This window comes from Sardina pilchardus, chromosome 22 (genome assembly GCF_963854185.1).
Source record: "Sardina pilchardus chromosome 22, fSarPil1.1, whole genome shotgun sequence".
Taxonomy (NCBI): Eukaryota; Metazoa; Chordata; class Actinopteri; order Clupeiformes; family Clupeidae; genus Sardina; species Sardina pilchardus.
Window position 1 is genome coordinate 12831117 of NC_085015.1, and position 71468 is coordinate 12902584.

General features: G+C 42.1%; 8 protein-coding genes across 9 annotated transcripts in view; 5 read left to right on the plus strand and 3 right to left on the minus strand.

Moving 5' to 3' along the window:
* LOC134070588 (interferon-induced protein with tetratricopeptide repeats 5-like) overlaps positions 1–949 on the plus strand; it is a 4250-nt gene extending 3301 nt beyond the window's left edge. Inside the window, exon 2 of the mRNA XM_062526978.1 lies at positions 1–949. This exon is cut by the window's left edge and continues 456 nt beyond it. Within this exon, the coding sequence (XP_062382962.1) occupies positions 1–949 (949 nt within the window).
* Positions 950–1210: 261 nt separating this feature from the next.
* Positions 1211–3074, plus strand: LOC134070589 (interferon-induced protein with tetratricopeptide repeats 5-like). The gene is made up of 2 exons (XM_062526980.1): positions 1211–1228; positions 2007–3074. Exons 1-2 carry the CDS (start codon positions 1211–1213, stop codon positions 3024–3026), a joined length of 1038 nt encoding a protein of 345 aa, XP_062382964.1. The 3' UTR covers positions 3027–3074.
* A 1882-nt stretch (positions 3075–4956) lies between these two features.
* Positions 4957–12150, plus strand: LOC134070191 (interferon-induced protein with tetratricopeptide repeats 5-like). Its single transcript, XM_062526447.1, has 2 exons — positions 4957–5073; positions 10249–12150. The coding sequence occupies exons 1-2, from the start codon at positions 5069–5071 to the stop codon at positions 11681–11683; spliced, it is 1440 nt and encodes a 479-aa protein (XP_062382431.1). The 5' UTR covers positions 4957–5068; the 3' UTR covers positions 11684–12150.
* A 1006-nt stretch (positions 12151–13156) lies between these two features.
* Positions 13157–16663, plus strand: LOC134070048 (interferon-induced protein with tetratricopeptide repeats 5-like). Its single transcript, XM_062526242.1, has 2 exons — positions 13157–13277; positions 14871–16663. Exons 1-2 carry the CDS (start codon positions 13273–13275, stop codon positions 16306–16308), a joined length of 1443 nt encoding a protein of 480 aa, XP_062382226.1. The 5' UTR covers positions 13157–13272; the 3' UTR covers positions 16309–16663.
* Positions 16664–20540: 3877 nt separating this feature from the next.
* LOC134070590 (interferon-induced protein with tetratricopeptide repeats 5-like) lies at positions 20541–22544 on the minus strand. The gene is made up of 2 exons (XM_062526981.1): positions 22528–22544; positions 20541–22018 (listed from the first exon to the last, which is right to left on the minus strand). Exons 1-2 carry the CDS (start codon positions 22542–22544, stop codon positions 20584–20586), a joined length of 1452 nt encoding a protein of 483 aa, XP_062382965.1. The 3' UTR covers positions 20541–20583.
* Positions 22545–26862: 4318 nt separating this feature from the next.
* Positions 26863–49465, minus strand: slc16a12b (solute carrier family 16 member 12b). Its single transcript, XM_062526800.1, has 7 exons — positions 49284–49465; positions 47012–47401; positions 42376–42479; positions 39509–39652; positions 37932–38553; positions 35906–36165; positions 26863–28007 (listed from the first exon to the last, which is right to left on the minus strand). The coding sequence occupies exons 2-7, from the start codon at positions 47128–47130 to the stop codon at positions 27745–27747; spliced, it is 1512 nt and encodes a 503-aa protein (XP_062382784.1). The 5' UTR covers positions 47131–47401; positions 49284–49465; the 3' UTR covers positions 26863–27744.
* A 3175-nt stretch (positions 49466–52640) lies between these two features.
* Positions 52641–65297, minus strand: LOC134069801 (pantothenate kinase 1-like). 2 transcript variants are annotated; one of them, XM_062525893.1, is made up of 7 exons: positions 64774–65297; positions 61526–61878; positions 60558–60811; positions 59972–60148; positions 59513–59636; positions 57323–57448; positions 52641–56957 (listed from the first exon to the last, which is right to left on the minus strand). In XM_062525893.1, exons 1-7 carry the CDS (start codon positions 65048–65050, stop codon positions 56898–56900), a joined length of 1371 nt encoding a protein of 456 aa, XP_062381877.1. In that variant the 5' UTR covers positions 65051–65297; the 3' UTR covers positions 52641–56897. The 2 variants fall into 2 exon arrangements, with proteins under 2 accessions (XP_062381877.1, XP_062381878.1); XM_062525894.1 differs by lacking the exon at positions 64774–65297 and adding an exon at positions 63754–63884.
* Positions 65298–66641: 1344 nt separating this feature from the next.
* Positions 66642–68518, plus strand: LOC134070591 (5-hydroxytryptamine receptor 7). Its single transcript, XM_062526982.1, has 3 exons — positions 66642–67081; positions 67575–67914; positions 68023–68518. The coding sequence occupies exons 1-3, from the start codon at positions 66642–66644 to the stop codon at positions 68488–68490; spliced, it is 1248 nt and encodes a 415-aa protein (XP_062382966.1). The 3' UTR covers positions 68491–68518.
* Positions 68519–71468: the final 2950 nt, after the last annotated feature.

The following is a 71468-nucleotide window of genomic DNA, read 5'->3' on the forward strand; positions in this document are numbered from 1 at the left end:
CAAGTACAGGCATATAGCAAAGCAGTGTTTCAAAAAAGCCTTGGAGCAGGAGCCAGATGAGAGTGAGTGGAACGCTGGCTATGGCATTGCTCTACACCGCACAGAAAGCAAGAAGACAAGATTAGAAGACTCGCAGGTGGTAAAGCAACTCAGACGAGCCCTCGATATAAACCCTGGAGATGCCGTTCTAATGGCGTTACTAGGCCTGAGACTGAAGATGTTCAAAAAGCATAATGAGGCTAAGAGGCTGATTGAGGAGGCTCTTGAGATGGATCCTAGCAACCCCCATGTCATTCGCTATGTCGCAAAATACTTCCGCCAAAGTGGCTCTGTAGACCACTCCATTGCGTTGCTCAATACTGCTGTGGAGCGTACTCCTAACTCAAGCTTCCTTCACCATCAGATAGCTCTGTGCTACAGGAAGAAGAAGGATGACCTGTTCCGTACAGGAGGTGCCAGGGGCAAGGAACGTGAGGTCAGACAGCTTATCGCTCAGTGCATCCATCACCTGCAGCTGGCTACAACTCTGAAGTCTAACTTCATTTTAGCTATGACTGATCTTGCTCTGCACTACGGGCAGAATAAAGAAATTGCCCGGGCCGAAGAAATGTTCCAGGAGACATTCAAAGCTGCAAAGGAGAACCATGACAATGTGCAGATAGTACACCATTACTATGGGGAGTTCCAGCAGTACCAGAAGAAATCCGAAACACTAGCTATCAAGCACTACAAGGAGTGTTTGACACTTGGGCATGATACAGTTGAGGGGAAGCAGAGTGCCCGTTCCCTGAAGAAGATAGCAGAGAAACGTCTGGCCAGATATCCCAGAGACAGAGAAGCCTTGGGAATCCTGGAATTCGTCCAAAGGGCAAAGGTAGCGAAGCCGTTTGATGCTAACAATGACGAGTATCTCAGTACCCTGTTTGACCAACAATTGTCTTTGAAGTAATTCTTTTTCCATGTCATATCAATGTCAACAAATGTCAGAAATAGTTGCAACCACAGTTTACAGTACATACTATACGTGGACATCTCACCACTGCTTGGCTGATGTGAACGGATGGTTTGGCATAGCAAAAGTATAGCATAATATAATATATATATTGAAGAATATCCAACAATGTGGAACGAATCAAGCCAAAAGACAGTGGAAGAAAGGGAGAAGAGATTTCAGAGTGTAACACCTGAACCTTATGTCAATAAAGAACAAATGAGGCATAAGGGAATGGTGAGGGAAATCTTAATAGGGACAGGAGTCTGAACCTCATGTGAGGGTCCTTGCATGTGCTGTTGCTGCTGCTATCCTTCACTGTGCTTTCCACAAATGCTCTGCTGTGCTAGTACTAAAGAAGTACATGTATGGGGTGTAGTGCAACCTTTATATGCCTTAAGCAAAAGCTATAATTTTTGTATCCTAACATATATCCTTTATATGCAAATATATACTCATTGTATGAAAATGTGTAACCTTTATTCACATTTATGTTTGTGTGTCAGGTGACCTTTTTATGCACCTCTAGAGCTGAAAACCACACCAACAGGTAAAGTGTTGAACGAGACACATGGTGGGGGTTGAGGCTGATTAAGATGTAAACCACATTTTGCCGTGAAATGTAGGAGAGTTTGTTTATCCACAGAGAACCTTTCGTCAGTATGGTTTTCTTTGTTCTTTTATTTTGTATTCCAGTCCTATTTGTATACATTATCAACTTTTACTTTTATTGGATTTTTACTTTACTATTACATTTATTGGAACCAAAAACAAAATAAAAACAGCTTCCAGTGGGGAAGAGAAAGACATTCTTTTGGTCCGAGTCTCCATCTTTAGGGGTTCTTTCCCCTCCCGGTGTGTATGAAGTAACCCTACTCTTTCTGTGGACATCACTGGCTTACCCTTGGGGAACAGCAGTCAGACCGGACACCTGAGTCCAGAGAGCCTGCGTGTCTGGAAGGAAAGAGGGGTAAGTCAAAAGGTTGTCTCTACTCTCCTTCCCTGTTGGCCTGAGGGGGGAGCTCTGGTCATACGGTTCGCCTACAAGTACTACGGGAGAGCAAAGCAGTGTTTTGAAAAAGCCTTGGAGCTGGAGCCTGAGGAAAGCGAATGGAACATAGGTTACGCTATCGCTCTTTATCGCACAGAAGACATCAAAAGGTCAAGTGCAGAAGACTCCCTGGCAGTCAAGCAACTCCGATTGGCCAGACAGAAAAGCCCGGATAATGCTAAAATAACGGTGTTGCTTGGCCTGAGGCTGTTTGACTTCGACAAATACGACGAGGCTGAGAGTCTGATTGAGGAGGCTCTGGAGATGGATCCCACCAACCCGCATGTTATTCGCTATGTCAGTAAAAACTTTCGCTGTTGTGGTAACCTGGACCGCGCCATTGCGCTGCTCAAGAGAGCCATAGATCGTACTGAGAAGTCTGCCTTTCTACACCATCAGCTGGCTCTGTGCTACAAGAGGAAGATGACAGACCTGCTCCGTGGAGATGCAAGAGGCAGAGGGCAAGAGGTCAGACAGCTCATCGGACAGTGCACGTACCACCTGCAACTGGCCATCACCCTGAGGCCAAACTTCCTTTTAGCCAAGGCTGAACTTGCACTCCTCTATGGGCAAGATAGGCGTATTGAAAATACCCAGGTGGAGGAGATGTTCAAGGCCATATTGAAAGAGGCTGAGGAGAGAACCGACATGCTTCAGATTATACACCATTACTGTGGCGAATTCCACCATTACAAAAACAACTCCGAGTCACAGGCTGTGCACCATTACACAGAGTGTATGAGACTTGGGCAAGACAGACATTTTGGGAAGCAGAGTGCCTACCATCTGAAGAGGATGGCATTCAAACGCGTCAACAGGGACCCCAGTGACGGAGAGGCTCTCGGGATCTTGGGGTTCATCCATAAGGCAAGGGGGAAGAAAAGTGAGGCCATTGAGTACTACGAGAAAGCCCTGGAGTTTGATCAAAACAACGAGGAGTATCTCAATGCCCTTTCTGAACTTGAACGGTTGTCTTTGGGGTAATTCTGCTTTCATGTCACATCAACACTCAGAGGTCCGGGGGCCTTTCAGACACTTTGAGGTAGTCTGCTACACCTTGACATTTTTTTTAATTATTTTTTTAATCTAATTAAAAACATCTATGCAAAAGAGATCAATTCTGTGTAAGTCTGTAAGTCCTTAGTCCTTAGTCTTTAGGGCTGACATTGGGATTGGGCCATTTTTAAGTGTAAGTTAATATTGAGCCCCTAAGGGGACATGAGCGAAAAATAAAAATCTAAAGCTTAGTTTCATGTGGTGACACGAAACGTCACGTGTGCATGCAAAAAAACTTTCAGGTTAACAATTATGATTTTTTTTTTTTTTTTTTTCATGAAAGGGAAAGTGCTCATGCTTGTAACGATGTGAATGATGCTTGTAGCATTAAGATGAGAATTGCAATCATTTTTTCACTTCAGAAGAATGTCAACAGTTTTGCTAGAAAGATTTGCTAAATGTTTTATAGAAACCATAGTGAAATGTGCACAATAGTTCTTGTCAGTGTCATTTTATAAGGTTTGTGCCCACTCCAGAAAGATGCAACAGTCTGTACTAGCTCAGCTGTAAACACAAAGGTTCAAGCAAATGTCCCGTTGTTGTAATAATTTAATAATTTCAGAAAGATTATTCTGTAGCTTTCCTGTCCTTCTATCTAGTTTATCTTTAAATTTGTGTTGTGTGATAGCCTAGAAATGTGCATAGGTTAAGGTTGATTAAGGACAAAAGGGACATTGTAGTTTAAAGTTTTAATTACTAGTTCCCATCCATTCTATCTATTGAACACATACTGTAGCTTACATACAGTAGGCTTTAACAGATGGAGTTCAGACTAAAGTGTAACCTTTTCAACCATAGACATAAAAGGGACAGAGTATGATCAGGCAATTTTCTGCAATTGACAAACTGATACATTAACTCATTCACTGCCTTTGACGTCTTTAAACGTCAATTTAGACACATACGTTGACTGCCATTGACGTCTATAGACGTCAATTGCCGTTTTCAATGGGGAGGGCTCCTGGGTGGGCTTGGGAACGATCTGGCAGAGTTTCAGACTTGTAAACAGACTGCACTAGCGATCCGAACCTCTAGATGGCAACAGTGTCATTTGGATCATTAGTATCTGCCTAGAGTCCACAAGTCATGCAGAGACAACTAGCAAACACACTGAAGATCGACCACAGTGGATCTATTTTGCACGCGATGCAGGGAATAAATATGCTTACTTCTTACATCAAGGATGGAAAACACGTGAACGGTATGATCCATTTACATTGGATATTGTGATATAGACTAACAACAACCTTGCTAGTGCTAGCTTGCTAAGTCTAGCATCCTGTTCAGAGTCTTTAGCGACCATCAGAGTCCCTAGCAACCTTGACGAGACTGACGAGATAACAGTGCAATCGTGGTTGACATACTACTGAAACGCTAACGTTAAAAAGTTGATTTTCACAAAAAGATCGTTTTCTCCATGTTTTGGTCAAAAACAGGTGTTTTTGGCAAAACTAACCCATGTTCTACTGACGATTACTAAAGAACGGAAAACGATAGAAACAAGACGTTTTTTCCTGGTGAAAGAAGAGAGTCTACTCTTTTATTTGGTACCTTCGGTGTTTACATAGTCATAAAGCTCACCGTTCGGTGGATCTTGGAAAAACAGAAATGCTGTAAAACGTCTGGCAGTATGGAGCGCTCTGCACTGAAAATCGCTGGCAGCCAATGATTAACAAACTGATAAATTAATTCAATAGAATTATTGTATTGTCGGATTCCACACCCTCCCCCATGGCACCAGGACAGCAGAGAGCTATTTGGATACCTGATCTGCATGGGTTACCACATCTGCATGTTACGTCATGAAACACAGGTACCCATACAGTCACTCACGGAACAGTTTAGATTTCATTTCACCAAACAAAGGAACCTAAAAGGCTGTCAGTTTGGCTTAGGATATCTGTCGCCTATCCTTCGAAAGTGCAACCAAGAAAACTGAGATACAGTTTATATCAAACTGAATTTCCAGGATGAAGTGAGTATACTGTACATAGACCTACTATAGAGTGAGTCAGGCTAAAATCTAGTGTCTAACTCAATGTTTCCACTGTACTGTTTCCTCGGCCCAATATTACAGTCTTTCGAGCAGGATATAGTCTGCTTTGAGTTGTCAGCGGGCCCCACCGTCTAACTATTGAGATATTGTTCAGTTTTTGAGTTTTGTTGTGGCCTTTTTGTTTGACATCAGTCATCATACAAATATGCCTTATATGGGGGTGTTAGCAGTTTACATTTGTCTGTAAAATCTTATTAAAGAAAATGCTCCTTAAAATAATGATTTCACCATTTGGCAAAACTGTACCTGCTATTGGTAAATTCCAATGTCTTGAAGCACTCTAGGCAAAATGGCACATTTTCTATGCAAAAGGCTCTACCAGTGACATTTAAAACATTCAACAAAAGCAAACAGAGCTTAATGGTAAAATCAGTGTGTGCTTTGAATCAATCATTGCACAAGGTTCAATTGTCTTTTTTGCCATGCATGTGTCATTTTTTGATAGATAACTTTTCATAGTTATTATAAAGACAAACAAGCATATCAGAGCATGATGTAAAATGAAATTGTCAATTAGACCATAGACCTGACCTACAGTGAGCACCTGTACTTGTTAGCTTGTTTAGGCTACTTCCTTATTCCTTGTTCCTTGTTCCTACAGTAGTTCCTTGTTTCCAGCCTATTTCCATCATAGACAGTAAAAGATATGGACAGAGCTATCAAGTAGACGGCAGCAGAGACCGAGGAAGCAAATCTCAACGGTTTTTTTTAGGTCTTCTTGTCTCCTGCGCAGGCTCAGGTGTCGTACATGTGACGTAGGCACGTAGTCTGACCTATGGCGACGCTTTACTCTCGCTGGACGCATGCGCCTTTAACACTTTAGCATTGACTTCGGAAAAACGTTAATTACTCAGCCGATAAGACCGTTACGAGATTATTATATCAATTTCACAATGTAGTATGTACCCCGACAATAGAAAATGTTCATATAAAGGCTTAAAACGCTTAAGCTCTAACGTAATTTGATGTCAAAGTGGCGCTTACGGCCATAGGATCAGAGAGGGTTAAAGCGGAGCGAGAGGCGCACACGTTCCATCATTTCCACGTTCTGTCTTCACAAGGGGGAGGGGGGCTAAATCCCCCTTTAAGCAGACCTGCTAACATTCGAAATGCACTGTTTGCGTGGGTTGCCGATCTGACAGAGATCGATATCCCACTATGACGTCTTTGCAACACGCCCCTTTAAGCAGACCGGAACTGTTCGAATTTTGCTTCCATAGAGATGCATTACGTTGCTCTATCTTGTCAATAATTAAGGATCTTTGATAGGATTCAATGGAATGGCCAGCTAGCCACGGTCTTCTCGTTAGCATGGCGGCCGCCATACTGTCTACACTCTCAGAACATTCGCTGCCCCCTTGATTTCCATCCAACTGGCTTTTTATCGATAAAATGCTGTGCGTGACGACGTCACACACCCCTAAAACGAACTGTCACATACGTTTTGGTGTATCGCAAAAAAAATCTGCCTTTGAGCCGTTTCCATACATCATTTTGGGTATGTCGCAAATTGTCTCCCTTTTCCTTTCCACGTGACACCCCCTTCCATAAACAAACAAAAATGGAGAGTCAGTCATTTTAGATTTGCCAGCTAACAGTAATTTCAGTTTCACAAATGTTGTAGCATTCCTTTGCTGTTTTCCATCAACAATAGCTGTGATATAATTTTCCTCAATTAAATTGAGGAATTCTATCGATAATTAGCGTTTCCATCAGCTCGGTAAAAAATAAAAGCGCTAAAATATTTTCTTGCAAAAATGCCTTGGATGGAAACCTGGTAAGTGTGTCCTCTAGTGTTTATAATTACACACAGATGTTTTTTTTATGACACACCAAATATGTACATACTGTTGTCTTCTTCCTCTTCTCCTGGGTGTCTATTGAGCTTCCTGCCCCTCCCTATATCCCCCTCTAATATTTCCTTTCCCCTTATTTTTATGTCCCAGCCCCCTTCACCTCTTTCCTGTTTCTATTACCCTGGGAAAGAGGTATGCTTTCTGTCTAATTCCTTTTTCTAAATCGCCATCCTTTTTCTACATTGCCATCCATCACTTTTAAAACTTTGATTTTGTATATTATTTCTTTGTGTACATATCCCTTTATGTATTGTAGTGGTGACTTGTCTGTTTTAATGTATTTTGCAATGTAATAGTCACATGATGTAACATAATGGGCTTTTAGCTGGATTGTTAGCGCTTCGACTCTTGATCCGTGGTGCTGCTGTGTCGCGGATTCGAGTCCGGGGGTTCAACAACACAACGCAGGTTACATTGGTGCCGTGACCCAGATCCCAGAGTGAGGTTTAGGGGGGTGAGTGTAACGGATGCCAGCTAGTTAGCTGTGCGTTTAGAACGTTAGTAAACCTCACTCTCCGACGCCTCAAGAGTGCTGATGGCATGAAAGCTAGTAGCCTGGGTTTTTAGCTGGATTGTTAGCACGCTCGACTCCCGATCCGAGGTGCTGCTGTTTCTCGGGTTTGAGTCCAGGCGTGTGCAGGGTTGGACCGCGGTGGTTCAACACAACGCAGATTACACTTTTTCGTGGGCTACTTTCTCTTTGACCCATGCTACCAAATTATAACACAGAACAGAGATGGTCTATGGATTATGAATGATTGCAGAGTGAATCACTGTGCAAAGGAGCTTAACACAGACATTCAAAGTTCATAATTGCAAGTAACATCTACAGTATTAGACTCTGCACTCTGTCTATGAGAACTATGTTTGAAAACATGAAATCAATGAAAAAGTGTTCACACATTTGTGAGCGATGAAGAAGGTGAAGATGAAGTTCAGAATTTAGGGTTGCCACACATTCTGGTTTTCCGGGGATTGTTCTCTTTTTTTAATGTCTGTCCCGGAAAATTGATCATCTTTCCTGGGACACCAAATGTCCGTTTTTTTTGGTGCAAAGGCACTTCTATCTTTTTACAGTAAGTAGGCCTATTACCTAGATTCATTTCTAATAAAATCTACATTCTGCTCATGCAATCCAAGGCTACTGTTTTTCCTTATGGTATCTTGATCCAGCTGTCGTAGACAGACATGCGCTTATTGGTTAATGCAGACCTGCGAAACGAAAGTTTACCTTAACCATCACAAACTACTGACCACGCATCCAAGAGAGTAAATGAGTGTGGGTAGGATACTGGGGACAAGAATAATGAAAATGGCCCAACTCAAGGGGCGGCACCAAGCGTGCGTTTGAAAATCTCACTGCACGCAATTGGATAACACTACAACCAATGTTTACTCTGACTGATTCTGGACTAGCGCTGTCGTCATCAGTTCAGCTCGCCTTCGTCCCGTCTACGCCGATTTGATTGGTTCCACTAATATCGGTGGAAAGCGAAATGTGCATCATTGCTCGTATCTTGCAGAGAATCTTGCAGAGACTATTCAAATTGTGATCTCGCGAGAACTCTGGATTTCCAGGGAACTGTGTTACTACCTTTAAGACGCTTAATTTGGATAACTAGAGATAGATTTACAATACTAACGTATCCTACCGGCTCTAGGATCAAATCACATTCGCATTCATTTTCCATGAACTTAAGTGAATTAAGTCTACTAGTCAGGGTTTAAAAAAAGGGGGTAAACCGAGCTAACCTGCTAAAGGGGTAAGCCGAGTGCCACAGATAGTCCTAGGCAAACATACGATTTCTATGCAAACGGAAAACTGAACAAGGAGTTGTGTTGGATTAATCCATTTACAGTTAGCGTGGCACCTGAAAATGATGCATTCCCCAACGATTAGCCTTCCTTCCTTCTCAAACTATGTTGAAATTGCATCTTTAATGACCCAATTTTCAAAATGTCCAGGGGGGAGCCTCCAGACCCCAATACAACCCCCCCCCCCCCAAACATTGCTGGGCTAAAGCCCCTGATTTGTAGCACTCGTCGTTTTTCCGGTATTCCCGTTTTTAGACCCTTGTAGTTCCGCCATGCTCCACAAGAGGCGTTTCCCCATTCAAACGATTGGGGGACTGTTCAGGCGTTTACATCACTGCCCCCTGGTGAGCAAGCCCACTCTTGCAGCTCCTCCACGGAGATGCACATTTCTAGTTAGTTATTGTTGTTTTCATTTTTTATTTTGCTATAGACCCCTTCACAACGGTATAAATATCCGGGTTTGCGTGACGTCACTGGCGGCAGAAAAGTTAGACGGCTATTGAAAAGCACTAGTAATGTGGCAAAAATTAGTCCGTAATTAACCTTTGCTGAAATGGCTAACAATATAAAACAGTATGTACATACACTCAGTGTACGGGATTGGGAGGATTATTTAAAAAAAAACTTTGAAGAAACGTACATTATCAGGTGGGACCATTCTGACAGATCCTATTGTAAGTGATTGGAAAGAAGACAGGATTGCCCTCCGTTGAATGGCCGGATATTTATAATTACGTTATTGAAAAACCGAGCGTCTACAGTAAGGAGAAGTTGCGGGTGTATAAATCATTGGATATATAACTATTTCCCAAATGGTCATGTCCAAGATTTACGAAACAATGATGTATCGGATGAGTTTTGCGTTGTAGCTGATGGCAGTTGATGGTTATTTTGCCTCCAGTGAACGTAGTGACGTAGGCTCAGCAATGGTCTATAGTTATTTCATAATAATATAACATATGAATAATACAATTCATGCTTGTTTGCCTTTTTCACATATTATATTCATAACTATGTAAACAAATAGCACAGACATAAACAAATTAGATTGAACCTGCCCATATTGAAACCTAAATTCTACATTTACAATTTTACAAATGTACAAATTGTACTGTATACATGGTGAATGGATTGGCTGCAATTGTCAACATTTTTTAGAAATTGTGCTAATCACTGTTTGTTTTTAAGCATTCAGTAACACCTGTAATTATGAAAATCTATTTTTGTATGGGACATCTAAAAGCCACCTCCTGCACTTGCTGGTCAAACCACCTCATCTTGTGGCACACCTCTCTGGAACATGGGATAACCATCTTGGTCTTTCACATTTCATATACAGTAGTTGCTTGTAATTCTGCAGATTTTGCCATGTAGGACACAATTGTAAGGAATACATACACACTCATTTTCTGTTTGATTTCAGCCCTTCTGACATAGCTTTGAGAGCTAAGCTACTGCAGCTGGAGTGTCACTTCACCTGGGATCTGACCAAAGAAAGTGCAGACCTGTCAGATCTTCAGACCAGGCTGGAGGAACAAATAGAGCTGGACTTGGGCAAGAAAGCTGGGGCAATCAGATCATATTGCATTTTGGCCTATGTCAGGTACCTGCAAGGATTCCCAGATGATGCCCTCACAAACTTGCTCAAATCAGTGGAGAAGGGAAGGGAATACCATGGTGACGATTGTGAGCGATTTCTCATCGTCACCTATGGCAACCTTGCCTGGCTACACTATCACCGAGGATCATACTCCCAGAGTGAGAACTACTTGGAAAAGCTTGTGGGTATAAAAGAGAAGTTCCCCACTGGGTCACCGACCGTGGTTCACCCAGATGTCTATGGTCAGAAGGGCTGGACCTACCTCAAGTTCACCCGCAAGTACTACGAGAGAGCAAAGCAGTGTTTTGAAAAAGCCTTGGAGCTGGAGCCTGAGGAAAGTGAGTGGAACGCTGGTTATGCCATCGCTCTCTATCGCACAGAAGATTACAATACAAGACCAGAGGACTCGCTAGCGGTGAGGCAACTCCGACGAGCCATTGAGCTAAACCCAGAAGATGCTGTTCTAAAGGTGTTGCTTGGCCTGAGACTGGCTGTATTCAAAAAGCACAATGAGGCTGGGAGGCTGATTGAGGAAGCTCTTGAGATGGATCCTAGCAACCCCCATGTGATTCGCTACGTCGGGAAATATCTCCGCCACAGTGGCTCTGTAGACGATTCCATTGCACTGTTCAAGAGAGCTGTGGAGCGTACCAATGATTCGGCCTTCCTTCATCATCAGCTAGCTCTGTGCTACAGGTCGAAGAAGAATGACCTGTTCCGTACAGGAGGTGCCTGGGGTAAGAAACGTGAAGTCAGACAGCTTATTGCTCAGTGCATCCATCACCTGCAACTGGCTACAACACTGAAGTCTAACTTCATTTTAGCGATGGCTGATCTTGCCCTGCACTATGCGGAGAATGAAGAAATTGCCCGGGCAGAAAAGATGTTCCAGGACACATTCAAAGCAGCAACGGAGAACCACGAAAAGGTGAATGTGGTACACCGTTTCTATGGTGAGTTCCAGCAGTACCATAAAAAATCCGAACCACTAGCTATCAAGCACTACAAGGAGTGTTTGTCACTGGGGTTCAATACATTTGAAGGGAGTAGGAGTGCCCTTTCCCTGAAGAAGATGGCAGAGAAACGTCTGGACAGAGACCCCACAGATGGAGAAGCCTTTGGAATCCTGGGATTCATCCACAGGGCAGAGGGAGAGAAGCGTCGGGCATTGGAGTGCTACGAGAAAGCTCTGCAGTTTGATTTTAACAATGACGAGTATCTCAGTGCCCTGTGTGATCTTCGCTTGTCTTTGCAGTAACTCGCCTTCTGTGTCATATCAATGTAAGCTAATAATTACAACCACAGATGTTTCATGTTAACGATTATGATTTTTTTTTTTTTTTTTTCATGAAAGGGAATGTGTTGTGATGTGAACGATTCTTGTAGCATTAAGATGAAAATTGCAATCATTCTTGCAATCATCACCTCAGAAGAATGACAATAGTTTTGCTAGAAAGATTTGCTAAGCATGTTTTTTTATAAACCTGAAGTCCATAATGCAATGTGCACAATAGTTATTGTAAGTGTCATTTTATGAACCTTGTGCCCACTCCAGAAAGATGCAACACTCTACCAGCTCTGCTGTAAACATGGAAGTTCAAGCAAATTAATTTTGAATAATTTAGACGGGCCATTACATTTCAGACAGATTATTCTGTAGCTTTCCTGTCCTTCTATCTAGCCTATTCTTTAAATGTGCGTTGTGTGATAGCCTACTGTTGATGTCTGTAGGACTTTTGAAACTGATTAAAAAAAATGCTTATCAAGATGAAATAAAAGTGCTTTATTGACCAACATATGCATCAAAAGTCATTTTGATTTATTTTTATTTATGTATTGTTTTTCATTCCAATAGATTTTCAGGCACATTTTTGAATGTGGCCATAAATAGCAGGCTCTTGAGAAATGTTTCAATTCTATGAATTCTTAACAGACAGACTACAGTTTGTGTGGCTGAGGGGATTTGTGTCTAAGCAGGTGGTCAGCCGCACAGGTGTACTTTCACCTTTCGTCTATTGGTGTTTCACCGGAGGAGAGGAGACTAGATACAGGGAACTGGTGAACCATGTTGTGGTATGGGCAAATCAACTAAGATTTGGTGTTGCATGCATTTGGTTTCAACAAAGAAGACAACTGTGCATAATCTTATTCTTGAGAAATTATACAGTTAAAAGTTAAGATTTCTGGAACTTGGAAAATACTTCTATTTGATGTTACATTTTAGGCACCTGAAACTGTATTTTATGTTCTTTCTACCAGGCCTGCTAAGTACTACATACAGTACAGTATAAGGTAGGGCAAGCCCACATTTTGTGTCTACAGTATATAATTGACAATGATTTGACGTTCTAAGCTTTCTTTCGCATCTCAACAGATTAATTTTATTGCACTGCAATTGTCATTGATTCTGTAGAACACCTGTCTGAGGTGACTATAAAGCTGAGTGTGTGTGTGTGTAATTCTGTCTATCAAACTTGCATCGCCTGTAAAGGCTTTAGCAGATGGAGTCCAGACTGAAGTGTAACTTTTTCAAACACAGACATACAGTAAGAGTGAGAGAGTACGATCAGGTAATTTTTGGCTATTGGCAAACTGATATATTAACAAACTGATAAATTAATTTAATAGAATTATTGGCAGGTCTCGATACCCCGCCCTCCCCCACGGCACCAGGAGGACAGCAGAGAGCTGTCACTCACACACAATAGTTTTGGTTTCATTTCACCAAACACAGGAACCTAAATGGAAAACAATCTTGTGGAGAAGGCTTAGGATATTTGTCGTCTATACTTCGAAAGTGCAACCAAGAAAACTGAGATAGAGTTTATGCCGAACTGAATTTCCAGAATGAAGTGAGTATACAGAGACCTATTATAGAGTCAGGTTAAGAGCCGTGTTTAAATCAATGTTTACAACAGGGTTGTAGGCTAATGGTGGTCTAGGTTGTAAGCCAGCTATAGGGCTATTCAACTATAGCTGCCCACGGGCCGGATGAAGCCTGTTGGATTTTGCCTGGGACCCATCCGCAAACAGCCTTCAAATCTGCCTTTCATGACTGCTATAATTAATCAAATAAAAAGACAGCAGTGATTGACTGCAAAAGTAAACAATGTTGTGCTTGTGTCTGTCACACGGGCTGTCAGTGTGCGTTTGTAAATTCAATCCTACCCCATGAAAATGGAATAACTCACGGTTTAAAACTTTCAGTGTACTCAGAGTGCTCGGAGTGACAATTTACGAACGCACCTATAAATAACCTGCACAAGAATTCCTGCATTGGTAGCAGTAATCCCAATGTTAAAGCCTATTGTTACATTAATAATGTCTCTGTCCCTGAAGCACAACATTGATGGTGAAAACCTGCAATTCCAGTTAGAGTGGACTGACAAGTCTTGTTTGTAGTAATAAACCAACGTGTTTACTGTGATTAATGCATTTTGGTATTTACTCCTTTGACTTTGCATAGTGTCACTTAACAGTAAATTGTAAAACAAAATGAGATATGACATTTTGGATGTTAATGATTGTTAGCCCATCACTTAATTGAGGCATTACAATTCTGCCTATTTGTCAGGATACTATTTCACTGGTGAAAATATGAGCCGAGAAAGATGTTTGGTATGAATATTATTTCATCCCATGACTCTGTTCTACTGGTTCATTTCACAAAATCTGGACCGGCTCTATAAACATCTTATGTCTGTTTGGAATTGTTTTCAGAGCCTATTGATGCATCTCAGAACTAGATGTACCGCAAAGCATTTTAAAATATGACCGGTGCTCAGTCCTGCACATTCTCTCCGCAAAAATAAATCACGGTCGTGAATTTGTTTCCATTTCCTACCCAATCCCCTACTGCAACTTTTATGTATGCAAGTGAGTGTGTGCATGTCTGTGCTTGCTTTCGTACAGTGCTTCTCCGTCTGTGAGTTTTCGCTTGTGTGTATTGTGGGAGCAATGGGGTATGTGTGTGTGTCTGCTTGCCTGCATTTGTGTGTGCATGTTCACACAGGGCAACGAATCACTGAAACAAATTAGCAAATTTGACTGTACTGTATATACTGTATTCTCAATAACAATGGTTCCTTGCTATCCTTGTGGTGCTACAGTACATGCCCACCAAGGTTTCAGTGTCCCGGGAATCCGTGATGGAAAATTAATGATGTAAAAAAAAAAAAGGATTTGCTGCGTGGGGGTAATAATATCTACCACATCCAGTGTTTGTGAACAGGACAATAATTATCTGAATGTATTAAATGTAGCTGGATACTCATACATGCATATCTCGCATAGCCACAATAGAGTAATTTAAAGTAAATAGAGTACATTGATGACGAAATTTCATATATTTGCTCATGCTGCAGATTTTTGCCATGTAGGACAAATTACATTTTAAGGAAAGCACATGTTGTTCTCATGGAAACTCATGTTCTGTCTGTTTTCAGCCCTTCTGACATAGCTTTGAGAACTAAGCTACTGCAGCTGGAGTGTCACTTCACCTGGGATCTGACCAAAGAAAGTGCAGACCTGTCAGATCTTCAGACCAGGCTGGAGGAACAAATAGAGCTGGACCTGGGCAAGAAAGCTGGGGCAATCAGATCATATTGTTTTTTGGCCTATGTCAGGTACCTGCAAGGATTCCCAGATGATGCCCTCACAAACCTGCTCAAATCAGAGGAGAAGGGAAGGGAATACCATGGGGATGATTGTGAGCCATTTCTCATTGTCACCTATGGCAACCTTGCCTGGCTACACTACCACCGAGGATCATACCCCCAGTGTGAGAGCTACTTGGAAAAGCTTGTGGATATAAAAGAGAAGTTCCCCCCCACTGCGTCACCGACTGAGCTTCACCCAGATGTCTATGGTCAGAAGGGCTGGACCTACCTCAAGTGGGCCCACAAGTACTACGAGAGAGCAAAGCAGTGTTTTGAAAAAGCCTTGGAGCAGGAGCCAGATGAAAGTGAGTGGAACGCTGGTTATGCCATCGCTCTCTATCGCACAGAAGATTACAATACAAGACCAGAGGACTCACTAGCGGTGAAGCAACTCCGACGAGCCATTGAGCTAAACCCAGAAGATGCTGTTCTAAAGGTGTTGCTTGGCCTGAGACTGGCTGTATTCAAGGAGCACGATGAGGCTGAGAGGTTGATCGAGGAAGCTCTCGAGATGGATTCTAGCAACCCCCATGTGATTCGATACGTCGGGAAATATTTTCGGAAAAGTGGCTCCGTAGACCGCTCCATTGCACTGCTGAAGAGAGCTGTGGAGCGGACCAATAATTCGGCCTTCCTTCATCATCAGCTAGCTCTGTGCTACAAGAAAAAGAAGACAAATCTGTTCTATGCAGGGGGTGCCAAGGGCAAAGGACGTGAAGTCGGACAGCTTATCAAACAGTGCATCTATCATCTGCAATTGGCCACAACACTGAAGTCTAACTTCATTTTAGCCATGGCTGAACTTGCTTTGCACTACGGGCAGAGTAAAGATATTGACAGGGCCGAAGAAATGTTCCAGGAGACATTCAAAGCTGCAAAGGAGAACCACGACAATGTGCAGGTAGTGCACCATTACTATGGTGAGTTCCAGCAGTACTACAACAAATCCCAAGCACTAGCTATCAAGCACTACAAGGAGTGTATGACACTGGGGTTCAATACATTTCAAGGGAGTAGGAGTGCCCTTTCCCTGAAGAAGATGGCAGAGAAGCGTCTGGACAGAAACCCCACAGATGGAGAAGCCTTTGGAATCCTGGGATTCGTCCACAGGGCAGAGGGAGAGAAGCGCCAGGCATTGGAGTGCTACGAGAAAGCTCTGCAGTTTGATTTTAACAATGACGAGTATCTCAGTGCCCTGTGTGATCTTCGTTTGTCTTTGCAGTAACTCTTCTTCCATGTCATACCAATATGAGCAAACGTCAGAATAATTACAACAGTTTACATACTGTATGTGGACTTGTCACCACTGCTTGGCTGAACGGATGTGAAGAGATCTGGTTTGGCATTGAATAGGGTAATATAATATAGTGATATAGTGATATATTGGCATGCTTACTGTTTAATTCCCATTCAAAAGCAAACGTCAAACTCTCATCAAGCATGGCAGTCATATGGATTTAGGCACAACAACAGTGAGCAAGAAGATTGGGCACATCATTGTTTTTTTAGCCTTCCTTTACACTGAATGAGGGAATCACTATATACAGTAAATTCCACATGAAACATTGATTAAAATATGTTGCTCTAAGATATTGTTTTTGCTTCTTTTTTACCTGAATTGCCCACCAACAGTCATTAAGTGATAACAGAAGAAAAAGGGGGGGGGGGACATTATAGATGACTCATCCAGTTAGATAACAGGACTTACTGGAGATATAACAAATGAGTGACAGATGCCTTCTTTCCAGTGAATTTACCCGAAAAATGCTATCACTGCTGTTGACCAATTACTGTGCCTGGCACAACTACTGTAAGCATTTTTAGAGTGCAACAGGAAAGGCATTTAGTTACAGTGTACCAGAGCATCACAGTTTAAGGTTTAGAGACAGGTGTTCTATCAATGCCAATGACATGTACTGTAATAGCACCAACTGTTCAGACACAAATCCCCTAACTTACACAAACTGTAGTATATCGAAGTGAACAATTTCTCAAGAGCCTGGTCATTCATGGCCACATTCAAAAATGTGCTTGAATATCTATTAGAATGAAAAACAATAAATAAATGAAATGAATCAAAATGGCTTTTGATGTCGGTCAATAAAGCACTTTTATTTGAAGGAGAATTCTGGTGTGAAATTGAGCTTAACTGTACCGAAACATGTTAAGGTGTAGGCTACTCACACGTGTTTTAGACGCACTTTCACTCACCCCCAGCATTCCGAACTCCTCCGTTTTCAGCCTAGCTTACAGTAGGCTTGAATCTATTAGATTGGGCATTACGTAGCCTATGCAGCTAAATCGCTATTTTTAAACCATTAAAAAGGTTCCAAGTAACTCCACACTGCATTGGTAGACTTCTGAGGGTCCTGACATTTAAAACGAGATACTGAGAACTTTGGAAATGCACAGGAAGTTTATTAGAAAAAAAGACTGTTTACAAGCAGTGCCTTCATAGAATCTCTCTGCTGGGCGCCATCTTGGAATCAAGTCGCGATAAGCCGACTGACGAGCACGAACGAACAGGAAGGACAGGGGAACATATTGCTAAAGTAATTCCATAGGAAATATATAGTTATACTGTCTACATGAGCATGATGAGTAACAAAGCTCAAAATGTTTGCAATATGTCCCCCTGTCTTTCCTGTTAGTTTGTGCTCGTCAGTCGACTTATCGCGACAGTCTTTTTTAATAAACTTCCTGTGCACTTCCAAAGTTCTAAGTATCTCGTTTTAAATGTCAGGACCCTCAGAAGTCAACCAATGCAGTGTGGAGTTACTTGGAACCTTTTTAATGGTTTAAAAATAGCGATTTAGCTGCATAGGCTACGTAATGCCCAATCTAATTCAAGCCTACTGTAAGCTAGGCTGAAAACGGAGGAGTTCGGAATGCTGGGGGTGAGTGAAAGTGCGTCTAAAACACGTGTGAGTACACCTTAACATGTTTCGGTACAGTTAAGCTCAATATCACACCGGAATTCTCCTTTAATCTTGATCAGCATTTTTATCAGTTTTTCAAAAGTCCTACAGATGTCAACAGTGGGCTTATAACACAACACAAATTTAAAGAATAGACTAGATAGGACAGGAAAGCTACATAATAATCTTTCTGAAATGTAATGGCCCGTCTAAATTATTCAAATCCATAACGGGGCATTTGCTTACAGCTGTTATGTTTACAGCTGAGCTGGTACAGAGGGGGGCGCTGTTGCACCTTTCTGGAGTACAGTAGGAACAAACTTCATAAAATGACACCCACTGTGACTGTCCACAGACAGGTTGGTTTAACAACAGCCAGTGTTCTCGGAGATGGGTTACCAAGATACAGTATATAAATGTTCTCATAAATTCACAGTGTAAAATATTACCCATTGAGTAGATTTGGGGCAGGTTCTCAACCCTACTGGCACAGGATATGGTCCAATATAAACTTACACCTCCCAAAGTCATCAGTTAATCAACTTAAAAATAATTCATATGTTCAATGCGCAATACATGGCTAATTTGTAATACTCAACCGGCAGATTTAACCGTAGAACTGAATGAGCTCCTTAGAGACCGATAACGTATGTGTCTGTAAAATATTGTTTATTTGTTTTATTTTTTTATTTTTATGAGCCCATCTTCTCTGCTGTCTTTTTCATTTTACTTGTATTGTGTACAACTGTTTTCCTTGGTTTTGACTTTTGCTTTTGTGTGTTGGTGAAGTTTTGTTTATGTTGTGAAACTTTCAATAAAAAGTAAAAAAAAAAAAAAAAAAAAAAAAACATACTTAGCAAATCTTTCTAGCAAATTTGTCTGAAGTGAAGACATTATTGCAGTTGTCAGCTTAATGCTACCAGCATTGTTCACATTGCTACAAGCATGAGCACCTTCCCTTTCATGAAACATTAACATGAGAGGTTTTTTGCATGCGTAGGCCTACATGAATGTTTTGTGTGTGCACCTGAAACTAAACTTTTCTTTTTTGCCTTGTCGCCTTAGGGCTCCATATTAAATGTGAAAGTGAGATAATGCACCATGATTATTAAAGGTGACATAGAATGGAAATCATTTTTTTCTTGGTTTTCATGAATTATGAGAGGTTGTGCATAAACAAAGAGCTATCATGAACATGAGGCATGGTTGTGCCCTCCTTCATATGAAAATCTTGAACTTAGAAATGGACACTAAAAAATGGGCGATTCAGCAAAACTGCTTGCTTGTGATGTCAGACATCGCAAAGCCATTGAAGTTCAATTGAGGTTGCCAAAGAGGGCGCCATTTAGTCAAACGGACCATGTCAATACCCAGCCTAAATATATGGTTTTAATTAGTCTTGTAAAATTGCAATTGAGTTTATTTTTTTAAATCAAAGTTGAATATATACTACTTTAACATCAGAGAACACAGTGCAATACTCAATTCATCCATTCTATGTCCTCTTTAATAACTGTCTTAGGCATCCTGCATGTTTTTATTTATTTATTTATTAATTCACTGCAGCAGCAGTCTTGACATTGGGTTACAAGTGTGTGTTCCAATCCATGGGGAGCGAGTGAGGTGTGTGGAGTGGAGTGGAGTGCAGTGCAATGATTGTGTGTTAAAATTGATGTGCAATTCGTTGATCAATGTTTCATGTGGAATGTATGTAGTCATTTCCTCATTGGTTTATAGCAGCATTCTATTCTGTTAGTATTTAGAGCCTGTGTGAAGTAGCCTACGCTAAAAAAAAGAATTATGTGCCCAATCTTCTTGCTCACTATTGTTGTGCCTATAAATCCATATGACTGCCCTACTTGATTTTGAATGTGAATAAACAGTAAGAATGCCAATAACACCATCTGACTGAGATACTTCACTATCAATCCAGATCCGTTAACAGCCGTTCAGCCAAGCAGTGGTGAAATGTACATGTACAGTAAACTGTGGTTGTAATTATTCTGTAATTCTAAATCTATTGGAATGAAAAACAATACATAAATAAAATAAATCAAAATGACTTTTGATGCACATGTTGGTCAATAAAGCACTTTTATTTAATCAGTTTCAAAAGTCCTACAGACATCAGCAGTAGGCTATCACACAACACACATTTAAAGAATAGGCTAGATAGAAGGACAGGAAAGCTACAGAATAATCTGTCTGAAATGTAATGGCCCGTCTAAATTATTCAAAATTCATTTGCTTGAACTTCCATGTTTACAGCAGAGCTGGTAGAGTGTTGCATCTTTCTGGAGTGGGCACAAAGTTCATAAGATGACACTTACAATAACTATTGTGCACATTTCATTATGGACTTCAGGTTTATAAAAAACATGCTTAGCAAATCTTTCTAGCAAAACTATTGGCATTCTTCTGAGGTGATGATTGCAAGAATGATTGCAATTTTCATCTTAATGCTACAAGCATCGTTCATATCACAACACGTTCCCTTTGAGCAAAAAAAAAAACATAATCGTTAACATGAAACATCTGTGGTTGTAATTATTAGCTTATATTGATATGACACAGAAGGCGAGTTACTGCAAAGACAAGCGAAGATCACATAGGGCACTGAGATACTCGTCATTGTTAAAATCAAACTGCAGAGCTTTCTCGTAGCACTCCAATGCCTGGCGCTCCTCTCCCTCTGCCCTGTGGACGAATCCCAGAATCCCAAAGGCTTCTCCATCTCTAGGGTTTCTGTCCAGACGCTTCTCTGCCATCTTCTTCAGGGAAAGGGCACTCCTACTCCCTTCAAATGAATTGAACCCCAGTGACAAACACTCTTTGTAGTGCTTGATAGCTAGTGTTTGGGATTTTTTATGGTACTGCTGGAACTCACCATAGAAACGGTGTACCACATTCATCTTTTCGTGGTTCTCCGTTGCTGCTTTGAATGTGTCCTGGAACATCTCTTCTGCCCGGGCAATTTCTTCATTCTCCGCATAGTGCAGGGCAAGATCAGCCATGGCTAAAATGAAGTTAGACTTCAGTGTTGTAGCCAGTTGCAGGTGATGGATGCACTGAGTGATAAGCTGTCTGACTTCACGTTTCTTGCCCCAGGCACCTCCTGTACGGAACAAGTCATTCTTCTTCGACCTGTAGCACAGAGCTAGCTGATGATGAAGGAAGGCCGAATCATTGGTACGCTCCACAGCTCTCTTGAGCAGTGCAATGGAATGGTCTACAGAGCCACTGTGGCGGAGATATTTCCCGACGTAGCGAATCACATGGGGGTTGCTAGGATCCATCTCGAGAGCTTCCTCGATCAGCCTCTCAGCCTCATCGTGCTCTTTGAATACAGTCAGTCTCAGGCCAAGAAACACCTTTAGAACAGCATCTTCTGGGTTTAGCTCAATGGCTCGTCGGAGTTGCCTCACCGCTAGCGAGTCCTCTGGTATTGTATTGTAATCTTCTGTGCGATAGAGAGCGATGGCGTAGCCAGTGTTCCACTCACTTTCATCTGGCTCCAGCTCCAAGGCTTTTTCAAAACAGTGCTTTGCTCTCTCGCAGTACTTGTAGGCGAACTTGAGATAGGTCCAGCCCTTCTGACCATAGACATCTGGGTGAAGCTTAGTCGGTGACGCAGTGGGGAACTTCTCTTTTATACTAACAAGCTTTTCCAAGTAGCTCTCACACTGGGTATATGATCCTCGGTGATAGTGTAGCCAGGCAAGGTTGCCATAGGTGACGATGAGAAATCGCTCAAAATTATCACCATGGTATTCCCTTCCCTTCTCTTCTGATTTGAGCAAGTTTGTGAAGGCATCTTCTGGGAATCCTTGCAGGTACCTGACATAGGCCAAAAAACAATGTGATCGGATTGCCCCAGCTTTCTTGCCTAGGTCCAGATCTATTTGTTCCTCCAGCCTGGTCTGAAGATTTGACAGGTCTGCACTTTCTTTGGCCAGATCCCAGGTGAAGTGACACTCCAGCTGCAGTAGCTTAGTTCTCAAAGCTATGTTTGAAGGGCTGAAATCAAACAGAATATGAGTGTGTAAGCATTCCAAGCAAGCCTAGAAATCTAGACACACCCTAGCGGCAAAAAAAATGTTGCCTAGCGGAATGGTCTAGGGTCGTACCGTTAAGGCTGTAAGGATCTAATTCCCAGGTTGATGACATTCATTTCAATCATATGTAAACTCTTCATTCCCAGGCTGATGACATTCCTTTCAATCATATATGGACTCTTGATTAACGACTAAGTGTGGGCCTATTGTGGACCTCCTGTCACATGTTTGTCCAAGGTCCTCAGAAGTTAACTTGGACCAGGAAATGTAATCAAATGTATTGTCATGTCTTGATTGATTTAGTCAAGTGGTTTCACTATAACAATGGTCTCAGTTTCACCAACAGTACTCATCATGTGATCTCCATTCATGTAACCTATATCACTGTCTGAACCAATCACAAACCTTGTAGCCTATATAAGGATAGTCAAGCCATTAATCTAGGAGTCACTATAGCCAGGGCTCCCACACCTTAGGTGTGCAGTCATCTTTCTCTGAGCTGGTAAAGTATGTTTCATTCTCTGTCTGTTTTGTATCTTAGCCTAAGTATTTCTTGAACCTGTTGAAGTAACTTTCACACTTTGCATTTAGATGTACTTCTGTAATGTATTGGATGACTAGCTTGTACCTGACAAATAAATTGTTATGCTGATCTGCGTAGCCACTATGTACTTAAGCGGCTGTGTCCGGTCCTAGGTAATGTGCTAGCGTAATGTATGGCTAGGGTTTAGCTACCACCGCCGTAGGAGCTATCCACTGGAAGGGGCAAGCTGTCTTTGAAATTTACTGTAGTATGTACTGTAGCAGTTTGTCTGCGATGTCTGAATCAAGCACTCACATCCTAGCACAGCCAGAACCCTCTGTGCATAGCATGTGACTGTCGTTCAGCTCGTTTTGATGAGTATAGCAGTCCGAGTCAGCGGGGCAGCCCCTGCATCCCTTTCAGAACTAGTAACAATGATTGCGTACGGGAACCGCCCGAATTAACCGGCTGTGGAGGAGATTAGGACCCTCAGCATATCCCTATGAGCATACACAGTAAACTAGTAATGGTCAGGCCCGTATGGCCCACATAAGCCTGATCCCGGATAATACATAATGTTACTTTCGAAGGCACATATGGCTCCCCAGCCTGACCCCTGAGAATAATGTTACTTTGAACTAAACCTTTTTCATATTTGGCGGAGTCAGCTTTATTAGGATTCAACAGGGGTTATAATCAATTAATGTCTCAAACAGCGCGCGGATGCTTCACAGATTTTCCTTCGACCATTTCCTGTTCCCTCATTGGTCCAGAGAAGTGACGTCTTTACAAGGCCAAGCCTGCGTTCGGCACCAATTCAGCCTGTCCAATCAGAACGCTCTATCTGTGTACGGAGTCCTTGAGCCCGCCTCAGCTCACCCTCGGCTTCCGATATTGACGCCAGGGGGCTTGACCATGCGTCCTCGTTCGACGAGTTGGGTGTGAGACCGTGTTGCAACAACCATAGAGAACAACTAAAGATGGATGAGGCGAAGCTCGTTTGAATCGGCTTTGAAAGAGTTAGACTTGGGCTTTTTTATTTGAAGGTTGAGCAGAAAGAAGCACTCAAGCCATTTGTTTTAAAGAAGGATGTATTTGCCGTTTTGCCGACCGGCTACGATTGGTCACAAGTGCTGGCCTATTACGTGCAGAGTAGTTTGAAAGACACCGGTTCATCCCACCCACAGGCTTCAGCTCTGTGAATGGTCCGACCCCAGACTATACATTTCTGTATAGTTTGGCTTGCCAGGCTATGAAATTCCTTAATCACTGTGAAAGACTGGGTTGGTTATCCCATGTTCCAGAGAGGTGTGACACTAGATGAGGTGGTGGTGGGACAAGAAAGTGCAGGAGATGGCTTTTTGATGTCCTAAACAAAAATTGATTTTCATTATTACATGTTTTACTAAATGATAAAAACAAACAGTGATTGTAGCACAATTTTTGAAAATGTTGACACTTGCAGCCAATCCATTCACCAAGTTTGCTTGACACTCAGTTTGTAATTTTGTAGAACATGTTTTTGCAAAACTATATGTATTGGTGTGAGTTCATTCAGCAATCGGAGCTTGAACACTATATATAAGCTGCAGATGAGAACATGGTCTGGATTACAATGTAGGACAATATTGGACAGAGAGTAGGGGCCTGTGTCCACCAATTGCGTTCACGTTCATAGAGCTCAGAGCCCTCAGAAAAAAGCCCTTGGTGCTGAACGTTTTTTCCGCAGTGGTCAGAGTGCTGAAGGTTGAAATCTGTTTAGACTATCTAAACTTTTAGAACAGCGCTGGGCTCGTCAATGTAACCATAATCTAGCAACAATAAACTCCTGACTGAAGCGCTGTAAAAATGAGGTTGAGGGTGCTATCAGTGCAAAAAATGCAATTGGTGGACACAGGCCCCTAAGAGGGGTGAGTGAGACTTAGAGGAGGGGTGGAGGACAGTGAGGTAAAGAGGCAAGAGAAGGAGGAAAATAAGGATCAGGAGTACTAGTTTAGTTTCTGTACCTAACAGAAAGGTGACTGCAAAGTATGAATATCAGCTGGTGAAGTACACAAGCTGACAGGAAGTAAAAGTGCTCACTGTAGGTCAGGTCTATTGTCTAATTGACAATTTCATTTCTGATATGTTTGTTGTATTTTTATTTTATTTTATTTTATTTTTTTCAAATAAAGACAACGAGCATCTTTTTTGATAGGCTCTTATCTTTTTAATAGCTGAACCTTCTTACAGTATCTTCAAAAGTAGGCCTATGCTATGCATTTCACACTGATTTGACCACAATTTCTGTTGTTTGAAGGAAAGATTTGCGTTTGTTGCATGTTTTAAATGTCACTGTTAGAGCCTTTTACAAAGAAAATGTGCCATTTTGGCTAGAGTACTTCTAGGGTGTTAATATTTGATTTGAAAATGTTATTTCAGAGTTGACAGAAGCAAGGAGGAGCTTACCATTAGCAGGCAGGTACACGATTGCCAACTGGCAACGGAACTTTAGTCAAATCATTATAATGAGGGACATTTTCATTAATAATATTTTACAGTTAGGCTACATAAAATTAAGTAGGCTAGCCTAATCCGCTAACAAGGCCTATAGCCTGCCCTACACTCTCCCATAGGCTATTCGTATGTTGACTGATGACAAACGAAAAGGACACAACAAAACTGAACAATATCCCATTAATTAAACAGTGGGTGCAGCTGACAACTCATATCCGACTCAATCCCGCTCGTAAGATTATCATGGGCAGGTGAAATAACATGCGTCGTTACTCGTTAGCGCACGGGATGGAATGTTGCAACGAGGCTGACGCGCACTTTCAAGGTTAAAATTATTGATACACCGCGGTACGAATAGTCTAACCACCACTCCAAATATGTTGCCAACATTAATTGAAACACTGCTTTAACCCTGAGTCTATAGTAAAGTAGGTCTATGTACTGCATACTCACTTCATCCTGGATTCCTGGATATACAGATCGGTATACACTGTACAGTATCTCAGTTTTGTTGCTTGCACTTTCGAATGACAGGCTACAGATACTAAGCCACAAATGGCAATCGATTTAGGTTTCGGTGTTTGATGAAATGAAATCAAAACTGTGTGAGTGACTAGTTATCTGCTGTCCTGCTGGGGGGGGGGGGGGGGGGGGGGGGGGGAATCTGACGTTGCAATAATTCTATTGAATTTATCAGTTTGTTAATGTAGGCCTATAGGCTAAGTTAGTCCAGCAGAATAGCCTGATCCTACTATGCTAATTTTATGTCAGTTGAAAAGGTTACACTTTAGCCTGAACCCAATCTGGCTATGTAAGTTTGATAGACAGAAACTTTAATCTAAAATCTGTATTCCTTAACAAATCAGGAGCATGGGCTAAACCGACTGTAGTGTCAGTGTCATTGCCACATTGGGGCTCCGTCCAAACAGTCCAATGAGCCTTTTCTCCTTAAGTCCTGTCAGTTGCGAGGTGTGCCCTCCATAGATTGGACTTGTTTGTCCAGCACATCCCACAGATGCTCCATTATGATTGAGATAAGGGGAATGTAAAGGCCAAGTCAACACGTCCAAATGTTCTTTAAACCATTCCTGGACAACAACTGCATTATGACAGAGTAGGACACATTATCTTGTTGAAAGAGACCACTGAGAAATGATCTTGGTTATGTTCAATGTCTCTAAACTTTCTCCAGCAACAGATGGGCGGCAAACATAAGCAGGATCGGATGTCAAGATCATTCATAAGAATAGAGGCTTTAGTCTACTGCACAATGTAGAGACTAATGATAGGCTACTGGTAATGCAAGAGTAGGCCTGATGTCTGCACTATAGCCCCCATGCATCCAACTGGTCTGATAATGGATTCTTAGGAGTACTAGATTAACTAAAGGCTAAAATTCCAGAGCGAAAATGAAAACGAAACAAAGTCATAACTTGCTTTGAACATTTTGTTTTTGTCGTTTGTAGTTTGTAGGGGTGTAACAAGACACAACAGCTGCATTTTTGGAGATGCTCTCCAGATTATCCAATTTATCCTTTGTCAGAGGTGCTCATATCCTTATGATACCCTTTCCGTCAACACGTCAACTTTGAGGACAAAATGTTATCTATTATATCCCATCCCATGACAGGTGTCATGATAAGGAGATAATCAGTGTTATTCCCTTAACCTGTTAGTGGTCATAATGTTATGGCTGATCGGTGCAATAGTTTCCTGCAGCATGAGCGCTTTAACAATTAGATTAGATTCAGCCAAATGTATAAGAGTCAAAGTAAATAAGACACATGGATGTTTCCAGTATTTTAATTGTCAAATTCAAAAATAATATCCAACATATGTAGAGGCTATATTACAAATAGAAAAATGTGCTAGAAAATTGAATTTACATTTATTGCTATGAAAAATTGTCCTGTTTGCAATAGCCCCTGTATGTGAATTACAAGTGAATTCATGTCATCTAAAATGTTCCATCCAGACTGGCAGCAGAGCTGTAGTGGTGTTAGCCTAAAATATAAACTGCAAATGCATTGCATTGAAATGTCAAAATCATCTAAAATGTCAGTTATTTGTATCACGTAGAGAGACAAGAGAGACAAGTTTGGTATTGCGTGCATTTGGTGTCAAGAAAGAATACGACTGTGTGTAATCTTATTCTTAGGAAATTATGAAAAATACAATTAAAAGTTAAGATTATTCATAGACTTCCATTTGTACCCTGAGCTGCACGAGGACACTTCTGTGCAGAAACGGTGCTTTCCAGATTTCCGAACAGGCACACATCATTGTTTATGTAATTCAATGGCAATTAAAGTCATTAAATCAACAATAGATTTCACTGGCAACAGTGAAAGTGAATTCATTATTTGTGTGATATGATACACAAGGTCCAATGGCCTCTGATGCAATGTGCATCGATGTGTGTCTTTTATAAGTACAAAACCCTTCTTTGGAGTCCTTTTTCTGAGTAGGCTGGAAGAGTAACAAGTAGTTTGGTGTCGTCTGAATGTCCTATATTTTTCATTTCAAAATCTTATAGTCAAATTGCAACAACAACAACAACAACAACAACAACGACGAAAACTTTGATGACAGAAATACACTTTGGGATTTTCTTGATTAAAAAAAAAAAAAAAGACAGTTTTGTAATGTTTTTGTAATGTTTCACGCCGCTAGGAGGTGGGGGCCGGCGTGTTTGTGATCATCATGTCCTTGTTTTTGATGCTATAAAAGTCCGCCTGCTTGCTCTTACAGCAGGGGTCTTCCGTGGGGGCCGCCTGGGTTCCGTTAGCGTCCCCGTGGCGAGGGTGGGGGTGTCTCCGTTGGCAACGGCGGACGACCGCAGCCGTGAAGAGCAGCAGCGAGCTGGCGATGAGCGAGAAGCCGCTCAGGAAGAAGGTGGCCGTGTAGCTGCCTGTGGTGTCCACCAACCAGCCTGGGATGGGAGAAAGAGAGAAGATAGAGAGAGAAAAAGAGAGAGAAAGAGGGAAGGAATAGGAGAGATGAAAGGAGGGAGGGGAAGAGAGTTGAGGTATCAAGGAAGGTAGAGTCCAGCAAAGAAGAAGGAATGGGTGGGGAATGGACAGAGGGTGTGAGAGAAAGGAAAGCAAAAATGTAAATACCTTTTTAGACACAATGAAAGGTGTAATGTGCATTTTTCTCCACTAGATAGCAGTAGTATAGTGAAAACTGTGCAAGACAATTTCGTGACATGTGTATGTTTGAGAGAGAGAGAGAGAGAGCAAGAAAGAGAGAAAAAGAGAGATTCTTTGTGTACGTCCTCCTTTGCTCAATTTGTCTTTGTGCGTGTGTTTGGGTGCTTAACCCTTTCATGCACGCATTATGAAAAAAAGTGTCTAGATTTTTTTAGTATTGATTTTATTACTCTATATGAGCCCAATATTGAAAATCAGTTGGAATTTTTAAAAAATATGCTTTTATATAGAAGTTATGTTATTGTCCACGTATGTGGACAGTGCGCAACAAAGGGGTAAAAAAGGATAAAATGTAATGACAGAAAATGTGGAAACTATGGCCCCCTACTTCCTCCATACTACCCACCCAGCCCTCTACTACCCCCATACTACCCACCCACCTCTCTACTACCTCCATACTACCCGCCCAACCCCTCTACTACCCCCATTATTGCTCACCGACCCTCACCCACCCCTCTACTACCCCCATATTACCCACCTCTACTACCACCACTACCCAACCACCCCTCTACTACATCCATACTACCCACCCCTCTACTACAAATCCACCCACACCCCTAGTACTCTCATACCAACCCCTCTACTACCCACCCAACCCTCTACTACCCCCATATTACCATACCACCTTGGCATTACCACATGTAATTAGGTCATTATTTATAAATATGTTTACCAAATGTTTGTTTCTTTGTAATTTAAAGCAATTAAAATCATATTTGAAAAAAAAAAATAAAAAAAAGTCCTAGTTACAAAATCTAATTTTTGGCCATTTAACTCCTCTGTTGCGCAACGTCCACATACGTGGACAGTTGCTTTTTAGGGTCTACAAACTCTATTTTACATCCGATTTAATTTCTGAAAAGATAGAGTTGTTCAACACACTCTCCTGCACAGCATAATATTTTTTTTTACATGATTTTGCCTTCTTGAGTACTACCTTTTTACAGATATGCCTGGAGCATTCAGCATATGGCCATTACTGTCACTCATGTTGAATTGATGATGTCATCAAGCAGTCAATATTCCAAATATAAGATGATACATATTGTTAATATATTGCCAAGGACCTACTAAAACTGCCCTGAAGTGGATTGGTGTATATCAACATGATAAATAAGTAGAAAACAGAGTTAAAGTTACTGTCCACGCATGTGGACGTTGCGCATGAAAGGGTTAATGTTAAATAACATCTCTCCACATCATTGTTTTGTAGCACAATAAAACGGGTTAAAATAAACGAGGGTATTTAACCAAAACAAGTGTTTAAAAAGGGATGCATTAAACATTTTATACGTCTGATGTCCAGCCTTCCTGTCAAGTCCCACATCTCCAATAAAATCCTTGTCCTCACCTCAGGGAAGGCTCTGACTATGCTAGACAGTATCTAGTCAAAAATGTATAGGTACTGTATGCAGGCCTGGACCACAACTGTAAATGCTCAAATTACACCACCTGTAGACACTCAATTTCATTTAAAACACTATTGCCTACATCGTCTATGCTTGGAACCGACCCTGTCTCACCTACAAATTCTCTTACTTAACTTAAAAAAAACGTTATCTAAAAATATCTTCAGGCTCTTAAAGATTGATACATTCTGTTCCTAATTCCAAGATTTATTTTTGTTTTATTTGATCGTTTTTTCTTTTCCTTTTCTTTTCTATTGTCTCTTAAGCTTCTAGTTGTTTGATGCCATATCGATACATTCCTCTATATATCAATTCCTTGAGCACAGCCCTACATGTTTCCTATTTAGAGATTCATGAGTGTGTAGACAAACACTCGTTTTAGTCAGTGCACAAATAGAATGAAGGCTACACGACTGTGAAGACATACTTGCTCAATTGGATATAAAACACTTTTTTTTATTATGGACTGTACCTTTAGCGTAATGTTCTTAATAAAGTGTAATAATAGAATATGTACAATGTAATAAATAGCCTTATCACATTCCGTGACATCGATTGGACCTCAATGCTGTACTTTCTTTATCGTCTTTTTTATTTTTAGAGTGCATGAAAATGCACTCTACTGTTATACTGTTTATTCTTATTAGAGTGCATGAAAATGCACTCTACTGTTATCCTGTTTCTTCTTATTATTATTTTTCCTCTAACGTTTTTGTGCGTGCAATTCAGCTTCAACCGTTTAACGTAGAAACTTCATTCAAACTGCGCTGCGTAGGTCTTACTTAGGTGACTTCAGCTATGTATTTTTCAACTTTGTAACTTTTATACTTTTTGAACTATTAAATAAAAACTATTAAAATTCCCCCCATAGACTTAACATTGCGATTATGACATCATAATAGGGCAATTAGAATCTTATGCCAGGTGGCCAGTCCAGCTGCAGCAGCTCTCTCTCTCTCTCTCTCAGGCTTTAAGCATACAATCTCATTAAGACTACATATCCTGTTAACTGTTTCCTCTGTCCACAACTGTTTCAAAATAAAAGTCCTCACTGCAATAATACACTATTAAATCATTTAACCATTGAAAATACTCAACTATTTAACTGTTCAACCATTCCAACTGTCAGTTATCATCACCTATGCCTCCAGTCAACTACATGAAACCTCCACATACCTAGCAACCAACATAGCAACCATTCAAATTAAGCGTTTATGACCGTTTCCATAGCAACCAACATGATTTTACTACAGTAACTTCTTTATTTCTGATAGTGGCCATCATGGTTACCCTAGCAACAAATGTTTCAAAATAAAAGTCCTCACTAGCAAGTTAGCTAGTTAGCATGGTTAGCATAGTTACAGTGCATGAAAATGCACTGTACTGTTCTTCCTATTCTTCTTATTACAGTGCATGAAAATGCACTGTACTGTTCTTCCTAGGCTTCTTATTATTACAGTGCATGAAAATGCACTGTACTGTTCTTCCTAGTCTTCAACTTCTTCATCTTCTTATTATTCTTCTTCTAACGCACGCAATTCAGCTTGAACCGTTTAACGTAGAAACTTCATTCAAACTGTGTTACGTAGATCTTACTTACGCGATGTGGGCTTTGTATATATCAACTTTGTAACTTTTATACTTTTTAAACTATTAGTTAAAAACTATTACAATTTCCCCCATAGACTTAACATTGCTCATTATGACATCACGGCAGCAATTAGAATCTTAGGCCAGGTGGCCGGCCACCTGGGGCACCAACTGTCAGTTTCTCTGGCTTTAGCATACAGTCTCTCAGAAGACTACATATCCTGTTAACTGTTTCCTCTGTCCACAACTATTTCAAAATAAAAGTCCTCACTGCAATAATACACTATTAAATCATTTAACCATTGAAACTACTCAACTATTGAACTATTCAACCATTCCAACTGTCAGTTATCATCCACTATGCCTCCAGTCAACTACATGAAACCTCCATGTACCTAGCAATCAACATAGCAACCATTAAAATTAAGTGTTTATGACCGTTTCCATAGCAACCAACATGATTATACTGCAGTAACTTCTTGTTTCCTGATGGTGGGCACCATGGATACCCTAGCAACAAATGTTTCAAAATAAAAGTCCTCACTAGCAAGTTAGCTAGTTAGCATAGTTAGCATTTTTAGCATAACTGCAAAAAAATCATCAACTAAGTTAGCTAATCAACCTGGTTAGCATTGTTAGCAAATTTAGCATTGTTAGCATAGTTAGCATTTTTAGCATTATTGCTAGAAATCATCAGTTAAGTTAGCTAATCAACATTTTAACATGAATAGAAATAATTAGTTAAGTTAGAACTGGAATGTTTCATCTTTAAACAGTCTACCTTCACACTATCAACTCTCTGTAAACTATGCAACCACCATGTTTACCCTAGCTACACCTTAGTAACCATATCTACATTATTTATCTATTTTTGCATTTTCATGCACTGGTAATTCCTTGGAATTGCATTTCTAGTTATCGATATTATTCTTCTTCCACACTTTTTGTGCGTTCAATTCAGCTTCAACCGTTCGACGTAGAGACTTCATTCAAACTGCGCTGCGTAGGTCTTACTTAGGTGACTTCAGCTATGTAAATTTCATCTTTGAAAACTTTATCGTTTATTTTATATGAATTTTTAAAAACATTTTTTCTCCCATAGACTTAACATTGGATTATGACATCACAATGAAGTCGTTAAGCAATTAGAATCTTAAGCCAGGTGTTCAAAGCCACCTGGCAGCAACTCTCTGTCTCAGGCTTTCTGGCTCTCTTAAAGAGTACATATCCTGTTCAACTGTTTCCTCTACCCACAACTGTTTCAAAATAAAAGTCCTCACCATTTTTGCATTTTCATGCACTCGTAATTTCCTTGGAATTACATATCTAGTTTTTATTAATACTGGTGCCTGGTATCAACTGCCCTTGATACAAGGCCTAATTAGAGTGCATGAAAATGCACTCTACTGTTATACTGTTTATTCTTATTAGAGTGCATGCAAATGCACTCTACTGTTATCCGACATCTTCTTATCGATATTATTCTTCTTCAGACACTTTTTGTGCGTTCAATTCAGCTTCAACCGTTTAACGTAGAAACTTCATTCAAACTGCGCTGCATAGGTCTTACTTAGGTGACTTCAGCTATGTATTTTTCAACTTTGAAAACTTTATCGTTGAATTTATATTAATTTTTTAAACCATTTTTTCTCCCATAGACTTAACATTGGATTATGACATCATAATAGGGCAATTAGAATCTTATGCCAGGTGGCCAGCCCCACCTGCAGCAGCTCTCTCTCTCTCAGGCTTTAAGCATACAATCTCTCTGAAGACTACACATATCCTGTTAAACTGTTTCCTCTGTCCACAACTGTTTCAAAATAAAAGTCCTCACTGCAATAATACACTATTAAATCATTTAACCATTGAAACTACTCAACTATTTAACTGTTCAACCATTCCAACTGTCAGTTATCATCAACTATGCCTCCAGTCAACTACATGAAACCTCCATGTACCTAGCAACCAACATAGCAACCATTAAAATTAAGCGTTTATGACCGTTTCCATAGCAACCAACATGATTTTACTACAGTAACTTCTTTACTCCTGATAGTGGCCACCATAGATACCCTATCAACAAATGTTTCAAAATAAAAGTCCTCACTAGCAAGTTAGCTAGTTAGCATTTTTAGCATAACTGCTAGAAATGATTAGCTAAGTTAGCTAATCAACCTGGTTAGCATTGTTTGCATAGTTAGCATTGTTAGCATTTTTAGCATAACTGTTAGAAATGATTAGCTAAGTTATCTAATCAACCTGGTTAGCATTGTTAGCATAGTTAACATTTTTAGCATAACTGCTAGAAATCATTAGTTCAGTTAGAACTGTAATGTTTAAGCTTTAAACTGTCTACCTTCACACTATCAGCTTTCTTTAAACTATGCAACCACCATGTTTACCCTAGCTACACCTTAGTAACTATATCTACATTATCTACTGTATCTATATATTTTTGCATTTTCATGCACTCGTAATTTCCCTGGAATTACATTCTCTAGTTAGAGTGCATGAAAATGCACTCTACTGTTATCCTGTTTCTTCTTATTATTATTTTTCCTCTAACGTTTTTGTGCGTGCAATTCAGCTTCAACCGTTTAACGTAGAAACTTCATTCAAACTGCGCTGCGTAGGTCTTACTTAGGTGACTTCAGCTATGTATTTTTCAACTTTGTAACTTTTGTACTTTTTGAACTATTAAATAAAAACTATTAAAATTCCCCCCATAGACTTAACATTGTGATTATGACATCATAATAGGGCCATTAGAATCTTATGCCAGGTGGCCAGTCCAGCTGCAGCAGCTCTCTCTCTCTCTCAGGCTTTAAGCATACAATCTCATTAAGACTACATATCCTGTTAACTGTTTCCTCTGTCCACAACTGTTTCAAAATAAAAGTCCTCACTGCAATAATACACTATTAAATCATTAACCATTGAAAATACTCAACTATTTAACTGTTCAACCATTCCAACTGTCAATTATCATCACCTATGCCTCCAGTCAACTACATGAAACCTCCACATACCTAGCAACCAACATAGCAACCATTCAAATTAAGCGTTTATGACCGTTTCCATAGCAACCAACATGATTTTACTACAGTAACTTCTTTATTTCTGATAATGGCCATCATGGTTACCCTAGCAACAAATGTTTCAAAATAAAAGTCCTCACTAGCAAGTTAGCTAGTTAGCATGGTTAGCATTGTTAGCATAGTTAGCATTTTTAGCATAACTGCTAGAAATGATTAACTAAGTTAGCTAATCAACCTGGTGAGCATTGTAAACATAGTTAGCATAGTTAGCATTTTTACCATTAACTGCTAGAAATCATCAACTAAGTTAGCTAATCAACCTCGTTAGCATAGTTAGCATTGTTAGCATAGTTAGCTTATCTGGTAATCAGGTTAGCTAATTCAATTTTAAACTGTTTATCTTAGCACTATCAACTTTCAAAAACTATAAAACCACCATGTCTACCCTAGCAACACCTTAGTAACCATATCTACATGATTTATCTGTACATTTTTGCATTTTCATGCACTCGTAATTTCCTTGGAATTACATTCTCTAGTTATCGATATTATTCTTCTTCCACACTTTTTGTGCGTTCAATTCAGCTTCAACCGTTCGACGTAGAGACTTCATTCAAACTGCGCTGCGTAGGTCTTACTTAGGTGACTTCAGCTATGTAAATTTCATCTTTGAAAACTTTATCGTTTATTTTATATGAATTTTTAAAAACATTTTTTCTCCCATAGACTTAACATTGGATTATGACATCACAATGAAGTCGTTAAGCAATTAGAATCTTAAGCCAGGTGTTCAAAGCCACCTGGCAGCAACTCTCTGTCTCAGGCTTTCTGGCTCTCTTAAAGAGTACATATCCTGTTCAACTGTTTCCTCTACCCACAACTGTTTCAAAATAAAAGTCCTCACCATTTTTGCATTTTCATGCACTCGTAATTTCCTTGGAATTACATATCTAGTTTGTGTTGTAATAATGGACCCGAGGTGACTAAATATTAACACTGACCTGTGTCACGCTTATACAATACAACCCTTGAGTTTTTCTAACACCTGCTCTGACAGAGATTGGGCAATTGTATGGTAGAATCTGCAGCCGTTGCAGTAACATTTTTCTGATAAATCCTAGGGAACGAAAACACCTGTCAGTCATTTACCAGCATTATTTTGGAGAATTCCTGGCAGGTCAAGTTAACTGAATTTGTAATTTTTTCCCCCTCAACTATGACTAAACAGTTGATGGTACTGTTGATGGTCACTTCTGGTAAAACTAGAAAAGCACTCAGAGAGCGCAGACCTCCACCAAGCGAAAACATAACCGCCTCTTGGATCCAGATGGTGATACAGATCACTCCCAAAATGTAATTGTTTTTTCCTTGGTGTCATTACAGACCTTCCCATAACTTTTTGAGTTATCTTGCTAACAGACAAACAGACAGACAAACAAACAAACAAACAAACAAACCCCGATGAAAACATAACCTCGTTGGCGGAGGTAAAAAAGAGGTGAAAGCTTAGAACACCATTTTGACCATGCAGCGTTTTCGCTCCACCATTGATCATCTGACAACCTCGTTGACCCTCACCTCCGATTGGTGGGCTGAGAAGATACGGAATGGCGTGCAAGAAGTAGGCCACTCCCAGGGCCGACGACAGCTGTGAAGTGCCCACCACGTCGGAGGTCACCACGGGTATGAGTGCCACGTAAGCGCCATCAAAGTAGCCATAGAGCACGGAGAATGGCACCAGGAGGGCGAAAGTGCGGAGGAGGGGGATAAAGAGGCAGCACAGTCCCTCCATGCCCAAGGCGAACATGTAGCACAGCGTACGGTGCCTCTTCAACCACCTGAGAGAAGGAAAAGGTCAAAGTCAGCATAAAATATACTCATACACACACGTACTCAAACAAACTTACACATACATGTACAAATACAGCAGCACACACACATATTGGTAAATCAGTCAACAATTTTGGCAAAACTAGGTCTCAGTCCATAACCTTCCCTTGGCTCCCTGGTCTGACCCATGCTTATCAAGCCAACACAGTGATAGTCAATTGACTGTGAGGGAAAACAAACAAACACTTGTGATATTCCTGAGGCAAGCGAGGCTTTGCCAATCGGTCAGAGAAGAGGCTTTGCCAATTGGAAGAGATTAACCTGCCTAAATTCGGCACATGGTTAGATGGGACCAAGGCCCATTAAAACAAATCTGGGCAGAAAACACATTTGTAGACCTCTTCCTCTACTGAGGCCGAAATGTGTTCTTCCCTATATACTTCAACTTAAAATAACTAAACTAAAGTCTAATAAAAGTATTTTTAAAGGATCAAAAAGTTGTTGTTCTTGAAATGAAAATACAGTATGTGGAATTTCAACCACACACATACGATCAACACAAACATTTTATGCAGTAAAAATGCCAAGTGTTTCCCTAGTTAAAAACAGCCATAGTGTTTCCCTAGTGTTTAGTGTGCATTAGAACTGCAACTCTTAGGGCCTGTAAAAAACACCTGACATGACATTTAAAAATCTACACATTCAGACAGAACATCTAGATGCTACCATAAAGAAGGGCGTCATCTTTACTGTCTACATGTGAGTACTACAGCTGACAATAACACAGTAAAAGCTTCAAAGTAAAAGTCACACGTGTGGCGATATCTAGGGTTAGATGCAAGGTTTGCATTAGAACTGCAACTCGAGGCCAGTAAAAAAACACTCGACCTGTCATGTCCAGAGGGCACCATAAAAAAAGGTGTCATCTTTACTGTCTAAACTGTCTACTATCATCTTTACTGTCTACTGTGAGTTGTAGAGCTGACAGTAAAACAGTAAAAGCTTCAAAGTAAAAGTCACACGTGTGGAGATATCTAGGGTTAGATGCAAGGTTATACAGTGTCAAGAAAGATACAGTACACTCATTATCAGAACGTCAAGACCAAGCACAATACCATAAGCGCAAAAAAGTCAGTTACTTTGTACACATTAACTCTCGCTCTTCCAAAGACATAAATAAACGAAGAAACATCTTTCCTAGCGATACTCCATAGGTGTCCATCAATAAAAAACTTGCTGTCGTGCAAGTTAAGATAGCTGGCTAAGAACATGATGTCACTGTCCATGAGATGACCTTAGATAACTTAAAGGTACACTATGCAAGATAGTTATACGGCATAGACGATTCTCTACTGAGAAAAGCAGCCATGGAACTAGTACTGACAAATTTCGCGAGAATCGTGAACCTTGTCATTAGATATAGCTCTTTGGAGATCATTGTTAATCCTTCACCTCCACAACAAAGACTTGCATTGTATAAAGGGGGGATAAGTAGCAAGAAATTTGCTATTTACAATAGCAGAGTAACATATGTAAATACATTGTGACTCTTCAAGAGGGCCGTGACACTCTTGTGGCCAAAACTACCTAAACCTGCATAGTGTGCCTTTAACAATAAGGTGGCAAAACAGCAAGGTACATTGTGTTAGACACTGATTGTAAATCGAAACCTTTGGAGATTCAAGGGTAAGTCTTAATTATTTTCCTGTGGTCGGCCTTTAAGAACACTAGACCAGTACTGCCTAATAATACAGTAATATAATATAATACATACCTCCGGTCAGTGAGCCATCCGAAAGTGATGTTTCCGACGATGTCAACAATGCCCAAGATAGACATGAGGAATGCAGCCTGGTGGTGGTTTACCCCAACGTCCAGTGCATACGGTACCAGGTAGACGAAGGGCAGGCTGCAGCCATTGGCCAAGAACAGGAAGGATCCAGCCAGCACCAGGAAGTCCGGCATGAGCAGAAAGTTGTATTCTTGCAAGGACTGCAAGCAGGACTGGTACGCAACAGAACAGGAGGAGGAAGACGATGAAGACGAAGAGCAACGCTCACTGTCCATCTTGGTCTGAAGCGCCTCTTTCTCCGTCGGGACTTTGAAGCCGCACTCCGAGTCCCTGGCGAGTGGACACGCCTCGTCCTCGTCCTCCTTGAGGACGATGGGCCGCAGGAGGGCCCCGCAGACGCACAGGTTGGACACGAACCCGCCAAGGATGAGCAGCGCGCCGCGCCACGAGTAGTAGTCAATCAGGAGCTGGACGACGGGTGCCAGGACGAAGGTGCCGATGCCGCTCCCCGACATGGCGATACCGAAGGCCAGCGCCTTCCTCTCGGAGAAGTACGCCCCCACCATGGAAATGGCTGGTGTGTAGGACAGGGCGAACCCAACGCCTGTCACGGAACATGCATTTGGGAGACAGACAAACAAAATAAGGAGAGGTTACTTCCTAAATATTACATTTTAAGAGCTCTTTTCCAAAACGCTATAAATCCATTTTTTTTAAACATTAAAAAGTCATGTTGTTTAATTGTTTATTTCAGGTAAGATCAATAAAAATGCAGTTGTTTTGCTTTGATTGAGTAAAGATAAATCAACTAAACATAACCCAGTACAGTTCCACTGAACTTACTCGGGAAAAAAAAAGGTAAAAAAATGATTTATGAAAATTCTTTAAAATGGTGGATATAGCGTTTTGGAAAAGAACTCTTCATTTTAAGTCATTAATTCAGGTAAAAGTAATTTGGTGTATGTAAACTAAAGTGATGACATCATTATCCCTGGCAACACTTCAAGGGTAGCCAGGCCGTTAGCTAGCTTCTTTTGTGCACACATCTTAGAACTTAGAATTCATGGCAAAACATAAACATAAATGCAACATAAAAATATTTAGTCAGAAACCACACATCACAACCACACTCATAAAAGTGGGGATGAGTTCAGCCATGTTAAAAGTGGGTTTGTGAGTGGGTTTTATTTGCATACTATGCAGAGCACACTCATGCTATGCAGACATGGGGGTGAATTTAATTATTTTTTTCATTAGACAGGCATGTCAGTGGCAACACCTCGAGGGTAGCCAGACCGTCAGCTTCTTTTCCTCTCATATCTTAGAACTTAGAAACCACAAATAACTCACTAACAAACGTGAGGACGAGTTCAGCCACGTTAAAAGTGGGTTTGTGAGTGTTTTTTTTTTTTGCTTACTATGTTTCTCTGTTTTTCAATATAACAGTTACCAGGACACAGTTCTGGGCCGGATCTCAAAGAGTACACTCATGCTATGCCAATATGAGGGTGAATTTAATTCTTTTTTTCTCTTTTAGACAGGCATGTCAGTGGGCTCACCTGTCAGGACCCCCAGGCTGAGGTACAGGAACTCGAGGCTGGTGGCGAAGGAGCTGAGCACCAGGCCTGTGGACGCCAGGATCCCACCCAGAATCACGGCCACGCGACACGAGAACCTGTTCCCAATGAAGCTGCCAAGAGGTGCTTCCATGAGAAAGAAATTAAGAAATAAACAAATGATTAAATTACATCTAAAGGAGCATGGATTCAAAGACTATTGCAATGGATGAAATAGAATCAATTTATTTCATATTATTCACAACATTTCCAGGAACTAAACATGTGTTGATGTTATGCCTATAAACAACATGGCATTAGTTAATAATCTATTGTATTTTGTAATAGCCATAGTGCACCTGATGAAAATCAAACCTCTCGTCTTAATTATTTGCACTTTGACAGTCATTTTTTTATGGTACTTGGTATCGGGCATACACAAAGGTAAACATACTAAAATGTAAGTACTCCAACTCAATCCAAAAAAAGTGTTATCAGTGCATCACAGACATCTAATCAGTACTGTGCACAGTGTGCTCTCTTGTAAAGGTGTAAAGGTATTTGTAGTGTACCAAACTGTTTGGTACAGGACATTAGGTTCAATACAGATGTGTGCCGAATCCAGTCTACAGTTATTACTAGAAGGGACTCATCCTGGATGTGATTTTGTACTGATTTGTGATCGTCTGTTAAAGGCAATCTTTGTAACTGAGTGCGGTTTGTGGTAAGATCCTCATTATTCAGATCACAGAGCACTCAGTTACAGATCGTGCATACCGTAGTCAGAATGTAACGGCTCGTTCTTTATGGCTTGAGAATTACAGCTCTACCGGGTTTCTCTGAAACTCTGAGTGTTAAAGAGACCCTATGCAACTTTCTGCAGGAGACGATCGCTCCTTGTTTACATCTGGAAGTCTGAGACGAAGAACCACGCTTGCAATTTATATATTTAAATATAGCCTATACATGTATAAACATACACGCTAAAGCTGTCGGAGAAGCTCTGCAGAGAAAATGCAAGCATAAAACGAGCGAAAACGAAACCGAAACCAGAGATGAAATCGCCAATCCTGCATAGTTCCTCTTTAAAGCTGCACTTGGCAAAATGTTTTTGATCTTTCACTGAAGCCGACAGTACTGTATTCCCCACAACAGAACAACATAAATCTGCTGATGTCTAAGCCTTGTATAAAATGCATAATTATCTATTCTCACGCACGACCAGGCCCATCCCTGAAGTCCGGTACTGTGTCTGTGGCAGTTTAGCCCTAGACATGCAAAAACATCACCCAGGCGGGACAGCTTCGGGCAAATAGTTTTGGCTTCAACCAAAACATCAAATTCCGACCATGTGGGAGTGTGCAGACATTTTTTCGTCCTATTTCAAGGAAGTCAATTAGAGCATCTAGTCTTTGAAGAGCCACAATTTAAAAAATAAAATAAATATTTATATATTCTTTTCCTCATTCTCTCTAGCTCCTCTCCAAGATCAGCAAGCACAAAGACGAGGGGTCAGAGGTCAACAAACAGGCCAGGGGGGGTCAGGGGGGGTCGCTGTGCGGCGACACGGACGCGTTCTCTCAAGATGTGCGCTGTGTGAGAGTCACAGGAGGAGCAGTGGGAACGCTGGCCTCCCTCCAGCTGTTCGCTTGCAAGTCTTATTCAATCCTCTCTCTCACACACACACACACACACACACAAGACACACACACACACACACATACACACTCACAGACACATACACACACACACAGACACACGTGCACACAGACACACACACACGTACACACACACACACACACACACACACACACACACACACACACACACACACACACACGTGCCTGCGTGTACAGGCGCACACATTCTTAAACAGGGGGAGCGTGGGTTCAAAGACTGTTGCAATGGATGAAATTGGATGAATCTATTCACAGCATTGCCTTTAGTTCTTCACAAATACAGCTAAACACGTGTTGATGTTATACCTGAGGTTGAAATCTTCCTATTCAACTTTTGACTCTGAGGAAGAAACAGTGCATCGACGCGTCAGTCGTTTTGTGCACCACAATACAACTAAGTTGTTAAGTAATCTGAGTGCTCCGGTCATCTCTGGGTTAGTCTTTTTTGAAGTAGCCCAGCCAGCTTCTCTGATCCTGTGGTCCCGGACTGTGAGCACCGACAAGGCTTGAGCGCAAATGACACCCTTCCTACAAGTCCTCCTATTCAATGTTAGTGGTTTATCAACTGACATCAGCTGACACACTGCAGAGTGACTTAATACGTGTAGGGAGTCATGCATTGTCACAACAAGGCAGCACAGTAGGCTAATAAGCATTCTACAGGGCCCTCATAGCAGTATATCAGAGGCAGGTATTGAGGATTCTAGCCTACAGTACGTCACTATTCCTTATTGTTCCCATAACAACCAAACGACACATCTTAGCAATCTTTATAAAACAAACAAGGAAATCTGTAGATGTCTCTACACAATACATTTATATAGGTAATATCTGTTTGTTATTTACTGCACAACAAAAACTAACTTGCATATATCACAGGCCAACTCAACACCAAGTTTTTATGGTATTAAGGAAAACACTTGTATGCCCCCCCCAACCCCCCCCCAAAAAACACTGACTTGCCAGGCCTTTTTTGTTTGCTTGTTCAGCAGTCTTTTCACATATTTCCTGTAGATGTTGCAAGTCCTTGATAAGCTAGAGATGACCTTTATTGACATCTCAATAACTCTAACTTCAAAAAAACAAACAAACCTAGAAACAAGTGAACGCCTTACTTATATCAGTCTTAATAATACACAAAAACAAAACAAATTAGTAAACAAAAACAAAATATGTTCTTCTTCCACTTACCACAAAGCATAGTTGTGCAGTCAACTAAAGAGTGAATCCATGCAGTCCCTGAGTAGTCCTGTCCAAAGTGCATCTGAAACTCCACAAAGAAAATGGAGACGCACCTGCAATACAGAGAGAAATGTATTTATGCAAACTCAGATTCATAACCTTTCATGACCTTTGACATCCCAAGTTGTTTTCCTAGTTTTCCTAGTTGCGCTCAATCAATAGCAAAATACCAGCCTTGGCTTGCTTTGTGAGCTGACGAAGCATACAGATAGCCATGGAATGAGTAAACTGACACAGCAATTGATTTCGTAGATGAGCGGATTGGGGAACAGCAAGGGTGACAGCGGGATGTTAGCAAAGTCAAGGTTCTGCGTTCCAATCCCAAGGTTCTGTGTTCCAATCCCAAGGTTCTGTGTTCCAATCCCAAGGTTCTACGTTCCAATCCCAAGGTTCTACGTTCCAATCCCAAAAGTGACAATAAATCTACAGTATATCAGCCTATAGATTACTGTCAGCTGTTTTGATTGGAATTCATTCACAAGTCGAGTTTCCATCCAACACTTTAGTGCCATTTTTTCCTGCGAGGAAATGCATGATATTACTATAAAATACTATAATGTATGCTCACTCTGGGAACACATATATATTTGATATATTGATACATATTATTTGTTGTGCTTGTATTGGGGGTTTCAGGTCAAACTGGTCAGACAAGCTCATGTTTGAACTCACAGTTGTTCATACAACTCCTCCCTTTTAATTTGGTGAACAAATAATGAGCAGTTAAGGACACACAGCAGACTTTCAAAAACAAAAATGTCCCTTTAGTTTAACTTTCACGAATGCACTTAAAATAGGCTTACGCTGCTGGATAACATGAATCATGATTAGGCTATACTGTTATTTCTGCCCCCAAGATTACAGTAACTAGCTGACTTCATCTAACCTGTCAACCTCACACATGCTTTTTCAGAACGTGACATAGAGACATGTCATGTCACAACGTGACAAGACACATTCCTCCCCTGATATTCAGAATGCATTCTCACTTCATATCCTACACGTGATCTTGACATACCGGTGCTTGGCATCTGCCAGACTTGCACTGCAAGTGGGACGTTAATAGCATTGTCGATAGCATTTCGCCCTTCCAGTTAAACAATAGGCCCTTGTCTGATGTTAGCGTGAAAAGGACCAATAGGGAGGAAATTGAATGCAAAACCCTCAGGTCCAGTGCATTTGCACTGTCATGACTGAGGAGCATCTACTGATTGGCCTGCAGGGGCTTATTACAGAGAGCTGTGCAGAAACACTGTTACCTAACTAGCAGCTGGAGACTGGGGGCTGACTGGGATGGGAGTGTTGGGTGTTGGGTGTTGGGCGGGGGGGTTACAGCAGCTTTTGGGTCTGTTTAAAGACCCATGCTGACTGCTGGGTGGGAGCGTGTGAGATTTATGTGTGTGTGTGTGTGTGTGTGTGTGTGTGTGTATGCATGTGTGTATGTGTGTGTGTGTGTGTGGGGGGGGGGGGGGGTATGCATGTGTGTGTGTGTGTGTGTGTGTGTGTGTGTGTGTGTGTGTGTGTGTGTGCATGAGTGTGTGTGTGGGGGGGGGGTATGCATGTGTGTGTGTGTGTGTGTGTGTGTGTGTGTGTGTGTGTGTGTGTGTGTGTTGTGCGTGTGTGTGTGTGTGTGGGGGGTGGGGGGGGGGGTTGAGGGCTATCCTGTGCTGGCTCTGCACCTGTGCAAACAACAGCATCGGTGCCAGGCCAGAGGGAGCATGGAGGGTGGGGGGGGCACTGAGGCCAAGCACGGCTGGACGAGCAGCCTCCCTCGAGTACATATCCCTGCCACGTCAGTGCTGGGACAACACACACACACACACACACACACACACACACACACACACACACACACACACACACACACACACACACACACACACACACACACACACACACACACACACACACACACACACATGCATGCATACACACACAGGGCCAAGCATGTGCTGTCACTTTCCAGGGAAATGTCCATGTTTGAGGAAGTACTCATGTGGACATAGTGTCTCACACACGGCACACACACACACACACACACACACACACACACACACACACACACACACACACACACACACACACACACACACACACACACACACACAAGCAATGATGACTAACAGGGATGGCAAAGACATTGATGGCACAAAATGTGAACCACAAAGTACATACACAACCCTTGGCACAATCATTGACAAGCAAACATGTATCCATGATCATTGATGAGAACTAAAAGATCATATTAACACTGCGATGATACAAAATGTCTTTCACAAAGCGGATACAAAGACACACACACACACACGGTACCTTAGTACAATGTTTGAGATGCCATAACCTTACAGTACTAATTAACTTATACCAAAAAAAAACAAAGTCCTGGGGTAAGAGCTAAGACTTATGCTCACAAATGCCTTCACCTCTTTCACCAGAGAGTCTCAAACAACAGGTCACTTATCTTTAAGAAAAAAACAGGCCTAAGGCTCAGAGACTGAAATGGTCAGTCAGCCTGATTTTCCAGTCAGAGACTGCCCCGGGCGCGAGGTTCCTTTGAGTGACATCTGAGCATTTGACACCTGATAACTCAACTTGTTCCCCCGGAACCTCAGAATCCATCACACCCTTAAGCCGAGAAAATTGACTCCTTCTCCGTCTCCATGATCATCAACAACCACAACAAAGGACTCGAATGTCACCATGATTAGCACAGCGGCACTAGGAAACAGCGATAGCAAGAGAGGTGCCCAGAGACACCCAGAGTGACCCTCAGCATACTAGCTCTCTGTCTGAACATCTTTATGGCCGCTATATTGGCAGATAGCAATAACTCACAGTACAGCTGATGCTGAGAAAAATTACATAATTGACGGAGGTGCGTTTATGGTATCTTTAAGATAAGGCGCGTGCTGACACCGCTCACAAGACAGAAAGCTATTGATTAAGGCACGATGCTTCACAAAAAAAAATCGCAGCTGGGAAGAAGCGGGGCCCTTTTCTGCTCTGCAAAGAGAGATACACACAAACATGGCTTTCAGACATTCATCCAGTGTATAAATAACTCTCTCTGCGAATATTGGCGATGACAACTGCTTTATCGAAAAAGAGGAAGCTCAAAAGAGAAGAAGGTCGTTGTCGTTTTGGGCTTTCTGTTCCGACTCAGGAAACATAAGTTGTTTACTGAATGGCATGTGAAACCCGATCTGGAGGCTGGCCAGACAAGGTCGCCCTCTCCCCAACAACGTAAAGCACCATCTTACTCTTTAGTAATTCTGGGTCAAACAACACCTAAATATAGTCATATGTTTTTGACCTGGTTAGACACACGTTCGCCAGACATGGTATGGGACCTTTAAAATGTACTCAAGTGTACTCCAGTTTTTCTTGATCGTTTTAATGCTTGTGCCAACTCTGACATCACGTTTTCAAAACGGTTAAGACGCATGTCTGATCATAAAGCACGCTGGCCAAAATTACCACTTGCTTGCAAAATGCACTTCCTCAAAACATTTAAAACGTGCAGCAAAAGCAAATTTTGCCTTCAAACAACACATCTTGTAGTCAAATCACAGTGTGATTTCAATCAATCATCACACACTGGACAACAAAAAGTTCTCAAAATTATGAGTTTCTGCCTTCATTTTGGACATGTCTATTTCTTTCTATTTGTTTCTGGTATTAGAAAAACTGTAAAAAGACTAAATGTATTGATGTATGTATTGTATTGTATTCATTCCTCCCAAGAGGCAATTGTCATTGATATGTAAGACCTACAGTACTAGCATCTAGACGAGACAAATGTCATTGAACTACACATTTGTCAATGAAATAAACTTACAGTAAACACCTTCACTTGTCAGCTTTTGTATGGTTTTCTTCACCAAACAGGCAGTACAGTACTTTCTCTAAATGTGCTTTAGATCCATACTTGCAAATAGCAACACAAAACAATGAATGCTTGCTGACTGAATAATTGTGCAAAGGAGTTTCACACCGGTGTATCAGAGATTCAAATGAATCGCTACCACCTGTGAATAGGTGTTTTCCTTTTGTTTAGCACAGCCTGTTTTGCAAAAGGGTGTGAGAAATGGGTGAACCCAATGAAAATGTGTGAGCACATTTGCAAGAGCTGACTTGTGCTGTGCAAAGGGATCCCAGTTTCTTTAAGCAGGTCAACAAGATCAAGAAAAACTGTACTGCCACTGTTAACACACTAGTTATCAGTCTAATCGTCAATATTCCTTCAACTCCTGTCAACATCAGTATAATAAATACTCAATATTGTTGATGCTCCTGTCAGAACACCCTTGCTTAATCCATCTAAGGTTCAGCAGTTTTTAAATCACTATACAGACGTGAAATGTTGCTGTTTAGCAGAGGCGAATTTAACATCCTTACGTAAGTTAAACTCCAGATTGCAGCCTAGTTGCAAGAAGTCATGGTGTTCCACACTCCCCAAATGGCAGCTCGTAAATCTACTCTCTTATCAACGGTTGGCAGTTTAATGAACTCCTGTGCACGCTGGTGCCTGTTCGGCGTGCCCGTGGCACAGTGTGGTGTTGCCGGGACCGGGACCGGAGCTCACCTGGTGACGGCCCGCGTGCAGATGGTGACCATGAAGCAGCCGGCCACGATGGCCCAACCCCAGCCGCCGTCCGACGGCACCACGTCCTTGGTCCTCGGTTTCCTCTTCTCCTGGGACATGGCTGTGCAGTGGTTCCTCTCTCTCACTCACTCTCTCTCTCTCACTCACTCTATCTCTCTCACACACACACACACACACACACACACACACACACTCGCTCTCCCGCTTATCTTGCTCCGCGGGTTGCACCCACTCTTCTTTGGTCCTCCAGCTCAACGTCTTGCTCGCTAGTCCAGATTACGGGAAGCGCTGTGACAGGCCTTGCCCAATGCTGACCGCGGAGGACCAAGCAGACACTGACAACTGACTGACAGACAGTCAGTGGGTTTTCTGTATTTAAGGAAAGGAGAGTAGGGAGGGGGGGTGGGGGGGGGGGGGGGGGGATTAATGATCAAAGCCCAAAGGTGATAATACGGTTTCATCATTCACAGAACCAACACTTACGGTAAAATTCACCCTCACACCTACAGTAACAGCACGTTACTGATCAGCACTTTTTGTTCAGTTTGACCTAGTGTGCAAATAAGGTTACTGGCTAACTACTGGCCAACCGCCAATCTGTTAAAGTTTAGGTTTTCATCAGGGGTATGGAAGGGTGAGGTGGGGTGGGGGACGGGGGGGCGGGTGCAAAACCACTGGCATACTGCATGGTGATGGAGTGTGTGTGTGTGTGTGTGTTGGGGGGTGAGGGTGGTTGCAGTGTCAGGGAGGTGTTTACTGCCGTTTACAGCTGGCTAGACCTCTATGACCCCGCTGCAAGGCTCACACAGACCCCTCCTTCTCTCACGGCCTGATGCACCTTTGACACTATTCAACTACCCTTCTGCCCTCTTAGCACTAGAAAATAAATTGACCACAGAAAAGCTGTGAAAACATTTTAGTCACCATTCAGCTCAACATTCATTCTGTCTTCGACCATAAAGTGACCGTTGGTTAAATAAACTTGACACATTATAATATAAAGTCTACAAATAAACACTTTCTGGGCCAACAAAAGATTTGTGATATATATATCAGATTGCATGCACACTCTTTAACTGAATGCAGATCTGTTGCAGTCAGTTATGATGTGACCTAATCAACTTGTACAGTTTGAGAATCACTCTATCCATGCACCTGCCACACAGATGTCAAGCTAATAGGGGACCACTTAACATGGAAGTTCACCCGAACTAACAGTCAGACTAAATTATTCCAGTTGGCCCATGAGCTACTTGCAGAACAAGATTCGAAAACAAGGGTCCATAGCAGGAGGGACAGGACAGCTTCAGTGCATTCTAGAGAAAACCTGTTAAGTTGCCCCCGCAACACAATACCGGCCCATAACTACTATCCAATTATCTGAATATAGGCATACAATATGATGCCACATTGCAGCAGCCTATTGTTAAGAGTGAAATGAGGGTATTTATTGTTAATTGGTCTATGCGTTTTAATTATAAAGATTTCATGCTTGAACTAGTAAGAAGAATTCAACTCTATGTTCAGACATCTACTTTTAACTGGAGTTCTCAATAACAACCTGATAACCCTATATAGTCTTACAGAAGTCAGGAAAATTAAGGAAAACTATGATGAATGAAAACCCCAACAAATGTACGAGAGTTTGTAATCTGCTGTCCATTCAGTACAGAATTCACAGTCTAACACGTGGCTACACCCCTCCTTGGCGCTTTTTTGATAACACCAGCTATATGAACTTAATTGGAGCCTTAAGTCTTGTTATGGCCAAACGTTACAGAAATTAACGCGACAAAACAACAGAAAACTGGCGATGCAAGCCACGTTTGTGAACGCCTGGGGTTAAACCATGGTGCACTGGTGAGCCTAACAATAACGTAGACTACCTCTAAAACTTATCTTAAAAAGTCGATGTGATTTTTAACTATATCTAAACCTGCACTGTGCTCCAAATTAAGACAACCGTTTGCGACAGATGTGCATCTTTGTTGCGCTATGTCCCTTACCACATTTAGCTGCAAGTCCCTTATTGTCACCTAATATGTAGTGCTGAGCCCAAGCCATTTTTGTACATCACATACATTGAACCATTACTAAAACCCAAACATATTGCCATAGACTATAGGTTTCAACATGTTCTTCCTCAGTGTTTACCTTTTGCGTCGTCATTCTCTAGCCTAAATTACTAGATTGCAAACTGATTTTCGCAGTCAAAACTAGGCAAGAACGATAGTCATTCAAAGGAACTTACCATTTTCACATAGGCTTATAAACCCCTTGTTGTCCCCACATTTTTCTGTAATCAGCCGTAGGCTACTTCCCGTGCAGTCTTAATGAACGACCTCAGTGACACCAACGAAACTTTCAGTCCATGCTGGGTGTTTATGCCGAAGTATCAGCGCACATTTCCCTTTGGCGTCTTGGCAAGCACAAGTTGTGCGAACCCCGGGGTTCATGAAAGCATACGAGCTTACAACCAATGGATTTACCTAGCTCTTTTTCCACTCCCCCCAACACGTGAAACAAAATTATGCAATTATGCATGACTGTGTACCGTGAGGCTTTCCAGTTTGCGCGACCGTAGGACAGTGTACTTACATTGTTATTCCAGTTAAAGTAGGCCTACATTTCTGTTTTTGTGGATATCATAGACCAAGTTAAGACAAAGTCAAATAGCAAATATGCTATTGTATTTAGCTGGTTTAGGGCTTTCGGTCAGTGGTAGGCCTAAGCTAGATAAACAAACATGCGTACAAACACATACGCTGAAATCAATAGGTTTAAAGGTCCTGTAGAATGCAGGCATGTATTGGGTAGTTTAAAAGGTTTCATAAGTTTGAAAAGTTGTTTGAAATAAATAGATTCTTTAAAGTCTACCAAATATCGGATCGCTCCTATAGCCTAATTTTGACGAGGTGTCCTCCTTTTTTGGCTTTGGAGAACACAAGTTCATGTTTAGATGCTATTGGATTCTCAACTCACTGAAGTGCATTGCTGTCAGGTGCACCCTTTAACACAAGACACATAACCCCAAAAGCTGTTGATATTGTCATTGTGAGGAGGCTAAGTCACATTTGTGTCTATCAACAAAAAGGGGAAAAGAGAAATAGTAAAGTTATTCCAGATTCTCAAATCTATTACACAGATTTAAGAATCTGGAATAACTTTACTAATTCTCGTAAATATCGCATGACCTGTCTACAATTATATTGGCTTTCAGTTGTAACAGCCTCAGTGATGGTATGCTATTGATGGTAGCCTATTCTAAGCAAGTTCTCAGACAGAAACTAGTAGTGTGGTCTGTCATGTAATTTTTTGTAGTTTTTGTTAACTAGCCCTGTGGCACTTTGGGCATCACAAAGTTACCCAAAACTGCTCTGTCTAGAGATAGAAATCACTTTTTGTGCAATAACAATATTTGGATATTAGATGTTCCCCAGGCATGGCACATGTTCCCGGCCTGTTTGTTGAGTCTATCAAGATGTTGCCCTGACAGAAAGAGCTGACGGCGTCATTGAGGCAAAGGAGGACAGAATGATACCATTGCTCTCTGACTCTGCATTGTATGATACCGCGGTGGTCGCATAGTGCAGGAGCTGGACTAGCATGTAGGTTCAATTCCTGGCTACCACCGTTGTGCCCTGAGGCACTGAACCCCAAATTGCTCCGGGGACAATGTAATAGAATCCGATCAACGTATGTCACTTTAGATGAAATGTGTCTGCTAAATGTAAATGTAAAATGCATGCACCTCTGAAATGAATTGTTTTCAGTTGCAGGGACGCTAGAGAAAACCAGCCGTTTCTGATTGTCTGCAAGGCAAGGCAACAGTAAAGCATTCCTCCTTTTCATCTTTTTTAGTTGCCGGGTAGTTTAGACACATCTTAAGGCAACTAACCCTTAAAGGTTAACCTTGATAACCTATGTCTGAGTGATCAGATCTACAGTATATGGGCCTTGAGAGCCTCATAGCCTGGAAAGCATAGTCACAAACACTTACTCTAGGAGAGGGATTTCATGAAGGATCCCAAGCAGGCCAGGGGATGGCCACCATCTTGTCTAGGGGCTATTTGCCACCCTATATGATTTGTCCCTGATATGTTAATTTATTAATTTATTTAAGTTAATTAATTTATTTAAGTTAATTTCCCCTTTCTTTGGTTTATCACAGCATCACATTGTAGGAGTTCCCCTTTTTGTTAATTTCCAATCAATTAATTGAGAACAGACAAAAAGGGTCAGGCTCATTTATGTAACAAAGCAAAAAAACAGAAGTTCTAGGGCATCTATCCACACTGAATGACACACAGTTCTACTTATCAGAATTTCAGCATCATAAAAATCAGTTCGTGGCCACAATTTCAAGCAAACGTGTCGCATAACAGGGCAGCCGTGGCCTATGGGTTAGGGCTTCGAGCTTGTGACCGGAGGGTTGCCAGTTCAACCAGTCCACAGCTGAAGTGCTCTTTTGTTGAAGTAGCTCAACAACATTCTTAGTGTGAGAAAGATCTGTCAAACGTAGCAATCATCCATGAAATTGTCAAAGTGTCTCTATCAGCTGCAGGAAGAAGAGAGAGGGGAGCACACATTGCTTGTTTTAGTATTTATTTGTGAAATAATTCATTATTGGATAATGTTTGTATGTTTTTATGTTCTATAATTAAGTATGTCTAACAAGAGTTTCTTCATTTCTAACCTTAATCAGACTGTATGTTGCTAGATGCACCTAAAGTAGATTGGCTCAATGCTAAATGCAAACTGGTTCTAAGCTATGCAAAACTATGCAAACTACCACTCTGTCCAAGTGTTAGTTTCCTACGTGTATCTACAAGCAGGCAGCTGCCTGTTGTTCAGTATCTCTTCTGAAGGCTCAAACGTGTGCTGAAATGTCCCACATGTTCTCAACGCTTTACTGATCTATTCAGACAATTGTCACCTTCTGTGTGAGCCACCACATCTCTTCTAGCCTTTGCAAGCAAATCAGAGAAGAACTCATCAATATTTATACACCCACCGTGAAAGGGAAAAAAGAGCTTTGTTTTATTTTGGGGCCAGAAATGGTGGTGATTGTCAATTTGTCACACATTTGTGTTCAATATGTTGTATTCTTACACACACTGCTTAAGGTTACGGTTTGTGTGTGTGTAGAAGGGCCTAAGTTTGAGTATATTTGTTTATTTTGTTTAGGCGTTAGCTGACAGAGCCTTACACAGCACTAATTACAGGGTCAGTCCCCCTGGGGCAACTTGGGGTAGAAGTGCCTTGTTCAGAGGCACAACAACGGACACTACTGATATCAAACACACAACATTCTGGCATTAAAGTTAGAAGTTCAGAATCAGAATGAGCTTTATTGGCCAGCTTTGTGTAAACAAACAAGGTAAGCTACCTAACTACTACTTGCCCACCACCAAATACGGGCTTTGATAAGAGTGCACCACCAATTCTGGCGATGATTTTAACATATATTACTGTATAAGACAATGAATTTGCCTTGCACATTTATGAGGATATATTTTTTTCTTTGTTTTATTAAGCAACCATGTTGTATGGTCAATCCAGTCAGTGGTCAAACTACGTAAAAAACACCATTCAGGCACAACACAAGTAAGTCATGATGCATTTAATGAAAATATACAACATGTTCAGACAGACAGGGAGAGCAGAGCAATAGACTTCAAAAAGGATGAAAGAAAATCATGACATTGAGGATTAAAAAATACATTAATAAACACTTCATTCTTCGTGGTATTGCACCACAAAATCTGTTTTAATATGTAAACACCCATCAAACATCAGGATACTGAAGCAGGCCAGTGTGTCCCATCACTAAAGGGCTCTATGACCAACACCTGTATTTCAACTGTTATATTCAGGCACCGTTTTTGTTGTTATTGTTGTTGTTGTTGTTGTTGGTTGTTTTGCTTTTCGGAAAAGGTGACTGGCCTTCAGGCTACGGAAAGGAAACACACCAAGCTTCACACAGTACTGCACGTCTGGCTCTGACTGAGGTTACAGTGTGAGACTGCTGCTTCACGACAGCTTTTCCAGACAACAGGAAAACCTGCCGTGATTTCTGTGCATCAACTAGTCGTGAGCAGAGTTGGAGACGTCCCGGCTTCAGGAAATAAAAGTCCCACCACCACATGTTTGTCCCAACCGGTCACATCAGTAGCTGATTCCAATTTGCATTGTAGTGCCTAGCCAGAGGGAACACCAGGCAGCACTTCTACTTTCTGAAGCCGGGTTAGAGTACCTCTGATCACATGGGGAAAAAAGGAGAGTAACTGAAATGAACCCCATCAGCAAGAAAACTGCAAAGCCGCTGCACTTCTGAGGCTAATGTTTGCCGCCAGGATGAGCGGCCATATTCATTCATGCCGAACTAAAGTAAACAAAGAACCATTTGCCCCTGGGAGAGGCCGGACAGACCCCGAGAGCCACTGTCCAGCGCCTTATGGTCTGGTTTTCAGTCATATCGCAGATCTCCCTTGTGGGTAAAACACCGAAAACCTCACTAACAAAGTAATGAAATGGAAAGTAATGAATGACAACACAAACTCGGCCACCACAGAGTGAGAGTGTGCAAAACCACATTCCTCACCATTTCAAACTTCACTTAACCCCACCCCACCCCACCCCAGCCTAGCTTGGGGTTAAATTACAGACGTAATTAAGTTAAGCCTCTGGTTTGATGCTGAAGGGTTTATACTGTTCCCACCGATATGGTTTCACTGCGACGTGCGAAACACTGCTTTTAACTCTGCCCATCACTGTCTGCCATGTCACACGCAGAAACACAAACAAGGAGCACATGCAACAAGGCAAATGAACATGAGTAAGTGACACCGGGACAATGAATGACTAAAGACAGAAGAAGAGGGGGATATTTTGACGTCTTCACGTAAGAAAGAGACAACGTGAAGAAAAATACAGTTCAAGCGTACAGTAGCTACACTGAATGAACAAAGGCACCCCGTTTAAAAGCTGGAAGAGTGTCTCAAAGAGTTAATGTTTGACTCGATGCAGTTGCATATATGCAAGAATTTGTACCACTCAATAATAGCAACAGCCAACAAGATGTTCAAAAGCCATTTTCCTTAATAATAAATCAAAACAAAACACAGATTATACATATTTGATAAATACACCTGCAACATTAAAAACGACCATAATATGACATTTTTCAGTCAATCTTTCAAAATGATCAATAACTAAATAATTAGCAGCATAGCTACTATATTAATCATTATTTCATCTGCATTTGCAAAGAAAGATTGTACAAACGTGCCAGTTATTTTATGATTAGAAAATCATGGATAAGTCAGAAACATAAGCAGTAGCATCACAACAATTATGAAACTAACGCTTAAAAAAAAAAAAAGACTGTTGCTATTGTGTCGTGTTACACAATTAAACCAACATCAACATTATATACAGCTGCGTAAGGCAATAAAGGGGACTGGCCATAGAGAGACAGAAATGGAGAGACTAACAGACATAGACAGTAAAGGAAGAGAAGATAGATAGTAAGAGAAAGAGAAGAAAGAGTAATGGTCTGGAGAGACAAGAGAGTTTGATAGAGAGGTAGCGAGAGATAGCGACGGAAAGAGGGACCTGGTTCTATTTACAAGTTAGACAAAAATACTTTTAGTGACAGATTCATAGTGTTTGGCTAGTCTCACTCCAGTAGATTTAGAGTTTTGACTGGCATGGTTGTTTTTTATGACACCAAAGAGTGTCGAAGGAAATGATACACAAAGTCACTAAGACATCCTGTAAGGAGTGTAAAACACTTGGGTGACAGCTTAAGTTTCTTCAGTTATATATCTTCTTCATATATTACTTTTTCATGTAGGAGGAATACGCCAACAAAGTGATTGTTTTTATATATTGCTTACAACAATCCTGTTGGAATGATTTATGACTAGGATGATGGATATTGGCCATTTAGAAGTGGCGCTTCATATTTGATGGTTTAATGTTTGTTTTCAATTGCGTAGGTGAAGCTATTTACAATATGCTCGAAGTCCTCTCTGATTTAGACCAGAAAGTGAACATTTAAATTCTGTGACTTGGAATTGCTACCGGGACATTCACGTGAACCTGTCCTTTGTTAAAGGTCCTGTAATATATACTCTACATGTTTGTGTATATCATGTACATTAACCAGATTTTAGTTGTAATGCCAGTTTGACAAACCCAAACTAGGCTTGTAGACTGGCATGGAACAAGAAAATTTGGAATCACCCCAGTCACAGCATGAAGGGTTACCCTTCTGGTCATACTGAGGTAGGGAGAATAATAATGCAATTTTGGTTTCTTGACTAAGCATTTAGGCAGATTATGAAATCACTGAAATTAGGATTTGTTTCTGCGAATCCAGATTTACAAAGCACACTTTTTATGCACTACTTCGGTGGCTTTTCGTTTGTTCTCTGAGATTTTCCAGTTGATTTAACATTGGTTAATTATAGTAGTTTATATAACATTTTGAACTCACTGCCAGTTTACATGATAAAGCATTTGTGCACTGCTTTTGCTTGAGACTTGCAAAGGCATCTCTCTCTTCCAAGTCAACATTGAAAATACTTTTGTGTCCCCACTGCAATGCATCTCACCCTGTACAGAATACATTTGGCTTCATGGGACAAGGCGGTTGAGGAAAAGGAGGGGAAAGGCCTTATGAAGAAGAGTTTAAAAGGTCAGTTCAAAAGAAAACAAAAATGCAGATTAGCTCTTTTACAGGCCATGCAACAAGCAGCATCTCACTTCTCACTTCTCACTACAGGCGTTAGTTTCTGAATCTTTGGCGAGAGTTCAACACTAAACCTGAACGCTATCCCTAACCCTCGTTGAACTGCCTTCAGCTTACAGTAGAGTTTAAAACAGACTCAGTCCAGCATGGACAGGAACCGTAACGGCGTTCGTGAAACTGTACGTGGAAAAAGTACAGTTGAGTACGGTTGAAGTCTCGTGTTAAGTCTGGCTTTGACCGGCTCTTTTGCTCATCGCCTGTAAGTCATACACTGTATAATCGCCATGTGAGTTAATGGATACTGAGTCACTGTATACGCGAGAGCTGATTTTGCGAGATTTGCACTAAGGTCAAATCTCAGGACATGAACTTGGTGCCTTATCGACAGTCACTGCTTGGTCCACGTCAATCATTGGACGACGTGCATGGAGACAGCATTCTGGGTAAAGCAGGGAGGCAAAATATCTTTAAAAAATAAAGAACACAAAAGTATTTACAAGCAAAAGAGTCTCCTGCATGAAAGACTAGTATGAGATGTTTGGTAGCACTGTAGTTAGCTCTAGCGTTTACGATCAACTGATTCTGACAGAAGACTGCATATAAGCGGCACGTTGGACCGCAATGACGCGGAATGAGAACAGGTACTGCTGTACATTAAACTTTTAGGTCCATTTCCTACAAAGTGGTCGGAGGATTAGCACAAACAAAAACAAACAAACAAACAAAACAACAAACAAATAAACGAAACAAACACAAAACAAACACAAGTGAATCAGTAGGTTCTGGCTTTCGAGGACACTGGTAAGAAACACATGGATTGTTATTTCTCTACAGGCAGTACCAGGAAGGCGTGCTTCTCAGCAGCAAAAAAAAATAAAAAATAAATAAAAATATATATTTTGTTTCTCCTCTAAGCCACATTTACACCAAATTAGTAGTAAATCCGACCAACATTGAGGAGGGAAAGAGGCAATGATGTTAGACAGTTACATCATTTTCAAAAATGGCTTCTCCCCGATAGTGGCTTGTCCTGACACCATTTAAGCAGCTTGTCATATTAGGGCTTGGGACCTCACAACCTGGTTCCCATTGGTTCTCCTTCATGCTTTAGAGGTCATCGGTCATCCTTAGTAACTCAAGGAAAGCGCCGACAGCCCCAAAATAGCCCTGCAGATGTGAGAAAGGAATCCGTTCAGTTCACCTAAAGCACAGCTGGGAACCATCCCATGATCACTTTGTGAACACATGGCATTAAATATACATGGGCTGAATGTGTACACTTTACTATACATTGGTAAGATAGAACGGTAAGTTGAAAATAACATCTATCTGCCATCTTAATTGTATCACTAAAACAAGACAAAAGCTAAAATGTTTGGACCATTAGTATATTTGAACATAATAAGAGCAAATAAACAAAATAAAGAAATTGTCAAAACTAACAGAATAACAGAATTTTTGTTAACACAATTACTTGTGGTCATTTTTTTTTTTAAAGAAAAATAATTGTTTACAACAAACACAAAGTTTACCTCATGTTCCAAAAAGAGGGCTTTAAGCTGTCCTTTTGACCAGAAATCCATAGCATAGGCTAGCAGCTTGGTTGACACAGTATTGATTCGCAAGAAGTTGCCCACAAAAACAACTCTTTCAATATTCTGGAAAGAAAAATGTCACTGTGTCAATATCTGTCACATATTTACCACATTTCTGCAAGGGAGATGGTTCACTATTTGACTCTGAAACACAACAGCAAGTAAACAGAAAAGGTTTGACTGCCCCCTAGTGTTAAATATGATTATTGACTGTAAGTGAGTTTGGAAGCAACTCTGACACGACTACATCTAAAATTTTAAAGCATTTAACTATAGCAAATGTTAACCAACACGTTTCAAAACATAAACCACACACATTGTGTCAAAGAAACCAACTGAGTCAAAAAAGTGCCTTGTCTATATAACATCACAACATAAGCAGTCTCCTGTTGCGGGTTCTGTGCGCTTTGATAGCCCTGTACAATGCTGCTTGATCTCCATGGCTACAAGGCAACACTGTAAAGAAGCTGAAAGCCCACAGAGTGTCTGCCTCTCTGTCTGTCTGTCTGTCTGTCCGTCTGGGCCATGGCCATACGCCGCCACTTCAGCCCCGGGCCCTGACGTCAGGAACAGGAGTTGCTGGAACAGCAAACCTGTTTTTCCAGGTAGACACCATTCAGAGAAATATGAGCCCCCTGCCACCCCACCCTCAATTGTTGGAACGCTGGTGTGACGGAGTGAACCGGTTGTTTCCCAAAAGTGTTACCCAGGCACCGGTTATGTCAAAAGATAAGAGCTTGAGTGCTATATGCACGTGAGGACATGGCGACTGGAAATCTGCCCGAGGAACATCAGTTTTGAATAGTGCCTACTACTTGTTACTGCAGAAAGGCATACTAAAGTCTTCCAAGGTAATTAACAAAGTAGCCTATTGTGTCAGAGTCTCAAGTCAATTCCCAGTGAAGTTAAAAAAAATTATAGATATGGTATAACATAAAAACAAGACATTGCATTGCATTTGCAACAATGCATTTGTTTTATGATATACTCAAAAAACATACATCTAAATTTACTGCAGAAATTAAAAGCCCACAGCAAATTCACAGAGGACAGTGTTTTTCACAGTCCCATTTTTTTCGTAGCTTTTTTTTGCTTTTCTGCTTTAGGCCTACTGCATTTTACCATTCTATTGATAATGATCATATCATGAGTCAGTAATTCGGAAGTACTACTTTACATTACAAGACATGCACCTCCAAAGTATCATGATATCCGTGTTTAATGAAGAGCAAAAAGGCAAAAAGCCTGAATCGTGAATTTATTCACTGCATCTCACAACGGACTTGAAACTGCACAAGCTGCAGAGTGTCTTAGTTACAGTAAGTGCCTCTTTAAAAAACGCAAAAAAGATGTTGTGCAACATGTCGTGCAACGCGAGAGGAAATTCTTGCATGCTACATCCCATAATTAGGCAATAAGCCCCAGGAGACCATATAGGTGTCAGTGATTTCAGGACAGCTAAGGGGCATTGTTAAGCATGTTCAGTAGAGTGTCCTTGCAGAGTGTCCTAGTTGTCACTGGAACATATGGACGCGAGTGACTTATTGCTTTTCTAAAAGCACTACATACTGCACACTGTATACCTGATTGGATATGCACAGTCACACTGTATACCAAAGATTGCATATGCTGTAACAAATCCACAGCACAGCATTGTTGCTGTGCATTTGTTACAGCATATACAATCTTTGGTATACAGTGTGCATATCCAATCAGGTATACAGTGTGCAGTATGTAGTGCTTTTAGAAAAGCAATAAGTCACTCGCGTCCATATGTTACATTTCACGATCTATTCAAAGATAACCATTATTCACCAGGAAATATTTTCATTCTATCATAATGGTTGTCAAGCAACATCGAAAAAGCAACAACTCTAAATTTTATTCGCTATTTGTCGTAGCGCAGTAATACAGAATGAAATGCGGTCAACGTGAAGGGTTGTGCTGGGTTTCACGACGGCATCGAACACACTTCAGTGAATCATAATTAAGGACCGAAACTATCTGCTTAAGAATGTCTGATGTACCACAGCGTTCCGGTGCGGGATGAGATGTGGAACAGAACACACACACACACACACACACACACACACACACACACACACAAACAACAGGTGGGCCTCATACCTCATTGACGGCACACATGCGCGCCAGCGAGCCAATGTTGTTGGTGATGGTGACGAGGGTGGCTCTGGCCAGGTCCTCTTTGCTGATGCTATCGCGTTTCTCTTTACTCATCATGTGGCCAAAGCTGGGGACAGAGGACCGAGGTGAGAGAGAGAGAGAGAGAGAGAGAGAGAGAGAGAGAGAGAGAGAGAGAGAGAGGGAGGGATAGAGAGAGAGAAACAGAGACAGAGAGAGAGTGAGAGAGCGAGAGAGAGAATTGGATAGAAAAAGGTAAACAGTTAGATAAGAAACCCTTTTAGTAACTATTGTGTTCGGTCTATCAATATTTAAACATTAAAAGCTCAGCACAACAATGATGTCATACGGACATGATTATATTGACCGAAAGAAAAGAATAAACAAACGAACACAAATAGTTGAAACCCATAAGCAGTCTGTTACTGTAAGTACTCCCGTTACCTGGAGGCCACAGCGGTCCCTTGGAGACCGAAGCGCTCGTAGTCTCCCCCATAGATGTCCTTCACCAGCTTGTCCACGTTGGAGCTGTCCCCCTTGGCGGCCATTTCCAGAGCCTCCTCGAACGTCTCACAGCCTGTTAGCAGGCAGCACAGACCCAGAAACGTCCCCCCTCCCAGACTGTTGAGGGAACAGGGCGACAGTTACAGCTTCAGATACATACAACCATGCGTGTATCCAATGTGGGTAACAGAAAATGAAAACGTAATCATGGTGGTGTAAAATACTCCTACTTCAGCTATGTGAACTTCGGTAAGTATGTAAATAAACTAAAACATGGTTTATTGTTAAAATACCATGTTATTTGTAGTGAAAAGAACTATCTGGGGCAAAGTTCATCAGAACTATCTCAGGGCAAAGACCCCATTTAGAAACATCACCTGATGCAATACACACACACACGCATACACACGTGAACGTACACACACACGCACACATGTTATGTCATCCACTGAGAGAGGTTACTGAAACAGGGTTTATTTATTGAAACGACCCAAAGCTAAAAATAGCCGACGCAGCAGCAACCTACCTGGTCCCGGTGACCCGCTTGTAGTCGTCCTTGGAGTAGACGGCCAGGATGCTGACCCCCGAGCCGATGTTGACCAGCAGCATGGGGAACGGGTTCTCCAGGCGGCACGGCCGCTTGACGCAGTGCTCGTGTTCCGACGGGTTCTCGAAGAAGTAGCACTCGGGGTGTCCGTTGAAGCCCACCGAGTCCAGGTAGAGCAGGCCGTTGATCAGGCAGTCCAGCTCGTCCAGCTTCTGGAGCTCCAGGTTAGCGATCTGCAAGAGGGGGACGAGACGAGACGAGGGAGGAAGGGAGGATGGACAGAGACAGCAATCAGACAGGGTACAACACGTGGTTCATAGAAAATAAACAGAGAATGCATATCTCATATATATTTCAAGGAATATCTGATTCCTGTGGATATCTATATATTATGTTTGCATAATATATATATTATATCCAATATAATGGCATCATAAACCACAAAGAATCAATAAAGATTTAGCCAGCTAAAATGTGTGTAGGAAGACCACAAGAGTATCTCCTTTGTGTTTGTACAATGAGAGCAATGCTCCATCTAGGCAATAATCCTCCGAGAAAGTCTTATCTGAGTACCTTGAACTTGTCTCTACCAAATAGCACCTTGAGTGACATGTGCAGCAATCCTCAACATACACACAATCACACACACACACACACACACACACACACACACACATGCACGCATGCACACGTGCACACACACACAAACAATCACACACACACGCACACGCACACACACACGTGCACACACAGACACAGACACACACACACACACACACACACACACACAGACACACGTGCACACACAGACACATACACATGCACTCACACACACAGACACATACACACGCACAAACAAACACATCTATACACACACACGCACACACACACACACATACACGCATCTGTGAGGGCGGCGCGGCCGACGGCCCGACGGCCCGACGCACCATGCGGAAGTCGTCCTCGAACTTGTAGGCGCCGCCGCCGGTGGCGCAGAGCGTGGTGTGCAGGCTGGAGAAGTTCTTGTCGCGGCCCATGTGGATGAAGCCCAGCATGTCGTGCGTGGGGAAGCGGATGAAGTGCAGGTTGCCCGTGCGGCCGCAGATGGTCAGGTTGCACAGCTCCAGGTGGACGTCGCGGACGCCCGTGTTGCCGTAGGCCACGTTGGAGGTCAGGTAGCGGCGGATGCTCTTCAGGCTCTCCACCTCCTCCTGCTCCTCCTCGGCCGTGATGTCCTTGGGCTCGAAGTAGACAAGCTTGACCAGCGTGCCGCCGATGTCCATCCCGAACCAGGGGAAGGCTGCGAAGGAGGAGGGGGACACGGTTGTCGTTGTGGCCGTTGATTCAGCTTGGTTAAGGGAAAAGGAATGTGTGTGTGTGTGTGCGTGTGTGTGTGTGTGCGTGTGTGCATGCCTGCATGTGTGTGTATGTGTGTACACTGACGGGGGAAGAGGGAATAGTTGCCACCTGTAAAAGTGGAGCGTTTTTGTCTCCATGGAAACAGTGGCTTAAAGTGGACAGTGCCGCATTGGCTACTGTGAAACTAGCATTTATTTTTCTGTGAAAGACAATGTTCAACAGACCATTGTAATCGGTCATATTTCAACATGGAAAACAATACAAACCATACATACAGACCTCCAGGGTTATAACTACGTACCAATATAACTATAAATCTTTCAAAACGTAACACCCTAATCCCTCACAGTTTATCTGACTACGGTCAGAACAAAGCATTGCTCAACAGATTCACGCACTCACAAACCTATGTCACTATACAGTAACAACATGACTATGTATACACATACCAGCAGTTACTGTAACAGACACACAATGGTACAGTCAGAAGCCTCTATTTCAAAACAGTTTCAAACCCACCATGACACTGATTTATTTCCGATCAACCAGGCATGATTAGAACTCATCAATCTGCACGGAGCGGCCCAACCCCGCAGATCAAACCCGCAAAAACGGCCGGAGTGTGTAACGAACTCATTAAACGTCCAACTGGCAGCAGCACATGTAGGTGAAAGGTGTGTTTACTCCTTGCGGTTGGGCTCAGAGTGCAAAGTACTACTAAGGCCGCGGCCACAAGGAAAAAGGGCTGCTGGGACCTGGCAGAGCCGAAATTCTCTCACAAAGATCGGTATACGAGCCCACTCACTCACCAACATACACACACACACACACACACACACACACAGTCAATCGTGCTCCCTTGCTGTATATGGGTGACATCATATCATATGAATGTCTCAGCTGTCACCTAAAATAGGTTAACCAATATACATATCCATACACATGAACTCTTGCTCATAGACTGTAGCATCCTAACTCAGTTTTTGTGAGGCCAATTTCTAAAGATGTCCAGGGTTTGGACCTCCCAGGCAACTTTGCCACGTGACAGCCTAACAGTGTACTCTCTCGCTGTCTCTCTACTGTACATGTGTGCAACTGTTGTCACCTGGAACAGGGCGAACAGCAGTAGGCTACTCTCTCCTGTACATATTCTGGGGATTGTGCATTGTAAGATCAGAACGTGTTTATGTGTTTAGAGGCAGCGTTTATAATATGGTAATGATACATGTAACTGGCCAATGAAATGGTGAACAAAAATTATTGTGTCCTCGTCCCTACATTGCTATAATCATTCACAACCTAATCTACTGTGATCTATCTTGTCTACAAATTGTCTTATGTAACAGACCGGACCTTGCTGCACGTACAGTATCTTAGTTTGCATGCATTTGCCTTTCAGCGGATAGATTCATGGAATCAGTCGTTCTAGTTTGGTTTGTCCGGAAGATTTTGCATTTTTGCAGCAGTTTCATGACCAGACGGCGGAGTGGTAATAGCCCAGTATGTGTTTTAAAGAATACCGGTCAGTCCACATTAATCGAAACTCGGAATGGTGACCTTTTGTCTAAATTACGGCACAGTGCACAATTCAGACACAAGTTACAATAGACCTCTCAATGGACTGTCGCAAACAGATACTTCTGCGTTCAAAAGTGAGGGTTGTTGGCAAATTAATTGTGAATTGAATTGCGCATGTGCATCGTGATATCTTTTCCCAAATAAATTGACAAACGAATCTACGGTATCATGGGCTAGAATAAATCCAATCATTGATCGGGCTATATCAAGCCGATTTGCGTAAAGGCAATTTACATACCTGGTTTCTTCACGTCCAAGATTTTCAGTTTCATAGCTGCAGTGCGCGCACGCTGAGGTAGCTCTAATACCAACTGTCACGAAAATGTGATAAACTTCATGGGCAAAGTTGTGCCGACCGGTCAAGTGCCATATCTCTAGAAAGTATGCAATTGCGTATTTGACAGGAGACGGCACTTTGCGCTTCTTCGGCCAGCCCCCAAGACAAGTATGCTGCTCTCATTGGCTACAGCCGCAAGTTCGACGTATCAGCAAGAACTTAACACACCGTCTGACTATCAGTCGACCAATGAAAAGACACTATCAAAAACACCATTTATTTCCCAACACAAAACCATCAAAGACCCCAGGGGTCTGTTTTGTCGTTCGACGCGATACGCGTGATAGGACATATCAAGAACCTTTCCTTGAGGACGCAAGGAGCACGATGTGACTTCAGTTATTTGGTTTTAACACGTCTATAGTTGTGAGAAAAGAATGACATGTCGAACCTTGCTTTGGAATTTGATAGCTTGTATCAACACCACCGGAACTGACTGATAATGTAGCAACTGGGAGATCTTTGAACCGAGCAGCATCTCTGGTCCACAGTATCAATAGGCCTACATCCTCATCATATTGGTGATGCTTGAGAAAACAGCACCAAATAACATTAGGCCTATAGCGATATTATTTTAGCTATTTTTTATAAGTGAAATAGGGAGAGAACATTATCAACGGTCTTGATAAAACTACCGATAGTCTTCATTTTCAAGGACAGAAAATAAATAACAGTGGTTTAAGTGTTTCTTGCCACTACGATTAATGTAGACTAATTTCATGTTAGAGGCCTAACCTTCATCTATGCGTTGCCTATTTAATATGTCTTGACATTTCATTGGCTTTTTGGGTCATTAAAGAAAATGAACAGCTGCAATAAATCCAAACACGTCGCCCATCATTGTTTAATAACAGTTATTCCACAAATAATCTATGGTGTAGTGTTTGCGTAAACAGCGGTGCAAAATCACATTCAACTTACGAGGTCTGTTCTTTTTGCCCGAATCCATTCTCCTTCGACGCCTGCATCGTTTTGCTGGCGATCCATTATTGTGTACGTCCGGGTGGTGAAGATGGTGGATATTTTCAATGCCGCTATGGCCACCGCTGCTGTGACTGTTCTCACCCCCACTGCCTTTAGACGAATTGTGCGCTATGCCTCCCCCGTTACTTTGTTGTGCTGGATAGAATCCATTCACTGTGCCATTCAGGTATTGAGAACTTGTTCCGTTCGGATCATTAGCTTGGTCATTTTCCATATTTACTCAAAGCGACCGAAATTAGGAAACCCGAATGACTGTCGATAGCCCACACGATTCTTATTAGCCTCGAACTGACTACGCCGACGACCTAAAAAATCATTTAGGACAGGCCTATGAGACGGTGTAAAGACAGTGCCGTTTTTATGTGTCCCCTCTAAAAAACGGCAATAGTCAAAAACCGAACGATGGCAACGACTGTTCCAGTTAAAACACTCGGTCGGGGTCACTGTCGGTCATACTTCTTTTACTCTCCTGTCTTCCTCAGCTTCCGAGTGTAAGAGCCGGTATGTTACGTCATCATACAGAACAAATATCCACACCCCCTTCAAGGACGTCACATCACTACAATTTTGTTCTTCAAGGTTGCAATGCAGACACAAGAACTGATTCAGCAAAGTACCTAAAACCTATTGTCAAGTATTTAACCTACTTTCGCCAGTCGACGAGTGATGCTTGAAATTGTTCACCAAGTCAGTCTGTTTATGAGCCCACTCGCACACACCAAAGTTAGTAAAGAAATCGATTCAGGCCTATATTGTTAAGTTTACCTCAATTCATTTCAATGCTGCTGAATAAAACATATTTTGCATAATAATTTCTAACGTTTTTTTCTTTTATTTCTATTCTTGGCTCTATTATAGTCAAAGGGCAAAATCACAAACAAACCGTGTAGCCTAGATCAGGCTACGCTCCAATAGGCTAGGCTACTCTTAACCAGCTTGTGTCTGAACTCCATAATGGAGCATAAACCTTACTCATTGCTCAACACATAAATTCAACTTAATTCAGCAAAGCAACTGATTATTTTTTTGTTTCATAAGTTAACCGAGATATTCTTTCAAACGTAAGGGATGTGCAATAGTATTTGGCTGAACAGAAGTAGACCTTATCCTATAAACAAACAAGCAAGAACGCATAGATTAAACTACTAAAACCATAAACTTTCAGAAGAAAAGTAGAAGTTTCACGAATTACTTTTTTCTGAGTATATTCAGTGTTTCTGCCTCGTACTACTACCTACAGCCACATGATGGCGGACGAGTATTGGGTTTTTGCGTTACATCTTTTTGGACCCGCAGATTTGGAGCCGCCAAGTTGACGTTTATTTCTCTTCAGTTTTCCACCCATCTATGACAAAAAAAAACTAATTAAAAAGACATGGCATCTAACATCATGAAACTCTGATTTTTAGAAATATTTGTCCAAACAGTGATATCACACTTCAGATTCAGGTGCGTCTTTTTGGCTTTACCGCGTCTCTCTGACGTCACCTTGATATATGCACGATCTGCTGCTGGAGCAGTTCAGTGTGACTTTGAGTGTGAAAGTAGACCCTGCGTCTTTGCTACGACACCACTGCAAGTCAATAGCATCTTATGTGTATGGCGCATTTTTACCTTACTTGCTATTTACTCATGTGTACTATATATTTAATGCGCAATAAAGGCTGGCACCGGGTTTTGGAGATGGTGATAACCACTGATCACCTATTGGGACACGTAAAGTGAGTGGTTTTCAGGACCAGAGAGAGGTCACCAACGTTACCATGAAACCGTCTTTTACCAAAGACCCTATAAAGGAACTCGTAATGGCCGGATTGACCTCGGAGGTGATGGACTTGCGCCTGCTGAGTGCGCAAGAGACGACCGTGGCAACTTTGACAACTTCCAGCCCGATGGATAACGAGACGAGTTGCGGCGAGCACATCCTAAACTACGGACGCATGGAAAAGATGGTGATTGGTGTCATTCTCACTTTGCTCACGTTTCTTACCATATGTGGGAATTTACTGGTGGTCATGTCTGTGTGTTTCGTGAAGAAGCTCAAACAGCCCTCTAATTACCTTATCGTGTCCCTGGCCATCGCGGACATGTCAGTTGCCGTGGCTGTGATGCCGTTCGTCAGCATCACCGACCTCATTGGCGGTCAGTGGATTTTTGGCCGGGTTTTCTGCAATGTTTTTATTGCAATGGACGTGATGTGTTGTACCGCATCAATCATGACGCTTTGTGTGATCAGTATTGATCGGTGAGTAGGAGTATGTTTGTGTCATTTTCACTTAATTCAGAGTAAAAGAAAAACAATCAAGTTTTGTTTTTGAAAAGTTCCATTCTGGCCAATAATTCACTGGATGAAAAACAGAAATGACTGTCTCTGTCTGCTGTTTATGCTAAACACTTCACTAGTAAATGATATACTGTTAGGGAGGTTGGAGGTGCTAAATAATAAACAACAACAGTACAGCATAAGAGGGGGTTACAACTGCATACAGCAGTGAACTCACAAACAAAACAAAACACAAATAATCATGATTGATTACTTACCTTTTGGCTCAGCTCTTGCATCAAACAGAGAGCTTTCTGTCTGCTGTGAATAATTGGTAAATTATGTGTAATGCCAAAACGAAATTTGCTCTAGGACAGCCTATAGCTTATTTAAATGGAATACCAAATTACATCCAAATTCTCTTATTTCTGAAATGTTTGTCTTTTGTTTTTGTTTTTTTTTCATCTCACCACAGATACATGGGTATAACCAAGCCATTAACGTATCCCGTGCGTCAGAATGGGAGGTGCATGGCCAAGATGGTGTTCTCTGTGTGGCTCCTCTCAGCGTCAATCACCCTCCCCCCTCTGTTCGGCTGGGCCCAGAACATCAACGACGGCCACGTGTGCCTGATCAGCCAGGACCTGGGCTACACCGTCTACTCCACGGCCGTGGCCTTCTACATCCCCATGTCCGTCATGCTGTACATGTACTACCGCATCTACCGCGCCGCCAAGGTCAGCGCCGCCAAGCACACCATCGCCGGGTTCCCGCGCGCCGCCTCGGCGTCCGCGTCTGCGCCGGTGGCGGCGGCGGTCAGGCCCCGGGCGGGCGAGGACAAGGAGGAGGACGAGGACGAGGAAGGGGGCGGGGGGAGGGACGGCACGGGCGGTGGCCGGCGGTCGGGGATGATGGGCGCGGAGTGCGCGGCGGCCGCCCTCAAGCTCCAGCGCGAGGTGGAGGAGTGCGCCAGCTTCTCGCGCCTGCTCCGCAGCGACCGCAAGACGCTGTCCATCTTCCGGCGCGAGCAGAAGGCGGCGGCCACGCTGGGCGTGGTGGTGGGCGCCTTCAGCGTCTGCTGGCTGCCCTTCTTCCTGCTGTCCACGGCGCGGCCCTTCGTCTGCGGCGTGGAGTGCAGCTGCGTGCCGCTGTGGCTGGAGCGCACCTTCCTGTGGCTGGGCTACACCAACTCGCTGGTCAACCCCTTCATCTACGCCTTCTTCAACCGCGACCTGCGCACCACCTACAGCAACCTCATCCGCTGCCGCTACCGCAACATCAACCGCAAGCTGTCCGCCGCCAGCATGCACGAGGCCCTCAAGCTGACGGAGAAGCACCAGCACGGCGCGTTGGTCGCCGGGTCAGGCGGGGCCGGTAGGACCCTTCTGTAAAGGGGACGTGGGGGATTTCTTTTTGCTGTCTGGGAAAGGGGGGCACTGACTTTCATATCACGCACACTTGAAGAGAGAGTCAGATTTGCAAAAAAAAAAAAAGAAAAGGAAAATGGCAGAGTGAAGGAGTCGTAGATCTTGAGTAAAGCGCACAGGTTTTGTGGCCGTGGACCTTAAGGGGGAGCAATCCATCTTCCACTCACCCCCCAGGTGCCATATTCACCCCTGCAACTCCTGATCTATGCTTATGGATTTGCCCATCAGGAGGAAATGAACTGTAAAATGTATAGGGCATCAATTCAACTCACCCACCACCTTCCTCCTTTTCTTATACTTTGGAGGACCTAGCCAAACTCTCGGCTCTTACCTCAAATAAAACTTTAGTCCATATAGACTGTGTGGAGTAAACAGATGGGGGAAAAAGTGACATTTTTGCGACCAGTGACAAAGCTCCAAGTTGTTATTTGTGCTGCATTCGTTATGTGGAGGCACGTGACTGGGCAAACCTGGGCCGCATGGCAGACAGTCCCTCAAACCTCAAACAAAAACTTTAGTCCTTATAGACTATGTGGAGTAAACAGAGGGGGGAGGGGGGGGGGGGGAGAGTGACATGTTTAGCAAACAGCGACCAAGCTCCAAATCGTTATTTGCGGCATTCATTATGCGAAGGCACGTGACGGGGCAATACCCGGGCCGCCTGGCAGAGTCCCAGCCTCCAGGGCGGTGTGAAGGATGAGGAGTCCTCTCAAAGGGGCCTATTACCTCCCTAAGTCTTTCCCCTTGCGCCGGAGGCTGTCACTGGCCTGTTTCTCCCTGCTGCGAAGAGCATAATGCCCGGTATAATGTTCTGGAATGAGCGCCTTGCACACCTGGGTCTCAGCGGTGGCTTGTGATTTATGAGCGGATCCGTTTTTTAGTTTGGCTTAACCAGGTCAGATGTAGTCAACGTGCAGAAATGTGTCCTTGCTATAAGTAACTTGCGGAAGTGTGTTATTAACACTGACCGAAATGTAGAGCCACACACGTGTCCTCACTGAATTTGGTTTTGTCTGGCTGGACAGTTTTAGTTAGCCTGGAGACCATGACACTCTTCACAGAGAGTCTGGCCTAGAGCCATTGGCAAACGTTTATTTCCTGGTTTGTGGATGCTTGTCTGAAGTTTGAAATCATTGGAGTTCAATCACTAACGTTTGGTAATGACGTATGTTAAACACGGGGGACACAACGATAACGATAGGCTTGAAAAAAATATGTAATCGCTCTCGGGAACACCCTCTATCCGCTGATTGGCGGAGTAAATGAAAGTGGATCAAGGTATTCCAGACGGAGTATGGGAAAAGAAATGGAGCGGAAATAGGTGGAGTCAGGCGATGTTTTAATCCCATTACGTTAAGAAAAGTTTCCAGTCGCCTATATTGACTGTAATAGTACCATGTTTGTGTTTCTATAGACGGAGTGCATGTAGACTTATACAGAGATGGTGAACGTAATACCACAAACATCTTTCTCAGAATATTTAAAGCCTGCGTTACTGAGGTAATTCAGTCACAGATGTAAACTAAAATGGGTTATTTGAGCCCAACAAAATCCAGTCCAGTGCTTTCCTGATGTGGGTTTCACAAATGCAGATCAAGAGACACAGGGCAGGTGTTCTAGTCCAGTAAAGAGGAAATAGATTAGTGTGCATACATGCATAGCCTACAGCAGTCACTCAAAACTTGAATAGTCAAACGTGCCAACTTCATGTTCATGCTCCACTAGCATTCAACAAACACACACTCATTTAACGTTTCAATGATTCACAAGCAAAAGACACACGCCATTGATTGGAACCTGCTGGAACGTTTAATGTTTGATATGAACTCCAACTCCTATACCGGACCCTCCCCCTCCCCCCTCGCCGTCCCCCTCTTTAATATGGCAGCTCGCTGGTAGGTTTCAGCGGTAGGTTTGATAACAAGCTCTGTTTGATAACAAGCTCAGTGGGCAAGACAGCAGGATGTGAGTGTCATTAATAGCTGCCAGGTATTAATTATCTGTTGGCTATGGACAGAAGACAAAAGAGAGCAAAGACTTTCGCAGGTGCCTTTCGCTGCTGTCGTCACGGCGACAACGGCAGATGGCATCCTTTAAATCATCCTGGGCACCCCTCCGCCTCCCTTCCCAAAACAAAAATCAAACAAACACTCCTCCTCCAGATGTGGGGGTGTCAGTGAGCACAAGGAGAACGCTCTTCTCCCGAGCAACACAGCCACTTGAATTCAGAAGAAGGATTTTTTAGTTGTTTTTTTTATTTTTTTCCCCCCCTCTTGTCTCTTTCACAGTATTGCGATGATTTACAGTTATGGGCAACCACCTGCTACAGAATGGAGAGGGCGATGACTCATGACTCTTCTGAGCACTTGTGCTACCAGGATAATTCCCCTTTCATCAGCAGCGCCGACACCAGATCTTGGCAGAGAGCTATACGCTATTTTTTAAAGTTTCATTTTTTTTTTCGCTTTTTGCTTTTCTTTCCCCCCCCCCACTGCTGACAGAAACACATACTGTTGGGTCGATGTTCCTGTTCCTGTTCCTTCTGTTAAACTCAGCAAAGAAAGAAAGAAGAAAGAGGAGAAAAGAGAAAAGACGTGTTGGAGAGGGAAAAAAAACACCACATGTTTCGAGGCGAGGAAATCAACCAGAGAGAGAGCCAGAAAACTTTCAAATGATGACTGTCAAGAAAATCGATGAGCCACGGGATATAGGCTTGTGTACAGTAGATGTAACCGAAAATCAGCTACAGTACGCGCCATCATACCCCAAGTGCAGTCCACTGCATTAATCATTAAACGCTGTATCCTTGCGCTTCAGAGGGATGAGGCATCTGTGGCAATGAACCACTGGCGCTACCCACTCAGGCAATGAGAGAACTGACAGAATGTGAAATGGGGTGAACAACAGTGGAAACTGTGATTAAGATGCGACCGCTTTGTGTG

What these genes read in the sequence shown, in the direction of transcription:
- slc16a12b (XM_062526800.1), bottom strand. Translation starts at nt 47,130, where the DNA reads ATGTCCCAGGAGAAGAGGAAACCGAGGACCAAGGACGTGGTGCCGTCG. An exon ending in TGCACGCGGGCCGTCACCAG is followed by an intron (nt 42,480 to 47,011) that starts GTGAGCTCCGGT and finishes TCTGTATTGCAG; the next exon opens with GTGCGTCTCCATTTTCTTTG. An exon ending in CAGCCTGGGGGTCCTGACAG is followed by an intron (nt 38,554 to 39,508) that starts GTGAGCCCACTG and finishes GTTCCGTGACAG; the next exon opens with GCGTTGGGTTCGCCCTGTCC.
- LOC134070591 (XM_062526982.1), top strand. Translation starts at nt 66,642, where the DNA reads ATGGCCGGATTGACCTCGGAGGTGATGGACTTGCGCCTGCTGAGTGCG. An exon ending in TGTGTGATCAGTATTGATCG is followed by an intron (nt 67,082 to 67,574) that starts GTGAGTAGGAGT and finishes ATCTCACCACAG; the next exon opens with ATACATGGGTATAACCAAGC. An exon ending in CTGCGCCGGTGGCGGCGGCG is followed by an intron (nt 67,915 to 68,022) that starts GTCAGGCCCCGG and finishes ATGGGCGCGGAG; the next exon opens with TGCGCGGCGGCCGCCCTCAA.
- LOC134069801 (XM_062525893.1), bottom strand. Translation starts at nt 65,050, where the DNA reads ATGGAAAATGACCAAGCTAATGATCCGAACGGAACAAGTTCTCAATAC. An exon ending in TCGAGGACGACTTCCGCATG is followed by an intron (nt 60,812 to 61,525) that starts GTGCGTCGGGCC and finishes CCCCTCTTGCAG; the next exon opens with ATCGCTAACCTGGAGCTCCA. An exon ending in GCATGTGTGCCGTCAATGAG is followed by an intron (nt 57,449 to 59,512) that starts GTATGAGGCCCA and finishes TTTTCTTTCCAG; the next exon opens with AATATTGAAAGAGTTGTTTT.